General features: G+C 39.3%; 3 protein-coding genes across 11 annotated transcripts in view; 1 reads left to right on the top strand and 2 right to left on the bottom strand.

The window, feature by feature from the left end:
- Positions 1–4,368: 4,368 nt before the first annotated feature.
- Positions 4,369–43,468, bottom strand: jakmip1 (janus kinase and microtubule interacting protein 1). 7 transcript variants are annotated; one of them, XM_016678465.1, is made up of 24 exons: positions 42,933–43,468; positions 35,036–35,349; positions 32,351–32,683; positions 31,334–31,495; positions 29,618–29,830; positions 29,105–29,218; positions 28,727–28,873; positions 27,395–27,565; positions 26,782–26,841; positions 25,564–25,692; positions 24,588–24,716; positions 24,419–24,502; positions 23,579–23,641; positions 22,562–22,660; positions 21,650–21,751; positions 21,506–21,559; positions 21,353–21,418; positions 21,139–21,207; positions 20,858–20,935; positions 19,690–19,899; positions 18,939–19,003; positions 18,176–18,222; positions 17,560–18,075; positions 16,896–17,082 (listed from the first exon to the last, which is right to left on the bottom strand). In XM_016678465.1, the coding sequence occupies exons 2-23, from the start codon at positions 35,189–35,191 to the stop codon at positions 17,987–17,989; spliced, it is 2,640 nt and encodes an 879-aa protein (XP_016533951.1). In that variant the 5' UTR covers positions 35,192–35,349; positions 42,933–43,468; the 3' UTR covers positions 16,896–17,082; positions 17,560–17,986. The 7 variants fall into 7 exon arrangements, with proteins under 7 accessions (XP_007565867.2, XP_016533947.1, XP_016533951.1 ...); XM_007565806.2 differs by having other exon boundaries at positions 18,176–18,252; positions 18,938–19,003; positions 42,933–43,467; XM_016678463.1 differs by lacking the exon at positions 42,933–43,468 and adding an exon at positions 42,634–42,654 and having other exon boundaries at positions 18,176–18,252; positions 18,938–19,003.
- Positions 43,469–49,582: 6,114 nt separating this feature from the next.
- On the top strand, positions 49,583–59,650 carry wfs1b (Wolfram syndrome 1b (wolframin)). Its single transcript, XM_007565807.2, has 10 exons — positions 49,583–49,778; positions 51,344–51,724; positions 53,501–53,577; positions 53,733–53,877; positions 53,977–54,150; positions 54,236–54,316; positions 54,692–54,849; positions 55,049–55,285; positions 55,397–55,515; positions 55,852–59,650. The coding sequence occupies exons 2-10, from the start codon at positions 51,346–51,348 to the stop codon at positions 57,395–57,397; spliced, it is 2,916 nt and encodes a 971-aa protein (XP_007565869.1). The 5' UTR covers positions 49,583–49,778; positions 51,344–51,345; the 3' UTR covers positions 57,398–59,650.
- A 1,593-nt stretch (positions 59,651–61,243) lies between these two features.
- The window catches only part of LOC103147458 (serine/threonine-protein phosphatase 2A 55 kDa regulatory subunit B gamma isoform), a 26,447-nt gene continuing 15,864 nt past the window's right edge, over positions 61,244–71,826 (bottom strand). For all 3 annotated transcript variants that reach the window (XM_007565811.2, XM_007565810.2, XM_007565809.2), the window contains exons 5-10: positions 70,209–70,321; positions 69,413–69,590; positions 68,590–68,754; positions 67,489–67,658; positions 63,684–63,775; positions 61,244–63,242 (exon numbers count right to left, since the gene is read on the bottom strand). In XM_007565811.2, coding sequence (XP_007565873.1) covers positions 62,948–63,242; positions 63,684–63,775; positions 67,489–67,658; positions 68,590–68,754; positions 69,413–69,590; positions 70,209–70,321 — 1,013 coding nt within the window. In that variant the 3' untranslated portion in view covers positions 61,244–62,947. The remainder of the gene's footprint in view (positions 63,243–63,683; positions 63,776–67,488; positions 67,659–68,589; positions 68,755–69,412; positions 69,591–70,208; positions 70,322–71,826) is intronic.

Raw genomic sequence — 71,826 nt, forward strand, 5'->3', positions numbered from 1 at the left:
AGACAGGGTGCTCGTGAGGGAGAAGAAAAGAGGATGTACGGAGATAATCGTATAATGTTTTACTTAGGCTATATTTAGTTGTGAATCATGTTTGGCTCCTGGACCAATAGCTCTAATGAAAAATGTGGAAAGAAATAGCACAATAATGGGAAAGTTAAAATGTGGATAAACGAAGAAACAGATGAGAAGAGACACGACGTGAGGGAGAGAGAAGACAAGAGAGAGAGAGAGAGAGAGAGGCAAACGGTGTAACAATAAACATGCAAATGGAAAGCATAAAAACAGAAGAAGCAGGGAGAACTGATGGTTGACAAAGGAAATGAGATGGAGAATTTGCTAAGAGACGGAGGAAAATGAGGAGGGACATGCAGCTGAACGGAGGTGGGGTGTAAAACTCCGTGTTTCACATCTCAGGGTTATTTGCGATCAGAAGTGGAGGGTTCGACAGCAATGGGAATCAATACTTTCTCAGGAGTGTCCTGGTTCACACGTCCTGGAAGCACCTGCAGTGGTTGGGAAGAAAAACATGACGAAGTCAAATGAACAGAAAATTAAAAAAAAGAAAGAAAAAAAAACAAGCACACCTCCTCTATTTTGGCTATCAAGCATGTAGGAGATTACAGTGCGTGGGAATTTGCATAAACATGCTTCTCGATTACCGCCCCCATTGTTTGTGATTAATGAGATTAGGCTTGCTTTTGCAGGCACATTCAAGGATGTAATGGCAACTAATTGCTTGTCTTTTTCCACAAATTAAAAGTTGCTCTGCTTGATGTGTGTTCCAGCATGCGCTTAGTCGAGAGTGGATAGAGATATAGAACACGGGAGATGGAAATGTGGAGAAAATTGGAAGGAAACAACAGCGGAAGGGAGACGAGACAAAAGAGTTTTCAAGAGATCAAATTTCGCAATGCAACAGCAGTAATGAAGCCCAGAAAAAAGGGAAAAACAGAGAAATGGGTTATGGGGTAAAATAAAATTCATCGAAGAAAGAAGGTCTTCAAAGAACTGTATAAAGCAACATAAGCAAATGGTAAAATGCGCAATTATGTAAGAGGAAAAAAGAAACGCAAAGAAGGGGGAAAAAAGATAGATGATGTTGACAAGAAAAAGAAGAAAGAGGTAGGCAGAAAAATGAGCAGGACAAAAAAGAGAAGAGATTGCTTTGAATGCTGTCAGAATTGAATCAGAGGCGGCCAGCTGTAAGCTCTGATAGTGCTTTGCCTCTAAATATATCATCTCTGAGATGGACTGATAGAACCGGCGGGCAGAAACACGGCGAGAGGAAAGGTTTCACAAACGCAAAAATACTGCACATGTATACAAACTGAATCATTTCCCCTTCAGCTCGTCGTTTTCAACTGCATTTGTGAATCTTGGCAGTAAAGACGCCTGCGGGGACTCCCAGCAGGGACAATATCTGCCACACTACTGCTGCATGACAACGCAACAAAACACAACCACCTTCCAGCATCAAAGACACATCTGCCCCGACACAACAGCAGCAGAAACCCACTTATCATAGAGCTGATCTCTGGGTGTGAGCAGCCCACGCTCCAAACCCCCCAGCCCCAACCTCCCACCTCCACTCGTTGACCCCCCGACTCTTCAGGCGTCAGCAGGAGTGATGGAGTGACAGCGTCGCCCCGGGGTGAAATTACAGCCTCAGCACTCCATCCCTCTTCTTCTCTTTCTCATTCGTATCTCTTTTTCAAGAAAGCCCCCCCGTTAACCTTGCTGGTGGCGACTGTATCTCACACACACGCACACACACACACTTTCCTGCAAGTTGGAGATATATCCCCTGCATGACTGATACACTCTCAGATACACACAGAGGAAGATGGAGCAAAAGGGACCTGAGGCAATAATCTGAGTCAGTCTTTTACAGCATCTTTACCCCTTCAACTTTTTTACATTTTGTCAGATTGCGAGCACAAAGTTCAGTGTTTTTTTTTTTTTTTTTTTTTGTGGGATTTATCATAAACCAACTGTAAAAAGGAAGATTAAGGTTTTTATACATTTTTAAAACAACAACAACCTAAAAAGTGTGGCACATATTTGTTTTCAGCCCCTTCCTACTGATATTTTGAAACCACTCAAACATGATTACTTAAGAAGAGACCATGTGTGTAAATACAAAATGAAAGAAACGTGGAAGGAGTCCAGTTTAAGGTTTAGGGGACACAGCAATCATTTAGAAGAAAATGTTGAAATGAGATGAAAATGTAACTTTTTTGGTCACATGCAAAACACTACATCGCCATGGACAGATAATCTCCATTGTGAAACATGGCAGTGGTGCAGATGCCTTTTTTTTCTTTTTTTCGCGTAGACTGGGAAAGGGATCAAAGTTGAGGGGAAGATGGATAGAGAAACCCTGGAAAAAAACCCGTTAATGACATAAGATTGTACGTCAATTCACGTCAAAAGGGTCCAGTCAACCCTGAACCCTTTTCTCACTCGAGAGTCTGTGGAAAGATTTAGAAACTGATGTTCACGGGCGACATGTCAGAATTTTATAAAGTAAAATATTATGCTGAAAACCTTTTATTCGTCTTCTTCCCATTCACAAATATGTGATCCCATACTTGTTTTCTGCAGGCATATAAAGCATTTTGAAATCCTGAACTACAGTTTATTGGTAATCATTATACAATGTAATGCATGTTTTTTCAAATAGTAGGGAGAAACCACTACCAGCTAAGCTCTTCACAAATTTTAACACGCATTACATCCTGTAACCTACCTTTTACATTAAATACATACAAAATCTGTAGAAGCTTGTTTTATTGTTCAAAGAGAAAAAGTGTTCTGAATTAATTAGAATAAAGCACTGTAAGTGAGACATATTGTAGTGTTTCTCCCCATCACTGTGGTGTACCTTTTCTATAAATAACCAATTAAAATACTTTTCATACTGCAATTGAAATTAGCAGCAGGACTAACACTCTGAGACATTCTTTGGAAAGTTAATTTACCATGCAGTCGTCTTGAATCCGTAAATTATACACCTACAGTATAACACACACACACACACACACACTTCTCTGCCTGTAGACCCGTTCTTTCTTTCTGCTGAGCTCCAGCAATAACGATCTCAGAGGAGCTCTCAAAGCTGCCGAGCACAGCAGGTGATTAATAAGCTCCTTTTTGCCGTTTGTGCTTCTAATTCTTTCACACTCAGTTTTAGGTATTGTGGCTCGTTGAATTAAGATACAGCCACTCCAACGTTCTAAGCAAATTAAATGTCTTTTGATGCATCTGCCATTGAAATAAATCTCCTGTTACTAATACCCGTCAGATTTGACTTAACCTTACAAGTAAGCGCCTCATGACTGCCATCTAGTGTTTATTAGGAGCGGTTTTCATATTTAACAGCACTAAGAGTTTCAAAGTTGGACAGATAAAGGAAATGTATGCTTACTCTCACTGGACTGACAAAGCTAAAAAAAAAAAAAAAAGCTTTGTTTGGAAAACTGAGAAATATTTTTACTTCAATAATTATGTTATTATTTGTGAATAGTAGCTTTTGTGGTGCATAAAGAGGCACACAAACACCCGGATAGTTGCTATCTTATAAATGTTTATTCTTGGTACAGTAAGAATGAATCTGTGGGAACTCAACATCAGTAACTAATAGAAAAATACCTTTGCTGCACCAAGTTCACTTCACACACACACACACACACACACACTTGTAGCCTGTAGCAAAACAATATACTGTGTTGTGAACATTTATTTAAAAAAAACAAAACTCTGAGTGCAAACATTAAGTTTGAAGTGCTGTCCATACAAAAAGACATACAGTGTGAGGTACAGTATACTGGCATATGTTTTGATAATATTCTCTACAAAAAATATCAGTGATTTTCTCATTTTTAAACTTTCCTTTTAAAGATCTAAGTATTTCCCTGTGTGCAAATGTTTATATTTGTATATATATCCGGTGGTCTTTGTTCACTCCAAAGAGTAAACAAGTCTTTGGAGTGAATTGTCATTGAAATATATTTGGCTTCATGTGTAAAAAAAAAAAAAAAATCAAGTAGTATGACCATCACGTCTGGTGAGTTTTCAGTCCAAAGGTCTTTAATGTCCCTTTAACTGGATGTTCAGCTTCAGAGTCCAGAGGCATCAGCGGAGCTCTTGAATGAAGCATAAGGTCCACACAGCATAAAGGATGCAGACATCACTCCAACATATCCATGAACAAAGTCAGCAATGCATTTTTACCTTGACAACACTTGGTTGGTTTTTAGGACATGTTTTGGTGGCAGTCACAGGTGACTTTCATGTTGTCACAACACCTAGGTTCTGCAGGTCTTACTCCAACATGACAGGCGCAGGTTTTATTTTTATTTTATTTTATTTTTTACAGGAAATTACCTTTGATTGCAGTGGCAGAAAGCTCACAGAGCTTCCTTTGACATCTTCATGTAACTGCTTTGAGGTTTAGCCTTCGGCTTCAGGGGTGTGCCGTTTGCTTACTGGCAGGTAAAAACGGTGCTGGATGTCTTTCCTCTGATCGGTTGGCAGGATTCTCCCAACAGCACCGTTGTTCCAGCAGAGTTAACTTAACTGAGGTCGAGGGTTGGATGCTCCCGCAGAGGGCTGCAGCTATAGATGGCTGTGAACTGAAGGGCAAACAGGACACACGGGACAAAAGATGGTTTAAGGTTGGTTTAAAACTTTAAAGTGACTGCTTTTACTGGTAAAGAGAAAACAAACAAAAAAATAATTACATCTACTCAGACTAGACTTACAGTGTTCTGAAAAGTGTGGCCTGCATCAAGCTGCCACCACCATTGGGTCTTTTCCATCAGTGCGGATCTGGCTCAGTTTGACCCAGAAGTGTGTGTGTTTTAAGCTCAACGCTGCTTAACCCTAGTCGAGTGCATGCTATACAGTAACTGGTACCAGTAATGGAGGCTCATGTTTCTCTGCGGGACGTTGTGTTCACAGGGTAAGTGTTAGTTTTCAGCTACACATTGTGTAGCAAATTAAATACGCAGAAACAAACTAGCTGTGCACTGAAAGCCTCTATGAAGAATTTGCTGCATTTTATTTGATATGAAAAAGATCAAAAACACGTTTGAGATGGTTAACCAAACAAAAACGCAAATCTAACCTGCTGTTCTGTCCCACTGAGAGGTTAGAACGAGGGTTACTATTCTCTGTTTGAGCTGAAATAAAGGGTGTAGACGCTGTCAGAGTGGAGTCCATTAGACCCCAGAGTCTGAACACCAATGTGGACAGGTTCACGCAAGTTGATGTTCTCCAGAATACACTAAAATAAAAAAAAATGCATACTACATATGAGTACTTGTTTTAGGTAAACAAAATTCAGCATGTTTCATCTGTAAAGTGTTAAGAGAGCTTGTACCTTGGTGCACGCTGAGCTCAGGACCGATTTGTGGAATTCCTTGTTGACAAACACCTGAGGGATGAAAATGAAATGCTGTATTTGTTCGAGACACGAGGTAAACATCCCGAGGTTGTGAATGAAAAGAACATATGCAAATCTAAAGAGCATATTTTTTCTACCCACCCTGTAGCCATACACAAAAGTGTTGTTGCTGCAGCCGAGCTCGTCAAGAGGAGGCCTCTCCCAGCCAATCAAAAGGCTGCTCTGTCCCACTGTTTTAATAACCTCAACCGAGCGAACCCCCGCTGGAGAAAGTTCTAGACAAAGTTAGACAAACAAAATTTTGTCCATTTTACACTCAGTTTCCTTTACTTCTTTCAACGGAGAAGGACGAGCCGTTTTCATATTTCAAATTCTAACCACAACAAACGGAACAACACAGTACATTCAGAGAGAGCTAATAGGCCCAAATGATACATTAAAACGTAATAATCGTATACAGCAGAGTGCAGTGCGGGCAGCGAAATAGGGAACACTAAACAAGAATGTGCACTGGAGTGTGCTGCAGCGTTTTCATTAATTTAAAAGACAGGCACAGAGAAAAGGACATATTTGCAGGGAATCTAATATCACAAGAACAGGAGAAGAAAAACCAATACGGTGCCGTAATGCAGCGCACCATCTTTCTCAACACTACAGTAGTTCCTCAGGTCCTCATCTTCTTGAATTTCTGTCTCTCACTTTAAAACTTATGAGTAGCTGAAGTTGTATAAGAGTGTTCAAGATATTTTTATTGCTGGAAAGTAATAAAAAAAATAGTAAATTTGCACTTGAACACATCATATGTGTTTATATCCGTCTCAAAAATCACGTCAATTTGAATCAAAATACAGCAAATCTAATATGAAATAGGTTTCTGGAAGTGATAAATCAGAGAAGATTCTGCTTTTCAGACAGAACTCACTGACCTTTTTTTTTCTCAGAAAGAAAAATAAAGTCTTGAATTTTCACCTCACCTGGTCTGGGTCTTGAAGCATTTTCCAATGCAGCAGTGGAATGTGCAGCAGCCTTGTGGGATTTCTCGAGAGAGAAACGAGCAGACTGACTGCAGGATGTATTGAGTGGATCTGTTTGTGTAATGTCAGATAAATCAAACATGGGGATGAATTTCTTTTCTATCTGCTTTGTGTGTGTGAATAACTTGGTGTCATCACTAGAGACGGAGCTGTCTTTTCTGTGAGTTGCAGACTTGAGAGAAAAATCAGGACATGTTAAAAGTTCTTGTCTTTTAGATCCGTCTGCTTTAAGGTGGCAGGAAGTGAACATGCTTGGACTTAATTTGGCATCAGTAGACCGAGACTTGACTGCATTAAAAAGTGTTGGCGATTTCTTAGAAGTGTCAGAATTAGTAGCTATGTCTGGGGCGTGTTTAGTGTGGAAACTACATTGTGAGACTGGCAGACAGTCAGTACATTTAACACTGAAAGGAAAACGTCTTGTTGGTTTGGGTGAGTTTAGGTCTGCGGGTGCTGAAGGTGAGAGATTTCTATGAGGATGCTTTCCTCGTCCTCTGCTCTCTGGTGCCTTAAAAAGAAGACACCCAAAAACATGAACCATCTTAACCTCTCACTTTAATTTGTGCTAAAATATCTTTTTGAATACGTAAACGTTTTCTTAAAAGTCCGTAATCATTTACGCCTCAGGTTACCTGAACGCTGTCCATCAGTGTCTTCTGCAGTTCTTCTTGCAGGTTGAGAATCTTCTCGGGACTGCTGAGTCTCCTGCTGGGACTGACCCGTGTGCTTGAGGACGCCGAAGGAGGACCGTGCGAGTGTATCCCCACCTCGGCTGTATCTGGGGAGTGCTTGTCTTTCACCTCCAAATGAAGGAAGTCGATTTTCTCTGGTGGAATGGTTGCGTCGAGCGATGCGGTGACAGGAGACAGCTGAGCAGGGGTTGATAAAGATTTACTTTGTTATTTAGAAACGAGAACCCAACTTACAAACAGAAAATACATAGATTCTCATTACAGGCATGAGATGAGTTCATGACTAGATGATCTGGCGCTTTAAATCTAGCAGTCACGGGTTTTAACTATTTAGATGCAGTAAAGCGAAATTTAAGTTTAACTTGAGCATCCTACAAATTGAACAATAAGTATCAGATCAATTTGCTGGAATCCTTCAAGTTAAATGTTTTCATAATGTAGTTGCTTTTTTTAGTGTTTGGATTAATCTTTAACTCTTTGAATCAGGTTGATAATTTATCAACAGGTTGATGATTTTGATTACATATACTTATATATGTATAAGTATATATAAGTATATGTACTTATATATGCAGCAGCTGTTTATTTAACCAGCTGCTGTGGAAGAACAAAACCATTGTTATAGCTTAGCTATATTTTGCATCATTATTTGTAAACTACAGTGATGGGTTGCTTTGTAACACACGTTTTAAAAATGTTTACATTTCCTCACCTGGGGGCTGTTTGTGGAGATGATCTCCTTTAATGGGACAACAGGGGACACCCTAATACTTGATGGAGATGCTGACCCAGGGGGGGTTTCCTTTAGTGTTTCTGCTGCTGCAGGTGCAACTTTCCAGCAGTCCTGGGGATTTGCTGAAGTCTCACCAGCAAATATCAAAGAGTGTTTTTCACTTCCACCACACTGAACTCCAGATTCAACTGAGACTTTATTTTGATGCGTAATCAAACGGTTTGATGCAACTGGGCAGGTTGGATCAGGCAGGATTCCCTTGTTGCAGCCTTGAAATGCTGAAAAAAAATGTTGTGTGAAATCACTATAGTGCTCTCTGCGTCTAACTTTGCTCTCTGGTGAGAATGCAGCAGCGTAGTCCTGCAGAGCGGCATCACTGAGCAGATGCTCGGCCTGCTGCGTCAGCCTGGGCTCCAGACTGCCGTCTCTGTGCATGGACTTCATCATCTCAGCTAACAAGATGTTTCTCTCCTGACACTTCACCACCAGGCAAGACAGCTTGGCCTATTATTGGGGAAAAAAAGAAAAAAAAGTTTGTAAGCAAAAATCATCCACAGGGAGCTGTTCAGCAGCAAAAACAATTCAAAACAACAATTCAAGTGAAAAATTATTTTGTTTCCTCACCTTTAAGGGAGCTACATCCAGATCAGTTTGGCTTTTTCTTTTAAGAAGTGCATCATACTGCAAATAAAACCACACACATTTAATACTCAAAAAAAAAAAAAATGTAGCAGAACCTCAGAAAAGCTGCTGACTGGTTACCCACCTTAGCTCTGATGTCATCGTAGCGTGCTCTGAGGGAGACAAGCGCAGCGGTCTGATCGTCCCTCCTGCCCCGTCCTCGTTTCAGAGCGATGTACTCCGAGTTCAGCTCCTCCAGAGCCACGGTCTGTGGAGGGTTACACACACATTTCACATCAAGGACAAATTAATGAGGCTACTTTAAACAGCAGAAGAACAATGATGGTGATTAAATGGAAAATGTCACCATCACCTTGTTATACGTCTGTAAAACATCCGTTTATCAGCCTTAAGTCATTGCCGCATGGTTGTTACTTAAATGAATGTCCTCGATGGTTAATGCCGAGTCATAAAGAAAAATAAACAAGCCGTGCCTTAGCTTTGAGCTGAGCAGAAAGGATGTGATGGCGCTCGTCTGTTTGTGCCTTCAGAGACAAAGCATCAGTCTTCTCCCTGAGCAGGACCATCAGTTTCGCCTGCAGCTCCTTCACCTGCACGAGCCACAGTCACCAGTCAGACCCGACGCATACATGCTCTGTTTACAAAGTAGGAGCAGAAAAAAAGCTGCCAAACTACATGAAAATCTGGCTTTTATCTCCACAAAACAGTTCGGTTTGAATATTGTGATGATGTAGCCTTTAGAAACAGGAAAGAAATTTCTAGAAAAAAGTTTGTATATATATATATATATATATATATATATACACACACACACATACAATAGCAGAAATATAACATCTGAAATAAAGATTGCAGAGTCTGCAAAAGCATTAAGATAAGAGATAAAAAAGTGGCTTGTAGATATTTTACTGGGTTCAGTGATATTACAGTGGGAGTGATCAGTTAATTGGCTCATTGTATGCCTGGTGTAATGTATTGGTGGCTTCTTTTAAAAAATGCCATGGACTGATTCATTTTGGGCATCAAAGAGAGTTTCTGATCAAAGCAGGAGTTAGGGTTTTAGTCTTCTTGGTCTTCTTAGAAGTCTAAGAAAAGTAAGAGAAGCACAGTGAAGGTTTCTTTTTCTTTTGTCGTTGAGTTTAACTTCTAGACAAAGTAGAAAAAGCACCATGAATTCTTTGAAATACATCAAGTCCAGTAAAAACTGGTCTTAGCTCAGGAAACATTCTTGGAAAATATGAATATCCAAGAAGATTTCTTGGACTTTACAAAATAGCAGCAAAGCAACTACGCAATGTTAATCACAAACCTTTGCATAAAACATCGAGAATAGAATTAACCATATTAAGATGGACAAGAGACCAGGTTTTTTTTTTTTAAACAATTGTATAAAAAGTTTAATAATTGAGGGCATGTGTAATTAGGAGTTATTTCTTTGTCATTTGAGACAGTCACCAAAAAGCTGGTGTTTTCTACATGAGGGTTTTATCTGTGATTCTTAATGTAGAACCCCATTTACACAAAATATGTGAAATGATTTTATTAACAACACAACAAAATATTAATGAAAGGAGGTTAAAATATATTTAATGAAGTACCTGCAGTGTAAGGGTCTCATTTTCCTTCACGGTGTCTTCCCTCTGACTGGCTGATTCTGTCAGTCTCATGATCTGATCAGCTGACTTTTTTTCTACTGCTTCACGCCTGGCGTCTGACTGGGACAGCTCAGTACGCAGCTTCCTTATCTTCATGCATAAGAAAGACAATCATGATCATGTACGTACAAGTATTACATATTCATAGTTGCTTGTACTCACCTCTGCATGATTCTTTTCCACTTCTTCTCTTGACTTCTTTAATTCATCTCCCAAAGCTTCAATCTCCCTCATCAGGTCACTTTCATTCTGTCATTCATCAAAATCATACTGAGTTAAACATAGTATGGTGTACTGCAGCACTAGTAGGGTATAAACGTAAAACATAAGACTTGAATTGAATCAATATGTCAATGAAATTACTCCAAGTACCTTCACAGACTTTCCTCTGTTGTTACTGGTTTCACATCCTGTAGCATCATTTCCTTTCCCTGTCCTCTTTGTCGTATGATCATTTCTTACATTTAATTCATGATTGGTCTTCTCAGCTTGCATTTGAAGGCTGCACCTGTCCTCTTGTAAACTCAAGATTATTTGCTTTATGTTTCTTTGCTCTTCCTTTAAACGGATGATTGATTGCTCGACTTTTTCCTTTTCGTCCTTCAAACTGCTGACAGACGTTATTAGCTGGTCACGCTCCTCTTTTAAAGTGCGAGTTATTTCCTTCTGGTCTCTCTGTTCTGTGAGACTCTTAAGGGACTCTGTTATTTTGTCTCGCTGTTCATTCAAATGAAGAACAGTTTGGCTTAGCTGCTCGCTTTCTGTCTGTAAACTCTGCAGAGACTTCATGATCCGATCCCTCTCTTCTTCACCACTTGAAATAGATTCTTTTATCACATCTTTGTCTCTTTGAAGAGCAGATAACAACAGATTTAGTTCCTCTTTCTCTTCTTTAAGGCCACTGTTGGACCTCGTGTACTGATCTTTTTCATCCTTCAGACGGCAGACGACCCTGCTGAGCTGCTCTCTCTCTTGTTTAAGTCCATGTAGAGACTGAAAGATGCAATCTTTCTGCTCCTTCAGTGCCCATACTGAGCGAGTTAGCTGCCGTTTTTCTTCCGTTTGTCTTTGGAGTGACAGAGCAACTTCTTTCTGCTCTTCTCTTAGAGAACTGATGTTGGCTGTCAGCTCTTTTTGTTCTGTTTTGAGGCTCTGGATTGAGTTGTTGAGCTGGGCTACTTCATCTGTCAAAGAACTAACATGCAGGCTGTTCTGTGAGCGGTTTTGGAATGAGTCACGCTGAACGTTTTCCTGACAGCCAGACGAGGAGGCTGTGGTCAAACTGTCAGTTTCTTGACTGAAACTCAACTGTGTTTCTTTATCTTCTCTAAGCATATTTTCTACTAAACTGTCCACACGTTCTTTTTGTTTTTCCTGTTGGAGGCATCCCGGTATTTCAGCGCGGTGTTCATTTTGCCACAGAGATCTACAGTGCTGCTTAACCTGTGGTTTCTCTTTGCTCTCTTCGAATTTTTGCCGAAGCTCCATAATGGTATTCAGATCATCCTCAGTCTTCCTGGTGAGTTCTGAGATCAAACTGACTTGTTCTTGGTTCTCCTGCTCCAACCTGACACCGTCCTCCTCCAGCCGACGAATACGCTCCCTCAGGTGTGTTTGCTCCGTTTTCGTCTCCTCTTCCCTGAGTTCAATGTGAGCCTGCAGCTCTTGGATCCTAACTGCCAAGGCCCGGTTTTCCTGATTCAGGGCTTGGATGAGCTCACTTTGTGCAAGGTCAAGAACTGCATCGTCTCCAGCAGAATTTAATGGAGGAGGACGATCTGCATCACAAGTGGCAGGTGTGATAATCTACAAACCACAACAATAAAAAGATACAATCTGAATACAAATATAATGGAAATGACAATTGCTCTTGAAAACATTTTAGAGGAAAAAAAAAAACATGAAATACCCTTTCTTCTGATGACAACTGAGCTTTTGCACTCGGTTGCTTTTCAGTCTCTCTCCTGAGTTGTAGCTTTATTTCAGCATTCTCCCGAGTCATCGCCCGTAGCTCTGCTTTTATGTGCCGAAGTTCATCCTCCAGGTGGTCACGTTCTTCTTTAAGAGCTTTCGAATGGTCACCAAACCCCAAGCTGTGGAAAGCTGCACTCAGGGCATCGGATTCTACACTGGGAATTTCCTCCACATTTCTCAGTTTAGGTTCAGTTATGAGCTCAGTGGAGAAGGAAAGGGACTGGGAACCTGGGATGGGTTTGGAACCAATTTGGGGAAAATGGTTAAGAGGATTTAGTTTTGTGGTTCTCGTAGATGGTGGGAAATGATCCTTCGGGTTGTTTTGTGTGTGCTCTGCTGCACCCTTATGGTCAATGCGTTGAACTGCAGACAGATGTGACAGAGGAACTGCATGCGACTGCACCTACAAATTATATAAAAAAAAAAAAAAAAACGTAGCAAATGTTAAATAGATGCTAACACTTAGGATTCTCTTTAAATGATTCATGGATGCACAGCACTTTTGAGCCAGTTACCAACTGCAAAATATTGACCAATGTATATTCATAAAATACAATACTGTAATGCTTAAAATTCAGTCAATGTCATATATATATGTATATGCTCCATTTAATGGGCCATTTTTACCCTGAATGACCCAAACTCTGAAAATTTTTTTTGATTTTTTTTCTGCCCTATTCAACAAGTGAGGAAAAACCTACAATTAAACAAGAGAAAGTAGTTTTATGGACAGATTCTTTGGTGCATAAAAAATATAATCCATCCATCTTCTTTACACCCTTGTCCTTTGGTGGGGTCGGGAGGTTTGCTGGTGCCTATCTCCAACTAACATTCTGGGCGAGAGGCGGGGTTCACCCTGGACAGGTTGCCAGTCTGTCGCAGAGGACAAACAACCATGCATACACACACCTAGGGGCAATTTGGAGAGGCCAATTAACCTGACAGTCATGTTTTTGGACTGTGAAGGAAACCCATGCATGCACAGGGAGAACATGCAAACTCCATGCAGGGCTGGGAATTGAACCCAGAACCTTCTTGCTGCAAGGCAACAGCTCTACCAACAAACAAATAAAAAATATAATCTTGTATATAATCTTGCAGTTGATTAATTTTTTCCTGTATTCAAAATTATCTGAAGCACGTTTCTTGTAAGAATTTTTTGTGTAGGAAAAAAAATCTGAGTAAAATATAGGTGGTAAACATTGATGTGATATTTTTTTTTTCCCAAGTGAACCAGCTGAATAGGTTTTGCCAGATGATTTTCTAAGTGTAGATCAGAAACATACTGATTTACAACCTTCTGAAACATTCACAGTTAAGCAAAAACAATCTGTTTTTATCTCTAAATATGTACTTTGGCTTAATTTGTTTTATTTTTTTTTTTTAATTTATAAGATGAACAGTTAGCTATTCTAATGAAACAGAGCATTATTTTCTATAGGAAGACTGCGGCTGTCCAGCGCCAGGTTGCTCATCGACTTGTGGAAAGTTTTATGCTCTCATCTCACTCGTTTTAACCTAAAAAGCTCACTAATATTTTGGGTTCCTCGGTACATTAGAGGTGTAAAGAAGCTGTTTTTATATTATTATGAGCACTTTTTTGTCTCCGTCTAAATTTTCTCAGTTTCATTATAAACAAAATTTTGATCTCAACAACATAGCGACATGAAGTTCTGATAAAGTCAGTTGAAGCTTACACACCTCGCCTACTAGGCTTCCTGCTGAAGATTGTCCAAGCACCAGCCCAGGTGACGGAGGCCTGACCGGTGTATCTGGACAGCAGCGTGGCAAGTCCACTACAGGAACGGTACTCATTGCCTCAGATTTTAGAGATGACAGCGCAGGCGTGGAGTTAGCTGCATCCCTGAGAATATCCTGGAGACTCTGGTTCTCCTTTCTCAGGTCTTCCACCTCCTCCATCATGGAGCTCTCTGACTGTCTTAGTTGATGCAGCTCTGCCTTCATCTCCTCCACTGTGCAGCCCAGGAAGTGGCTGTTCTCCTGGGCCTCCTGCAGCTCCTCCAACAGTTTCCTCCGCTCAGTCATCCCGTCCTCCTCTCTCTCCAGCAGTACCTTGAGATCCTCCTGCAGGCTGATAATGAAGCTTTGCAGTCTGGCCTCTTTGGAACTATGTTTTGTTTCCTTGTCCCGTCCTCCCTCTATGACTGAGTCTGTCTTACTCTCATCAACCTTTGTCCTTTCGTTACTCAACGGTCCCACATTTGGCTGCCACTGTTTCTTCCTCTCTTCCTTTTGTTCCTCCTCTCCTTCCCCCTCTCCTCTCATAGATTGTAACTTGTCTGGTTCATTCATGTGTTTTACAGTCCCAGCTGTGATTCTGACAGCTGTGATTGTTGCCATTCCTGTAGCACAGCTAACAGTCACATCCAGTAACTGCTTTTCTAAACTGTAGATGCGATTCTGCAGACTCTGCTCTCTGTCACGGGCCAGGTTGAGCTTCTGCTGGAGCTTGATTTTAAAGCTCTCAAAGTACTGGGCCTGTCGACTCATCTCCTCGTCTTTGGCCTTCAGCTGCCTCTGGCAGCGCTGCAGCCTCTCCCTCCAAGCATGCTCCTCTCGCTCCTTTTCTTGACTCTGACGAGGAACAGAGAGAGAAGAACAAAATATCAAAGCAAGGTTCATCTTCACATATTTACTTTGCAAGTCATCACAAGCCAATATTATTACATTTTTTCATGTTTTTAATCTGTTTTCATTGAAAAGCTCAACAATTGTTTTTCTAACATGCGTATGCTCATAACATTCTTTCCATTGCCATGTTTTTTTTTTAAAAAGTTTGTGTAAATTGTTTCAAAATATTTTAGTATTAATTGGATCTTGATTCCATGTGCATTTGTAGGTGCAACATGGCAACATAAATCCCTATATGATCACATGAACTTGCAGTATCTGTGCTGATATTACCCTGACACTGTTTCACTCTGAACAGCTGCAAAAAACAGAATATTTGAAGACTGAACAACTCGCATGAATGTCCAATGTGATTTTCATTTTTCTGCATTTAATGTTGGAGAATTTCCAATTTACCCAAGATACACCAGCTCTGATGGAACATCCATCATAAAAACACATTGCTCAAAAAGAAAGAAAAGAAAAAAAGAAAAAAAATCAAAAGACAATGTTCTGGTTGTCTTCCCTGATCTGGACCTGGTTGCTACTGAGCTCATGGAAAGTGCAAGTTGTGAACTGGTAGCATTGGACGGACTGGACTTGTTATACCAGACATGTTTTATTGGATTTGGGTTCAGGATCAGTAATATCCCTCTGTACTGCAGGAAATGACTGCTTACTCTCATCAAATGAGGTCGGGCATCAACATAAACCTACAGGAACCCAGGATGCCGTTGCCTACGCAGTGGCAAACCTCACAATGCTGCTGTTCAATGGTAAATGCCAGTATTGTTTATGTTCATGATTCATGTTGCCAGGCAGTGAGCAGAGGACCCACCACAGGACAATGGGCTTTTAGACCTTAACACATCTCTTGCTGATTGTTTGGTCTGGGACTTTCACACCAGGTGGAGGCCATATTGTAGTGCTCTGGTACGACTCATTCTGTTCCTTCTTGCAAAAAGGACAAGACATCAGTCATGTTGACAGGTTAAGGCCATCTGCAGCTTTCTAAATGTCTCCTGAAATCATATCTGTGTTCTTGAGATCGTATTGGGGAAACATGACAAACCTTTCCAAGCAATACATGTGCTGATGTGGAATCATATTCAATCCTATCCTAGTAGCAACACTGAACCATACCAAATGTGAAACTAGCAGAAAAACAGATAGAAAAGATAAAGAGGGAAAACTGTCTGTGGCCACCATCAATAAAACCAATCCTGTTAGGAGGTTTTTTTGTATTTTATCCCCTCTGGTCCAACAGTTCGTAGTCTTAACACCAAAGTTACTGAAACTGATTTAATCTTTTCTAGTTAACTGACCTCCTGTTTGGTTTTTCAGTTTCCTTTGATATGAAAGAGTTCTGAGAGTAAAATGTGGTTTGCTTAAAAATAAATAAATTAGGTTGCAATCTACCAAAAACATATCTCACCACCAATGCTTGAACTTGATCCTCAAAAGTAGTGCAAGATTAAATATGCAAAAGATTATTGAAAAAAAATAAAAAAAAACACAAAGTTTACTCAAACCACAAAGATGACACCAAGTATTCCTAAGGTGTGTACTTTCAGATTAAATTTCCAGTCATGACTGCGGTATGTTACAACGCTGGATCTATGTAATGAAATTTTGTCAAACATTTCAACTCCTTACTGCAATGAATTACAATTCTATAGCAACATTTTCAAAAAAGTCACAAAGAGTTTTTTTTTTTCTAGAACACTCACCATCGTCCTGACTTCCTGTCTGAGCATGTGGAGTGTCTGGTCCAGTTTGTGAGAGAGCTGCATGCTGAGAGCTCAGAAGCAGTCGTTAGCTGACAAAGCCGTGGCAGCAGGTTCCTCTTGGAGTTCTGCAGCTCTCTGATGCCAACAACGTGATTAAAAAACAGCCGTTTACATGATGTCATATTCACACCTTTCAGTCAAATTTTCAAAGTAAAATTTTAAAAGCTTTCCTAAATTTAAAAATCTGAGATGGGGGTAACATCTCCTGAACACATTGTGTTTACATGACAGGGTGCATGCAGTTGTGAGTGTGTGTGATACGTGATACCTCCTCAGTCAAAAGTGAGCATATAGCAGCAGGTGTGTTACTGGATCCCATCTCCTTCGGGTTCTCACCTGTTCCTCTGGATGACCGAACTGGCTTTGTGCTTCAAGTCCTCCCCCGTCGTTATACAGAACTTGCAGGTCCGTGTCAGTTCCTAGTAACCCAGCTGCTTCTAGAACCCGCTCTGTCCGATGGGGTCATGTGATCCTCTGTAGATCAGGCTCTGTCTTCTGAGCAAAGCTTACTTGCGACACATGAGCTGAGAAACACAGAGTGGCAAAGTCAGTGAGGTTTTCTGTTATATTAGTGAAATGTTCATTTCTGACATAAAAACTGATGTACTTAAAATATCTTCATCTATTATTCAACGTGTCAGCAGCTTGCTGGCAAGTTGTTGGGCAGAGGTATCGCTCAGGTTACCCCAACTCCCAATCATCATTCTGCTTACTAAAGCTCCTATTTTATCATTGTGCAGGACACATCCGTAAATCTTTAGGACAGTGCCGCATGTTCACAGAATTGCCTTAAGCCCATTTAATCATCACCATAATGTCATGAACTCACCTGATGCAAACATAAAAAATCTGATCCTGTGCTTTAGGACTGCAAATCAACCCAGCAAGTCTGGCAAATACTTAACTAGTTTGTACATTAAAGTCGGTAGTCAGATTTAACACGTCTTTGCTTGTGTTATCTAAAGACTTGAGAAGAAAACCAAATAAACTTTTATACAAACCTGATTGTGCTTTTCCACCTCTTAAAGTCTTCCCCTTCCAGTAAGTTCAATGTCTGATATGTGGACTTAGTTGTACTCCTGTTTCCATAGAAACTCCACAGACTCATTACAAGAATCCTTCGCGTCCATTTGGCACTCAGCCTGTTCACCCCCCACATTCAGTCCCTGAACTTTCACTTCTCCTCCCCCAGCTTTTCTTTTCCATTGGGGCATTCTTTCTCCACTTCAGTAAAATGTTCAGAACTCACAATAGATCCGTTTTTTTTTTTTTTTTCCCACAAAGAAGTCCAATGCTTCAAGTTCAAAGACGATTGCAAAATTGTAATAATAAACTATGTCACTTTTCTCTCTCAAGTATATACGGTTATAAAAATTTCTAATCTGCTTGCATTCCAAGTAGGGGGGTCTTCTGCAAAGTGCACAATTATCAAAAAGGCCATAAGTTTATAACTGTCAACAAAACATAAAAAAGAATTAAGTTTTGATTCCTTGCTTTGCTCCACAGCAAGTCAATATCTACAAAAACAAAAACAGGAAAGTTTTACAATTACTTTTCTAACCATAATTCCTATGTCTTAAGAATTAGAATATAGTAAATTCTGGTCAGAGTCTTTACCTGACGAGTGTCCATGGTCACCTCCATTAAGGCCAAAGAATAAATGCCAAAGAGAAAAATAGGAAAAGAAACAAAAACTAAAGGGGGATTTGGGTTTTTTTGGAAGATGACAAAGAGGAGAGAGAAGAACAGAAGATGTCAAATAGGTACAACATCAGCACAATAGCTTCAGTGCCTGAGAAAAATCTTTACACACCTTGAACATAATTTTATATTTAATCTGTTACAACCACAAACTTTAATGTCATTTTGTGTACTTTACTAACACACAGTGGTACGCATATGGAAAGTGGAAAGGAATTTAGATACATTTTTAAACATTTGTTTCAAATTTAAATCTGAAAAATGTATGGTGCATTTTTATGGTGGCTTGCATGCAAAACCTTACATGTGCAGAAAACTAACACTGTGCATTACCCCAAAACACCATGCATGGACAAAAAGGTTGGTCAGAGTCAATAGAAATTTGGACCAAATGAAATGCATCCTTAAATATGAAAGGCAAAGACTTGAGACTTTAGTGAAGGTTCCTTTTTCAGCAGGTCAGTTGCCCTAAAATTACATCCATAACTATATTACATTTTGAGGGTGACAGTTAAGGGGTTAAAAACATTAAAGTTTGTGGCAGTGCCTCATCAAAATGATAGACCATAATAGGGGCATAAGCCCTGAGAAAACCACACTAAAAATTGCAAAATTCTTTAACACAACTTGCTTCACCAGCCACGGCAGAAAGTGTCCTCAAAAAATCGGAACTTGTACCTTTTCTTCTATTTCCTTTATTTGTCTCTTTTGCAAGTCAATCCTGTCCTCCAACTCTCTAATTCTCTGCAACACAAAGACAAAAGCAGTTAGCTGGTCAAAATATCTTAAAATATTAACATGAATCTATTTAAAATCATTACATATAATTATTCTTCTTTATTTTAAAGGTGCAGGATAGAAATGAGCATCTATAACAATTACACAGTAGACTGAATAGTGAAGGTGATGCACTCTTCTTTGTCCCAGGCTGTAGAATCTACACTTAACGAGTATCTATACGCTTCAGACCTATTTGTTTAGACATTAAGAGTGAGTTAGTATTGTGCATTTATGATGTATTAGTGTTCAAAGTGTTCCTTTGTTAGATTTTGTCATGGTAATGAGTCTGAGTACAACAGGTTTGAATGACCTCTAAGGTGTTGATGTGGTTAATGAATAACAGGTGCACAAAAACAAACACAAAGGTGCGTAAATCTACAAAGAGGTGCTGCTTGAGTGGGAGAATACTACTAGGAGTGAAGCTACTAAACTCACAATGAAACACACACAGTCACTCATTAAAAACTTGAGTCTGTCTCATGTTTTGCTCTTCCATTTCAGACGGAGTTACAGGGAGGAAACAGAGGGATACTGCATCTTTTTCAAAGCACCAGAGCTCTGGTGGCATCAGAGGTTTCAGACAGTTATCAGGGGTCAGACTGAGGACAGGCAGGACTCGACAACCTGACCGGGTTTGGTTTGAGCCTTACCTGCTGGGCCTGCTGAAGGAGCTCCATGCGCTCCTGTAAGATCTGACTGTCATACTGCCGGCTCTGCCGGAGAATCTGACGCCGCAACTTGTCCACAGCTAGCCTCAGCTCCTCCCTCTGCCTGTCTGTCAGCGACTCGGCCACCGCCTGGCATGCCGGCTGCTCCTGCTGCAGAGCGCTATACAGCGTGGCCTCCAGCTCCTCGATCCTCTGCACAGCCAGCCACGTCCACACGTAAACAGGTACAAAAACACACACGCACGCAGGGGATGCACATGCACATGCATAGAAACAAACAGGCATGCACATGGCAGCACACACAAACGGAAACCCAGATTGCACAGAAACACACACACGCACATACACACAGCACTGTGACCATGTTAGATATAGGCAACACCATTCCAGCTAATGGTGCTTCCTGTTTAAATTTGAACACTTATGAAGCAATCCTTTTATTAACATTAACTGTTTACATTCTCATTCTTCACTAGAACAGTCCAGTTTACAATAATACAATAAAACAAAGGGAAAAAATATATCAAATAAAACCTTAAAATAAAAAAGTGAATAAAATGGTTAGAACATAGAGACTGACTGAAGTCTTCACTTCTCTTAAATCAATGTGTAAAGTAAATTAAAAGAGAACATGGGTTCAGCTTCTCTGTGTTAAATTCATTTTCACTTGAATTACTTAATTAAGCTCTGATTGAGAAACATTTAACAATAAAATACCTTAAAACAATAATAGTAATAAAACATATGCAGCTTAGATGATGGACAGGGATTAAGTGAGTAAAAGGCCTTCATCTAAGAGAAAAATCAGATCAGCCCAGAAGCATGTAATTACCTCAGCCAACTGAGTGTTCTAGACCAATCACAGAATTTGGATTTATATTGTAAAAGATGCAGTATCCCAACACAATGTGAGAAATGTTATTTCTATGAAACATGTTGCATTCATGACAATTAATGGGCTCCTCAATGTTTATGTTACATGCTGAAATGACAATGTTGTGCCCTTACATGTTTTAACCAGTTTATAGAGCAATGATGCTCTTCACACAGCTTTGATCAAATTATCCAAGTTTTTAATTTAATTTACTAATAAAGGTATCACTACTGCAGGTGTAACCAAAACGGCATGATACACCTACTGGACTCGTACCATGTAAGCCTGATCCAGTGCTTGCTTCCTGTAATCCAGCTCCTCTTCAAGGAATCCCTTCTGCTTACTGAACAACTCCTGCAACAAGACAGCAAATTACTCAAAATAATTATCATCCTGCATGTAATACTGGAAGTCAATAGCATATGAAAAAAATTACTAATGGTAAGTTAGCTTTTATGAATTTTTATCACTCTAGAAAGATAATGTAATAGTTATTGCCTTCAATTATAAAATGAGTAACAGTTGAAAAACAACAGAAGTCTGAACTGGTTTCATACTTTGTCGTTTTCAAGGTCGATCATCTTCTGAGTCAGTGCTGCCTCAGTGCTGTCTACCTGCTTCAACCACTGTGCATCAAAAGACAAAGGCGATTATTAAACTTAAATATTTTTTTTCATAGGTTAATCAGCAAGTTAATGTTACAGTTGCAGTACCGCAACTGTCCACAGAGTGTCACCAAAAACGCAACAAGTCAGCAAGGCTTTGATTCACCTTTTCACAGAGCGAGATCACGGTGCCAGCCTGGATCACTGCCACCTGCTCCTCATTTCTGAGGTTCTGCAAAAATTTAAAGGAAGATTTATGAGAAATATGCAGACTGATCATTAATGCTAGCTTTAAAAATACAATAATGATCACACTAACTCCATTGTCTCCCAGAATATCCAGCTTTTTCATCAACTCGGGAATGATTACATCCTGCACAGAGTGAAAATGCAGAAATTTAGAACAGCCTAACAATAGGATTGAATGTAAAAAAAAAAAAACTTTTTCAGATGGGCAAGTTACCTTCACTCCCTCCTGGTGACAGTAGGTCTGCAGGGCACTGTTGCTATTCTCAGGGAATGCCGACATGTGGAGATTGAATGCAGGAGATCTGCGTTCCCTCTCCTTGTAAAAACAGATACCATCTCAAAACTAAATATATATTTTTAAAAATTGCCATGCAGTAATGATTTGTAAAGACACTGACTGTGTTGCATAATTAAATGGATAAAATCGACAATATTCAATGTGAAAAGAGAATGCAGTGAGATGGAAAGGAATGAGGATTTACTTACATGACAGTGAAACTACTGGTCAGGATCTGCCAAAACGATGGAGGTGAACTCAAACAAATCGACAGGGATGCATGCCAAAAACTGAAAACTAAAAATGTGATCTGACATTTCTTTCCTACTGCCAGGTAGAACTGCTGCACAAAAACAAAAATAATTTGATAAAATATAGTGATGCAATTATATTTACCTCAACAGACAAATATCAGACTTACTCAATCCTTACAAAATACAAAATCATTCTGGTGTCGCCATCATCCTTTTATAGTTAAAATACAAGTTTTACCTTTTAAAATGTTTAATTTAGAATAGAAGCATGCACACAAAAAATGACGAACTCAAAGTTTGAAATGGATGGTGAACTTAAATATCTTTTATTTCTTAGAAAATAATATTCATCTTCACATATTTGTTCATAAAACAAGGACAAAAACAAATCCAGTTGAGTGGATGGGTATGCAAACAGCTGCCATGCAAAAAAAGAACAGAACACAGGAGCATACAATAAGGAACAGTGAGGAACACCATCTATAAAGGTTATGCATGCGTCTCTGATTGGTCACTGTATGTATGTTTTGCGCCTGGAACTGAGATTGTTATTTTCGCCTGTCGCTGACAGTTTGATGGAGGGACAGTCTCTTACTTCCAGTTCGAGCACCCTGAATTCAAGCAGCTCATTTTGGTCCCTGGCGTCCTGAACTTCGGCCTGCAGCCGAGACTCGGCCTGCTGCAGTGCACAAATCTAAAGACACAAAGTTTCAGAAATGTTACAGAGCAAGGTTTTCATAACAAAATTTTAACTTCTAAGCATAAATAGTTTAAAAGTTAAACCAAATTTAAAGATGGTAAGAAGGGGAATATCAGAGAGGCCACAACTAGTTGATGCGATTGATGATGTCGACTGGAGTAATCTGTTGCAATGATTTTCATCCACGTATTTTTTACGAATTCCATTTATATATGTTCTTTTACTTTTAATCAAAAGTTAAAAAAAAAAAAGTTCCAACTGTTTTCCTCAAAATTGTTGTCCTGCAGTCTGAAGCAGTGATTGTGTAACTGCTTGTCTGTGCATGTATTTGTGTAAGGTAGTCTCCGTTACTACTTTTAAAACATTATGTTGCACGACTTAACCGATGTCTGATTTTGTTTTTCACTTCAGTCTCATCATTCCTTCATTCTGAATACTTAGGCTTTTTATTCATCAAAAATAAAACCATCTTACTCTTTTGCCATGCTGAAAGAGCAGCTCATATTTAGACATTTCATACTCAAAAGTGCTTGTTTACATTTTACTACTTAGTTGAATCTGGGGAATATTTGTGGTAAAATAAAAAAAACAAAAAAAAAAAAAACAACTGAGCACCATCATGATATTCTATTTATTGCAGTTCTTTGCCATTTTAATTACTTTGCTTTGAGAGCTTAATTATAGTTCCTATTTTATCCAGTGAGGTCTTAAGCTGTTTTTACTTAGAAAGTAAAGGATTTCTACAAAAAAACAGAGCTAATCTTCCTAAAGTAAAGCCAAGTACGGTATAGTGTTTGTTTTGCTACTCAAACTGAAATTTACTGCATCAAAGCTGAAGAATAATCCTCAGTAAAAGAATCATCAACTGAACAGCTTATGCTGAGATAAGTGATTGTAGGCTACATAATCTACCTTCTCGTGCAGATCCTGGTTGGTCCTGATCAAGTATTGCTTCTCCTCCACCCACTTTGAATCCTGCCATAACAACCAAACACAACATCAGCAAGAATGGACTTGGCAGCAGGGGATTAAAATGTCCCCAGTGACTCTGTGTAATGAACGAAGATGTCAGCAAACATCCCCAACAAAACCAAAACATTATGCTCATTGCCATCGCAGATAAATCTGAGTGGCACATGCAAATGCAACAAAAAGACAGGAGCAGAGTATGCGTAACACCAGTTTATTGATCCAGGTGAAGAAAACCCACTTTTGTGAAAACAGAAAATAGAGCTGCATCCAACAAGAGTTCACAGTAAGAGAGAAACAGAAGGCAATCTGGAAGGAAATACAGCAGAGAAGCAAATCGGAGGAACAGAGCTGCATCAAGCCATGTTGGAACATGCAACATGCAGAAAAACAAGTAACGTTTTTTTTTTTGTTGTTGTTGTTTGTTTTTTTTACAATGAACTTTATTTAGACATCTTGCTTTTTTGTTTTTATGGTGCACTGTTATATATTTTCTTCTATCATGATTGTTTCACAAACATGCGAACCAGGACATTATGACACTGAGATCCTCATCAATTCAAAACTGATTCAAGTCAATTTACCACAAACGGCAGGAACAGAGGGCGAAGCAGAGCATGCGGTCACAGAGCTGAGAACATGCAGGAGGTGTTATCACAGGATTCTGCGGAACACCTGGTCAACATAACGCCATCCCAGCAGCAGAGCAGCCAAACAGACATGCAGGAGGGCCAGCAAGAGCAGGGCCACCAGGCTCCTGTCCCCATCCCCCGTCTTTATTACCTGTCCACTCTCTGCCAGGGCCTTCTCCAGGTCTACAATCTTTGCCTGGCAACTGCTGAGCTCCATCTGGAGCTGCTCACGTGTCTGTGGGAGAATATGCAGAATTTAAAAGTTTTGTTTATGTCCACAAATCAAGATAGTAAAGGCGGGGGGGAAAGCAGATACATACTCTGGCCTCCCTTTCAGCATCTAAAGTTCCCCCACTCTGCTCCTGCAAGAGAGCATAAGCTCGCTGCAGAGCCTGATACTCTCTGGTGAGCTGACGGAAACGGAGCTCTGACTCCTCACGGGAAACAGTCTGTCAAAAAAAAATGAAAAGGGTCAAATAAACACACTTTACAAATTTTAAATGTCTTTTTCTTGAAAGGCATTCACGAGTTATCAAGGTGAACCAATGTTTAAAACTACTAAAACATTCTTTCAATATTTATGCTTTTAATCAGATGCCAGAAAAAGAGTAAGGCAACAATCCCCCACATATTGCTGTGCACTGCTAATCAGCTGGCTGACAAAATGTTGACAGAAACTTACAAGCAGATTCACCTGTTTAGTAATATTTCTCACCTTGAAAAGCACAGAAACGATGCAAAAACGTAAGGAGAAACATCTATTACTCTGATAAAGAGCTTTAAACTTCAGGCAGGATTCTCATCAATTAAGCTAACAGATCAAAGGCTACGTCTCATTGCAAATGACCAGAATAACTAACCAACTTGTATCAGCAAATTATAGCTTTAAAGAAAGCTGAACAAGTTTCATGCACAAGTGTAATACTCTGTGAAATAATAAACAAAAACATCTGAAAACTCTTATTAAGTTTATCAAGTGTTTATTCCACATTTTTGCTTCAGACCGAGTGAAAAAAATTCAGACAAAACTAAAACTGTAATTGCTATTGCTATTGTACACGGCTATTGCAGTAACACCGTAGCAGCAATCGGAATTTCTTTTGCTTTTGTGTTCTACACAAAAGCCTTCATATAGGGCTATTTTTTTTTTATCCATTTAGATTTTTGCATTAATACTGTGACACCATGAAACCGTGGTACTTTTATTAAGAATATACCATGATAATCCAAAATTGAACCATTGCCAATGGTTCAGTTGAAGAGCACAATACTTTCTTAAGGCAGACAAAGAAATACCTCTTCTAAATCTTCCTCAGGTGTGGCAGGTGTGCGATCAGTCAGGTCAGTGTTAAAAGACGTAAGTGATGAGGTCTCAGAGTCTATCGATTCTTCATCAAATCCAAAATATGTCTCCACAACATGCCTCTGTGGGAAAAATATGAGAAAGAATCCATATTGTGAATAAATCTCTCAAAACATGTGTTTTTGTTAGCAACTTCTATCCATTTATTCACATGTTGTCCATTCAATACTATAATTTCTAGCCAATCAGACAAACTGAATCCTTATTTGCATAACTTCTGTCCTTACCATCATGTTTATAAGTCATCTCCTGGCAACCAGAAAAATAAAGGCAAACTAAGGCACAGAGACAAATGAAGGAGGAGAAGTAGAGGATGAGAAGGATGTATTCTGTCATAATCCCAAACGACAGTACCAACACTAAATGGAAAACGAAATGTCCTCAGAAGTCATCTGTTATTTCCTGGACTACAGCAGCTATTCTGAATACCATCCAAGGCTTCAGTGATGTTAGAAAGATTAAATCTGCTTTTCTCACACTCCCACGCAAAATGGAAAAACAGACAATGAAGCTTCTGGCTACTGTCAAACCACTCCAAAAAAGCAAAAAGTCAGCAACTGGGCTTTTCTCCCTCGCCTGGAGTATTAGGCATGTGTTCTATATTCCTAAAAGTTTGCACAGTGGTCCAAGTTTCTGTCTAAAAATCCAACCGACTGTGTCCAACTCTTGTCTAGTTGTTCAAGCTAAAAAACTATCTGTGAGGAGAGATGGAGAAAACACAATGCAGCAGGAGACTCCTCCTCCCAGCAGCATCTGTGACTTTGAAATGTCCCTTGACAAATTAGTTCAAACAAGCCCAGTCATATGCACGCACGTCAAAGCAATTAAATTTTCCAACAGCTTCACCTAAATCAAAAAACCTTGCTACCTGGTTTCTCCTTGAAAAGAAAAGCATACTTGATTTCCTAAACAGCAATAAATAAATAGAAACTAAAAAAAAAGACTAAAATAATTTTTATTCAGCTGTAAAGATTATTCAAGCAGGAGTGTGTCCTTATGTTGTTTCTATTGTCCCTGGAGCCTAATTAGTCAGAAACACACACCGAGTACTAACTTAGGAAATACTTAAGGATCTGTCAGCCACAGATAGGATAGTTGCTTAGTGACACAGTGTTGGCTTACAGCTGTGGTAAAGCAATATTAAAACATACTTTGGGCAGTTTGGTTGCTTTCCGTCTGTTTTTCTTGCTCATCACCAATCGGTCACGTTCCTGAAAAAAAAAAAAAAAAAAAAAAAAAGACACCAAAAAATTTGTCAAAATCTGACTCCATACTCAGACAACACTGGATATAAATCAAAGAATGGCCACTCATAAGTATACAATACATAATGAAAAAGTATTCAGCAAAAGTTCCCCAAACTACAGGGCAGTGAAATGAAAATAGCCGTTTGACTTTTCGTGCTGAAAGATACTTAAAGAACAGAGCAACCTTTAAAAACAGAGACATTCACTGCTGATAGAGTAAAAACAAGTCACATTTCAGTCAGGGCACATAACACTAACTGGTTTGGGAGTGCGGCCCATTACTCTCTAATATGGGTAAGTGGGTCAAATTGAATTAAAGTTAACAGATATGCACTGTACGTTTTACATGGCGCCTCTAAAAATATGGATGGAATGAATGCATCCAGATGGAAAATACATTAAAGGTACATCACAAAAAGTTGCCACATGTGCACTTTATATATAAAACTAAAGAAATGTATTACTAAACCAGTTCATTTTAACTATATTAAAAAAATGAAAGTCAGAAAAACATAACCTGTGTTAGCTCTTCAATAATGCCACGTTGCTCAGCAACCTGCAGCTTGAGGAACTCCACTTCCTGTTCCTCGTGGGCGTGACTAAGGTCTGTCAAGGAACTCGGTCGCTTTAACTGAGGCTGAGTGGTCTGGTGCTGTGGGGGTGGTCGAGAGGAAGAAGCCTTTTCCTTCTGGGGACAGAATCGAGAGCCAAAAAATTAAGTTTTACGCTGTTCCTTTAACTGCCACTAGAGGTCATGTTTCCTACTGGACAAAAAAAATCTTAATACAATCACACAGCTTAACCATGTGACGTCATTGCTTAGGGCTCACAATGGCATTTCATTGAGTGGCAGAAAAGAGCTCTGATAATGATCACAGACTGAATGAGGAACTGAAAAACAGAAAAGTGAGGCAAGCTCCTGGACATTAGACTAATAGCAGTGAAAAATGCACAAGAATTGAGATTATTGTCATAACATACATTAAACTCTGACTGATGATATTAACAAACCCCCATAGCTGACAGTATAATTACACTGCTTAGAGTGGTTTAGAGAAGTAGCTCATTTAGTAAGGGTTAAGTTTTATTTTTAGAGCAGCTGTTGTCGTTGTGAGATTCTGACTATAGGCAGTGACAGATGTACTCCCAAAACAATTGATAAATTTTTAAAAACAATGTTTTGTCACTTTTTTACTGTGTTCATAGGAATTATCTCAAAAAGGGATGATAAATCTGTCATAAAAAATATAAAATAAGATATTTTAAAGCATGCTGTCAGTTACAATCCAGGACCAGAAATAAGAATTAAAGAGTAGAATATTGCATGTTTCACTCCACTGCGTCAAAAGTTGTGCATTATACTTAATGATGCGAGGATTGGACGCAGCCCAACAATGAAAACCTGTATCATGATGCTCTTACACACCGTTTATGAGCTAATTAGAAGGCCAAGTGAAGTTTGGAGGTCTGTCGAAGCTAACTCTGCAGAAAGCCACAGACCTCAGTGGACTCTGCTGACCGCTGTGATTTTATTTAGAACTTAATGACTGAGTTGCTGTTGTTTCCAACACTTCCACTTTATTGTAACACCGCTTAAAGATGACTGAAATATTTAGTCGTAAGTTCCCCAACTGGGTATACTGCACATTGTCCCGGTACAATGCTGGAATCCACTGAGCTCCTGAGAGCACCTGGTTTTTCACTAGTGTTTGTGAAAGCAGTTTGCGTGAATAGATGCTGGATTTTATGAATATGAGGCAATGGAAGTAACCAGAACACCTAAATTCAATGATTTGGAACTTCAGCTAGTAAGAAGAAAAGTGAGAAAATTCAGACGGTGTCATCTCACCATCTCTGCATTCTCTCGACTCAAGTTCTTGAGTTTCTCCTCCATTCGCTGTAGCGTTTGTAAGAGGTCATCGTTCTTCTTGGACAGCCGTTTATTCTTCTCAAACATGGGCTTCATTTGGCTCTCTGCCTCTCGCACCCGCTTCAGCTGAACAGAGGAAGGAAACAGGGTGGGGAAACTGCAGTCTTAAGTCTTGACCTCTGCTGACTCAGAATTCCAACATGTTCAGGAGGGTTAAAAATAAAGCTAAATGTTTTAATACAGATGTCAAAAATCACATTTTTGCTTACACATTCTTATGCATGTATATTTATGGAACTTATCAAAACAATATGTATAAAGAAAGTGTTTCCTTATAACTGCAAGAGTGTTTCTCACTAGTTCATTCCTCTCATCTGCCAGAAGTGCATTTCTGTCCTCCAGCTTCCTAATGACTGAGTGGAGCTCTGCAATCTTCAGCTGGAATCTCCTCATGTCCCGCTCGTCCACCTCCTGTTGAGCAGGAGGGAGAGGGGAGAAAAAGGAAGACAACAACTGAAAAAGGGGACACATGCAGGCCAGCAGGTAATGGAGGTGGACAGGAGGGAGGATAGGATGAAAGACGAGTTGACATTTTAAACGGCCAAAATGTTTTCACCATGGATTAACTTTGAACGGTGGGACAACTCTGTCAATACGTAAAAACACTTTGCACCTAGATGATAAAAACATTCATCTCATAGATGTGCTGATTCCTATAATGTACTGAAAGAAGGTAATATAATGACTAATAAAGGTTTAAAATGTTTAGTGATTCAATGGTTCTTCCTAATGTACCACAATACATGAAAACCTGTGCTGACAATGCTTGTGCATGAATATGGTTTCATCTGTGTGTCCTTGCAGTCCTACCTGGTTATTAAGCAGGTCTGGATTTTCTCCCAGGCCAGGCACCACCTCTCGCTTGGGGCTGCCGTGGTTGTACTTCTCAGCCTCTCGTACCTGTCCCAGCTGCTCATCCAGGGCTTCCTTTTGAAGCTGGAGCTTCTGGGCATAGCCAGCCTGCAGCCCCAACTCCCTCTCCAGAGCACACACCACCCGGTCCTTTGCCTTTAACTCATCCATCTATGAAAAGTGTTGAACAGGGACACAAAACACTTAGAAAGTGAATTTTAAAAAATCACTTTGTTTCAGAAAGTTTTGTTTAGGACTTGTTAATGCTTTTTTTTCTTTTTTTTATGTTTTGGCACTACTGGCCATTTCTGGACAGCAGTTCAATAAAAGCACAACTGATTCACCCAGACCACCTTGCATCTTCTTTTACATAAAGAAATAACTAACTTTTACATAAAATGCACACTGACCATTCTAAACACAAGTAGCAAAATAAGAGACCACAAACCCTTTTGCTTTATCTTTGACTAATTTTAGAGCCTTGTTTGTGTCTGGCATTGTGAAATGTCTGACTTCCCTCCGTAGTTTGTTCTTTAACACCAGTGTTTCCTGTGTTCATCAACAATGAGTCATTCTGCTTTCCTTTATTGTTGCTCAAACATTCCTATATTAACAATGATGACTGTTATAATAGTCCTGCAGCATTTAGGGTTGTTAATGAGTAACTGGCACAGGTGTGCAGGAGTCTGCTCTTGGAGATAAGGACAGCATGGTGAATATAAACTCACAGCAGACAATTGGTCTCCAACCTTCAGCCAACATTCAAAAGATAAGCTCTAAGCTGGAGCTAAGCTTCATCAGCAGAACATGTCAGTTTGAGACGACTCTCGATGATATTCAAATACACTCAGGACAGGGCTGGACAATAAAAGTGCAGATGCTACTTATTATGAGTGTAACGACTACATGAATCAGGATATAAGTATTGATGCTAGAGCTTTTGGCTTTATTTTAATCATATGGCTGTTTAATACTCTTTTATTCATACCGCAGTATCTAATTCTCATAAATTACAGTTTTGATGATGCAGCTTGATTTTGATCTAAATAACTGAAAATTAATGGTGTAATCCTTTAAGAATTAGGAATGATAGATTTGTTTTGTTAATTTCAAAACAAAATGTCATTATTTATGACAAAGTGCTTTGTTTTTCAAACAAGAATATGGAAAATTGGTTTAAACTTCACAATCTTTGGTGCAGAGCAAAGATTGCTGCTGTGCAAATGCTCTGCAACATTTGTAGAAGGACAAATGTTCTCCTACAAATGCTATCATTAGTAGCAATGATAACATGGATTCCTAAGTGTAACAGTAAATGTAGACAGCCATAAGATTGCTTATCTTTTAGTGTGAAAAACGTTTGTGTGTTCTTGTTTTGTATCCAGGTTCCTCCCTTAGTTCAAATACATGCAGGTTAGCTTAACTGTTATTTCTCAATGAGCAAACATGTCCATGTAAACATGAATGGTAATCTGGCTCTATGGACAAGCCCTGCAAGCTCTAAGATCCCATACGGCGCCTAAGGTCAAAGCTAATGTGAAGCAAAATAACAAGGACATTTATTGTTAATTATTTAAACTGTTTCTAATTTTGGATTTACTAGGAATTTTCAGAATATTTACATAACTTGGACACATTGAGTCTATATGTTATTCCTCTTTAACACGGTCTTACCAGCCTGCGAATGTCTTTCTCGCAGTCCCGTTTAATGCGATGAACTTCATCCTGGTGTTGTTGGTAGGCTGTGCGTAGATCAGCTGCTTTGGCTTTATCAGCTTGCAGAGCATTTGCCAACGCCTCCTCAGCCTGCTTCCTGGCTGTTTTTTGCTCCTGAATCTAAAACATAAAGACCCGCACACATAAATTAATATTAATAAAATGTAAAAGTATAAACAACCCAGACAGAGGTTCATATATTTATAAATACTTGTCATCCCATTAAAATGCTGTAATTTTTAATGCTCTGTTTGTTTAGAAAACACAAAGTAGAACAATAGCTTGGCATGCTTTCCAACTTGCTTCCTGTTTTTCAGCAACAAATTTACAAAGGTGTCTGAAGTATCACAAGAATGTTGACACACCCGCACACATTTATTCCCAGTACATGCAACTTAATAATTACTGAAATGAACAAAGTCATAAAAGCTACACAAAATCTGTTGGGCATTTATGATTTCAAAAACCACATAGAATGAACAAATAATGAAAATTCTGGAAAACAAATAATTCGTATCCCCACAATAGACCTGCGCAAGGTCTTTATGGCACATAAAAAATGTGACATCCATGTGAATGAGAGTTGTGTATCAGTTTAAGTATATTAGACTAAATATATTGACAAATTATCAGGAAAAAATGATAAAAATCTGCAGTAAAATTAGATATTTTGTACAGACTTTACATAGCACTCTGTTCCTAATACTTGTGGTCCTGATTCCCATTTAGTCAAATTCTTTCTATATAACAAATGTTCACCTCTGATCATAACATAAGGCTTGCTTATTGGAGTCACACTGAATTACAGCAGGCGATGAGTAGATTATAGAAACTTAAAAGTGGGCACTTAACATCGCAAAAGCATTTAAAAATTGACTGGTGATCAGTACAAAAACACCAAAACCAAAGAAATACAAACTGTGAAGGAAAATTAAATTATTAAGTTCTCTGTCACACCCACATGAATGAACCCACCTCCTGCTGAAGCTTTAGCCTCTCCCCATCAAAAGCTCTCCTCGCCTCCTCCCGAGCCTCTACGAGAAGGGCGTTTTTAAGCTTGTCAGCTGCTCCATCTCTCAGTGCATTTACAAGTCCCTGCAGCCTCTGCACCTCTGTGTCCCGGATCTTGATCGCCCGGGTTAGCTCAGTTTCATGCTGCCGCCCTAGAGCCTCGCGAGCAGACGATATTTCGCGTAGCTTTTCTTCGTGGAGTTTGGCACGCAGGTCAGTGAGTGCTACAGCGTGTTTGTGTTGTTCAAGCTCCCGGGCCTGTCGCTGCTCCTGCAGACGCTCTCGGAGCTTACACACCTGTGAGAAAGTGGACACCAAAAACAATGCTATTGCTGCCCAAACATCAAAACGGTTCAATTGCCATAACCTTTACTAAACTGCAAAGTGAAAGCCTGTCCTAAATATGCCTGCTGTAAGAGTGAAATGCATGTATGGAATATAAGCATGTATATGTATTCAGTTGTTTTTCGTCTTTCATTAAACAACATAGTTTTCATTTGTGCCAAATGCCCTGAACAAACAAAAGTCATGTGAGGTTATGGACATTGTCCAAATCAAACAATGAAGGATAAAAACAGATCATGAAGGGAGTGTGCATGTCAGTAGGAGGATACAGTTACACAGAAGCAGTTCTTCCTCCTGGGAGAGATCCTGCAAGTGAAAGACATCTTTCCTTTGGAACTTTCTTTTGTTATTGTTAGCAGAACTTGACATTGAAAACCAGGTTGGATCATAAACAAAGCTGTAAATACGTGCTCAGGATGTTCAGGGGCTTCAATGAATTCAGATTCAACCTAAAGGGTTTTTGGTTTACCTGAACATCACTGACTACCAAACTACTCATTACAATGAGTTTATGAAAGGTAAGAATTTATAACCTATGCAATATATGCAATTAATAGCCTAAGAGAATGAGATTTTTAACAGCAAGTATTAAGTTGTTCAATTATGCCAGTTGAATCCGGTTTAGTTGGTTGATTAAGTGATATTTCTGCAGGTTGAACATAGATCACAAAAAAAGCTGAATTAATTAACCTGTATATCACCACTTGTCAATATGCTTCAGATTGTTGTATTTCAAAACAGGCTTCTGCATCCAGAATTTTCTGGAAAGGATTTTTATAAAGAATTTAACTTCTATACTTCTATTGCTTTAAGCAAATCCAATCATATAATTACCCCTTTTGACAAAAAAATGTTTTTATCTGCACAGTACACTATCAGAGCCTGAATGGAAATGTGCTGCCTCAGTGCCTGTCCTTCATGGCACAACCCTGACTCATCTGTGGACAATGTGCTCTTGTTAGTGTTAAAGAGGGAAAGCCTTCACTAACAGAGCCACTAAAAGCTTTACTGGAGTTGTGGTTTACAATAATTATACTGTTGGCTTTACTAAGAGTTAAAACACCATTTTCATGAGAATCAATTAAATATATATTGTGCTATATAAGGATGGAAGGAAGCCGTGCAATTATTCTTTCCAGAACTTCTTTTCCAGCTTTACTGTGTCTGTCAGAAATTTTGATATATTTATATCCATGAATGTCATAATAACTTTAAGGTTATAATAATTTTTGTAATAGTATAATTTTACAGTAAACATAGAATTGGGTGGAAGAGATAATTAAAAAATCTGTTTGTTTCCTGCCACAAATTTAACTTACAAAGATAGTTATTTTCTACAGGGTTGATATCAGACTATTACAGAAGCATAATGTTAGTCTGCTTTATCCATTCCAAAACGAGTTAGGGTGCATGTTTGGGATCATTATTAAGTTGGAGCAACCAAATGTGCAGAGATGAGGAAATTGGAGGATTTTCAAGGTCATAACTCATTATTTAATTCACTTTGTGCAAAGCACCACTTTGAGGAGACATTAGGGGTCTGGTGTCTACTCTAGACATCTCCTTAACTATCAGACCAAAAAGGTTTATTTATTATTAGGGGTGATTAAAAGTTTAAAAATTAAACAAATCTGTTGTCTGTCGGCCTCCATTTAATAATTACGCCTGACGTCAAATGCAGCTGGAACTAGAACACATGCATTAGCGGGAAGCACCACAACAAAGAGGAAACTACAATTATGAAAGGAGACATTAAACTGGCCCTGTCTTCGTTGAAGGCAAAAATTTTGTTTTTTAATCGAATGTGCTGGAGGACCAAGCTTGGCATGAGCTTCACTGTGTGCAAGGTTTGCAGAACGAGGATCAAGCATTTTACAAATGTAAAATGTGCGGAGCCAAGCTACAGCGGAGCCAAAGGTAAGCAATACCCTCCTATATGTTTTTAACTGAGATAGCTGTGCCACAGCTTTACCAAAAGACTAAAGGTCAGCAGTGCCTTTACCTAATGGACCACAGTGGAACTTATGTGATGCAACCTGTAACAATTACGTCTTACCATGGATTAAAACTTTATAAATGTGAAAAAGACACTAATGCCATTCTGTCTTGTAAAGAAGACATGAGGATCCTTTGCATACCGATAGATTGAAGCAGAAATTACTATGAATTGTTTTTAATCAATTTTGAATCAAATTATGATAATAAAAGTCTGAATTGAGTAGGGACAGAGTAACAGACTCCCATTCCAATTATTATTATTATTATTAATTATTTTTGTCGGCCTAGTCCATTGTTTCTCCTCACCTTGCCCCGCTCCTGCTGCAGTTCGATCTGAATGTCCATCAGTTTGCTCCTAAGTTCCTCATTGGTGGCCTGCGGTGAATCAGCCATCACCTCTGATTTCTCCGGCTTCCTACCCTTTTTAGAGGGTTGGGCCGATGGGGGTGTGGTTGATGACATAGCACTCCAGCTGCCCTGTCAGGACAGACATAAGTGTGCACCAAGTGGCGAAATGGAGGAGAGTGTCAGTCACTGCTCCTCCTCCCTGCAAGTCCTTGCATCTTCATCTTCATCTCCACATCACCGTCTACATCGTGAGCAGGAGCTGTTGGAGCTTTCTGTTTAAGAGAGAAAAATACAAGCAGAGAGTCAGTATTATAAACTGGGTTACACAAAACTATCCCACACAACACTCTGGGCCCGAGCCGAATGACACACCACCACCTTGGAAAACAGACTATTTTGGGAATGTTTACTCTCTCCCCAGTCACCAGTTTCACTTTTCTTTCTTTTCTTTTATTTTTTTTTACATAAGGGTCATTTATCATCAGTCTGTTGCACTCCCTAGAGTGCACTCACAGGCTACATAGTGCATGAAAATGCGTCTGTTCAAGCATTGCAATCCCTTGTCAGGAGAATCTCACTACAATCTTCTTTCAATGAACAAAGAAACTATAATAAACAAAAATGTTTTCTACAGACATCCCATGATTTGCATCACTAGCTGCATCGCAAATCTATTCTTTATCAGAATAAACTTGTCTTAGCCCTACAGCAAATGGTGATTACACATTTTTGGCTACTTCCCCAGCTAGAGCAGAGATACTGGATCGACTTCAATCCACCAATTTTCATGTTGGGACCTTTCAGCTGATTTCAGCAGAAAGAACATGTAAATTACAAACTGAAAGTTTTTTCGCTAAAAAAGGGGTTTTTAACTGTCCATTAAAGCACAGTCTGCTTTAATGGACCCCTGAGTAAATTTGCTTCATTTCAGCTCGACATCTTGGCTCCATTCATTCTTTTTCCATATCCGTCTCATGTGGTTTTGCAGTGGCTACACAACATAGTGAGCACCGACATTGCAAAGTGAAACTGTCAAAATGTTGCATCAAAGGAAGTGCAATGTTATGAAAGGCAAACTGAGAAAATCATTTCAGGCAACAGTGCTCACTGTCGACAATGTATCTGCATGAGTCAGGCCTGGAAATGATTCTAATTTATTATTCAAATTATTTAATTACAGAAAATATTAATTAGAACCACAGGTTTGTCAAAACACCCTTGCTATTATTGCCAAACTGAAAATGGATTTCATTTGCTCAATTTTATTTGAAGTAGGCAAAACACAAAACCAGGATAAATATTATGTTACCGATTTCAGAATAGGGTACATGGTCTATACCAGAAGCACACATTTTTCCTTACTTTTATTTTGATTATGTGTAATAGATAAACACAGTAATGTAATAATCGGACTAAAAAGAAAACATATTTGCTCTAGATCAGCTGTGTAATAAATGATTCTTTCATGAGTAATATCCTGATAAAGCTTTAAGAATATGATATAACATTCCCTTTTTTAACCAGCTGAATTCAGAAGCTCCCTACTGATATCCAATCCTCCACTGAATCCATTAGAACATCACTACAAGATTTGTCTCCACCTCTCGCTTTACCACCATAATGAGCTCTCAGAAACCATGACATCAACTTGACTAAGAAAGCTAACAACATGATTGCTGATATTTTTAGAAGGAAATAAATGGATTTTTAAAATATTTACCTAATTTTGCCTTTGTCTGAGCTGGGAAAAAGTAACCAAGGCACATAAGCCTAAGCAAATAAGTAATTTAAATTAATTACTTATCCACTCCTTGTTTCCAGCCCAGGGCGTCCATTTCTCCTGCACAGTTTGTCATACATGTGTTGCTGCACTGACACAAATCAGTTGAGCCGAAAGTGGGCAGCTCCAACATCGTCTGTAACCCAGTAACCCTCGAGTCTTTCTGCTGACTTATTTAATAAATAATGTAACAAGGAGGGAGCTGAAGCATTTAGACTCGAGACGCTTCCATCTATTTCGACACACATTTGCCAAGCTGCCTTACAACATACACAGATGGCAGAAATTGTTACCAAGGCAACTCTTGCTGTCAAAAACTCTCATTTTCTCAAAAGCAAAGGATGATGGGAAGGAGGAACCTATTGATGGATAAAAAAAACTGCATGGAGGTTGTATATGGGAAATATCCCTACATAAACACATGATTTGCGTTTCATCTTTCAGTCGATCTCAGCTGAGGGAGGTGAATTGATTGCAGCGAGCATGGAAGCTGAATTTACGCAAGCCACTCACATGAGATAAAAGGTAAAGATGGAAGAGTGATGGAACGAAAGACATCCGAAGGTTCATCAATAAGAGAAACGGAGAACATAAAAATTTAAAGGAAAATAAACGCATCCCTCAACCAACCTTACCCATCTTCCTCTCTGTCCTCCTATTTCATCCAAGCTTGCTGCAACACTCCGACCCGCTTTACTAGCATGCCGAAGTTACGGATCTCACTCCGATTCACAAACATGGAAAGAAAAAAATCATTCACACAGAGAGAGCAGTGAACACAAACAGGCTTTCTCTCAGCCTTTAACTGACCAACCAGGGACAAACACAGCTGACACACATTCACACTGGCACCAAAAGCTCTCACTGCTGATTCACATTAAGAACAAATGCTGTATTTACAGTAGCACTGAACTGAATAGCAATCACATGAAAAAGGAATAAGATCACACATGTATGTATTGTGTATAAGCTTGCCACCATTTCTCACATGTCTATGCTTGCCTGTGTCATTGGGAAAGACCAGGTGCACCCGGGAAGAAATGGCTGTGGGGCATAACGGATGAAGTGTAAATTTAATTCCTACTTGCGCCTAGATGAAAGTCTTCCTCAGAAACCAAATGCATATTAAACACTTTTCCATGCTTTCTTTCTGTTTAAGTTTTTGCGAACTGAAGTGTTGAGACTCTCTCACACACACACACACACACGCATGCACACACACACAGAGCTATGTCACTTTCCTCATCATCAACACTACAGTGTCATCTTTAAATGTTACAGTTTTAGAGAAGTTTGGATTCAAGATTATGAAGGTTTTGGGACTTAAGTAAAATGACAGTGAGAGCTTTTATCTGTGAATGGAGAGCAGATGGAACAGTGCTGAACATTGCCAGAAGCGTTGGTCTAATAAAATTACAACGAGCACATCAACGACTCATCCAGGAAGTCACAAAAGGGCCAAGTAAAATATCTAAAGTGCTCCCAGGCTCACTTCTTTCAGTAAAGCTCAGTATTCATGGTTGAAATATCATGGGTGAGTTCCACGACAAAATCCAGAATTCATCTCATATTTGACAAAAAAAAAAAACATCTGGATGACTTCTTATACAATCTTCTGTGGAAAGCTGACATCATGTAAGACTAACATAATTTCAGAAAAATAACATCAGCCAAAGATGGTGGTAGAAGTGTGATGATGCAACAAAGACTTCTGCTCTCTACCAGAAAAACCTGAAGAAGTCCAGCCATTCTTTGGTGACCTTAAGCTGAAACACACTTAGGTTAAGCAGCAGGACAATGACCCAGAGAACACCAGCAAGTCCACCTCTGAATTTCTAAAAAAAACAAAAAAAAAAACAAAGATTCTGAAGGTTTATGAGTGGCCTAGTCAAATTTCAACTCTGATTAAAGATGCATTGATGTAACCTGTAACACATCATTAATCCATTAAAAGCCAAGCCTCTGAGGCTTGAATTAAAACAATTAATTTAAAAAAGACGAAACCAAAATTTTTTTACAGCAATGTACAAGACTCACTGCCAGGTTTTACAATATTTGAATCAGGTGTTGTTGCTAAGACTGACACAATCAATTGTAAGAACATACAGGTTTTGCTACAGATTGTATATGAAATGAGAATCTAAATAACTAAAGTGAAATAAAATAGAAAAAAAAAACAGAAGAAATCTGCAAGAGGGCAAACACTTTTTTTTTTACAGCACTTTATGGTGCATGCTGCCAAGATGGCAAGTGGGTACTACTTTTCAAAGTTTACAGTTTATTGAAAACCAGGAATGTCATACGGGAGACTGGAACTTTTTATAGGGGCACTGTGAAGCTAACAAGCACCTTTAATGTTCACAGAAACAAACAACTGCCAACTTTGGTCAAAAACCTTGAATTACCTCATTCTGTTCATGTAGAGTCAAGTTTACATTCTGCAACAAGACGGAAAGTGGAAGTAACCCTTCCATCAAGGACAACTGACAGCTCAAGATTAATTATCCTTCCACATTTTGAGGCTGTACCAGCATCAATATGATTCAAAACCAACCAGATATTATTTTGCAACAGGCCAAATTTAATGAATAAAAAACATACTCGCTAAAAACAATTAATGTGCCACCAACATCACTGCAGCTAAACTGCTTTATTGCAACTGCAGTACCACGCTTATGGAGGTGATAATAAACCCCTACGGACTGTGATGTTGGAACAACTTGAGGTTTGAGACATAAATGATTCCAGACAAATTAACGCAAATAGGATGGCAAGCAGATGAATAAAAATACAGCTTCAGCTTGTACCACAGACTCATGCTGTTAATCTTGACTTAAATCTAGCAGTATAAAGTGTAAAAACACAACATAAGTTTTACAAAAATTAAAAAAAGTTCTGCCTTATTATAAAGCAGCACTGGGTTTTAGTGCTTTTACACTTTAAGTTTAATAACTTACAGTAAACGCAGGATATTCAAACATTTGTTGTTGTTTTTTTATTTAGAAATAAACTGTTTTTTTTCTCTAAAAGCCAAGGTTTGATATTTTTAACATCACTATGTAAAGTAACCACTTTAAACAGCTGGAAACAGTTGATCACGTGAAACCTGAGGCCTGTGGGGGAAAACAAGTCTGTCTGCCTACCATATGCCCATCAACATTTCTACCCCAACCCTATATCTGGATGTTTGCCAGATATTTACAATCTCATCACATTGCTTCTAACTGTTTCAATCTGCTGATCATTTTCTTAATTGATAGTTTGTCCATTCTAAAACCTTAAGTTGTTTTGTTAGACTGTTTTTCTTCAACCCCTGCACAAAACAATAAAAAAATGCTAATCATAATTACAGATCAACCACTGAAGTTTTTCCTGGTGGAAACAACTATAAATTTCTCTTGGTGGTCTTAGTGGCCACTTGCCGTTTTATTCCAAGGATCATAACAAATAAACAAGAAAATCATTTGCAGGTTTCTTGACCAGGGTATTAGTTTTGAACTCAAAGCATATGTCCCTGAACTAAAAAATTAAGATATGATCAGAAATTTGGGGGCATAATTTTATCTCATTTAATACAGGAAAGAAAAATATTTTTTTTCATGGAAGTTTACATAAAAGATAAAAAAAAAATACATAAAAAGTTAGGACAAAAATAATACTGTACACTTATTAAAAATATCATGCATCTGAATACTGTAATTTAGAGAAAGAAAAATGTATGGGATGGTCATGTGTATGTACTAAAAACAACAGACTATTTGCTGTTGTTTTTAGCAAATAACATGCTGTGCAAACAACACGGATGTACAAATGAGAGCATGGCTGTTATTTGAAATGAATGAAATGCAGATAGTAGGGATATAAATACTTGAGATTGAGATTGTTGGAAACTGTGGCGGTTGTAAAGTTTCATAGCCGCTGGGAGGAAGGAGCTGCGATAACGCTCCTTTGTGCACCTAGGATGCAGAAGTCTATCACTGAAGGAGCTCTCAGTTGAGCAACAGCTTCAAGCTTTGAGTGGAAAACTTTGTCCATCAGTAATGTTGTTTCAGCCAGATTCCTTCTGTCTTCCACCAACTGCAATGGGTCGAGGGGGCGTCCTAGGACCGAGCTGGCCTTTCTGATGAGCTGATCTACCCACTTCCTCTCAGTTTTAAGTCATCTACTGCTCCAACAAACGCCATAAAAATGGCTGATGGTACCAGAATTAGAAAGGTCTTCACAGGCGCCACCTGAACTCCAACAGATCTCATTTTCCTTCCCAGGCAAAGTCAGAGCCTCCTCTGACTTTGCAAGCTTTATTCTCTCAGGAAGAAGCAATGTGTGTGTCTTTTTGTGTTATTATAATAATAAGCAAAATAATAATTAAAGTAACAACGCATTTTAAAAGTTAGTTTGTGAATTTAGACAGATTAACTTTCTGGGCAAACCAATGTAGGCTGAAAACATGCTCATTGTACATTAACAGATGGTTCTTCTCAAAGCCAGAAAGACCACACAGAACTAACCAACTGTCAAACATTAACTAAATTTCAATGAAAAATTTAAAATATCCAACAGCCTCACAGGCAAATATGAGCTCTAGTAAAGACTTCACATCTCTGCTAGGGTTAAACTTTAACTTAGATTAAACGGATAAGCTGATTCCACTGAACATGTTTTTACTCATACCACACATTTGCTACCAAGCTGGAGGGGTTGGGGGGCCGGGGGGGTTACACACTGTCACACATTTCACACTGCAGTAACATCAGCAGACTGTAAGAGTATCAGAACAGGTCTGGCGGCTCTCCAGACATCCCTCCACAGACCACACATACACAGTCAGCAGTCTAGAGACTTAGGCCATGGTAGGGCTGATTGTTGGAGACTGAAAAGTACCACAGCTCAGTCACTAGGTGACCCCAATCACTGGTGAAGCCAAACATGAATTAGACATCTTTGGATGTTAATTTTATTACCCAGTCTCTGATGAGATTATTCTCTTTCACTGCAGGAGAGACTGGGTGTAGCTTCAGCAAGTACATAATGTGTATGCAAGGGTTTGCTTTTGCATACATGAGCACATCTGCATGCATCTTTGCAATAATAATTACACCTCCTGCAGGACAGTCCAGTCCAGTAGTGACAACACTTTTTACATTGAAGGTGGAGAGAGATGCTCCAAAGAGAGGGTCCTAAACACATGAGAGTAATAGTTCACAGGATTATTATGGCACTATACAGTTTGTCAGTGAATAAGGGATTATGAGTTAGGGATAAATTGGAAAAAACAATATGTCTAGAAGAAATCAGCATAAAAAGGCTGTGTGAGGGGTAACGACTACTTGATAATTAACAGGAAATTGTGTTTGATAGAAAAATGAGATAACTCAAAGTAGAGGATACATCATGCTTTCTGATCAAACAGGGCTGATTTACAAAGCCCCAGAACTCCTAATATGACAGCAAGAGAGAAAGCTGGTAAAGGACTATACTGAGATGTGTTAGAGGTGGCCCTAATGTGATGTGGCCAGACCCCTCTTGGGAAGTCAAACAGCAGATTAAAGGGCAGTGGGTTGCTGTAGGGGAGTCGGTGCTTGTCCAACTTGCCTGCCAACCACACCCCGCGGCGACATGCGAGGGGCTGCCGCAGCATCCTCCAGCCACAGAGAACTGAGGTCCACATTCTGGTTAAAACCACAATTCACGTTCTCTTATAAATCTTATTTTATTACCAAAAGGGTGGGATGAAATAATAAATATCTGTAAAAGGAGACAGACGTTAATTACTCACGTCGGGTAACGTTATCACCGCGCTCCATGCTTCCTCTCTGGCTAACTGGTGGACTATTTTAGTAAAGCCCCGCATTATTCACATTCTTTAACGAGTCAAAAAACTCTTAGGTTTCTGAAGAAAAAGGCCACCAAACTCCCGAAACTAAAACCCAGACAAGATGAGACATCTGGTGTGTTAAGTCCTCCACTGCACCGTTGCTACATCATCAAACACGGGTAACGGAAGCGGCTAGCCGCTTGTCATTCCACAAATTAATCGGCATAAGTTATTTAGCATGACATTGCGAACAAACTCACCTGAAATGGAGGTCCTAAGCGCCCGGTCACAAGTGGCTGGATGATAGTGAAGCGTCGCTGCTTTTACATCCAGGAAGGAAGGGAGGGAGACTGGCTGGCTGGTTGGCTGGCCGGGGTGGGTGGGTTACGGTGCGGAGATCTGAATTAAAACACTTCATGCACTTTTAAGATGCACGGTACCGCTTACTCCGCTCAAACGCGTCTTCTCCATAAATTCCACTCATGTCCAGACGTAAACACAACGACCAAAACTGTATTTCAGCCACTCTCCTCCAGCGACACACAGCCAGTAGCAGCGCCTGGCTTCTTGTCCTCCCCTCGCGCGCTGGACGTTATTTTCCTCCACAAACGTTGGAGTCCTCGAGCTACGTCACACGTTCCTTTACATTACATCTCCACGAGGCCGACAAATTAATAAATAAGTAAAACACGGTTAGTGACTGCAGCCTATCCACGAGGGCGTCGCCAGCAGCGTGATAGAGGTGCGACACCTGACTGCGTGTTCACGGATGACACTGAACGCGTGTACATGCGTGAACACGCAGCCTGGTGCGGGAGAGGGGACGTACAGGATGTGCGGTCACACACAGGCAGTTACTGAAGATATATAAAACACAATGAATACCCAGCTTTTCTAAACAGAAATATGCTTTTACTTTGGACACAAACGTGTAAACGCACCTCTTTGTGAGGTTTTTTCTTTTTCCTCACAATACACATTTTAGTAATATAAACTTGACTGGTTTTAAAACAATACATTCTTAAACTTGGCCTAATGACCACCAACTTTCTCTGATCCCCAAATTCTAAAGTACCCCTACTATAAGAATAGAAAACATGCCTTTATGTGTTCATCACAATAACAGTCCTGCACTCTTAAACAGCTTAGAACTCACCCAAAAATCAGGAAATTATTTAAGATAGTATGGGTGCTAAATATAATACCAAATATTTCATAAAAATCTTAAGTATTTATTGAGGATTTTTAAAATTTGACTATAGATTGCAATGCTACCCAGTTCGGTAAAGTTTAGTTCAATTCACTATATTTGTCATTTTGCAAAAATGTTTTAAAAGAGACTATATTTGTTCAAATTTCTCAAATGACCTGGCTGAAACTAAGAGAGAGTTTATTTAAAACTGATTCTCTGGTTGTAGCTCTTCAACGAAGAGAACATAGAAAATTAAGTTCATGCCTCTTTAAATTAAAAGTCCTTTCTTGTGAAATTGTCTAACTCAAACAGTCCCCATGCACCTTTGTAAAAACTAGAAAGACATATACTTTCTCCTTAAAAACGGACACATTTTGTTTAGTAAAGTGCAATTGGCAATTATTTAACAAATACAGAATTTAGCCAATAAAAAAGAAAAACAAATGTCTTTCTTAAAGCTTTCTGTTATTAAACAATTTCACACCATGAAAGCAGGAAAGTGTATGAAGAGAGAATCTGCCCAAATAAGAGTCTGTAAAAAATGTATCTTTTTATTTTGACTTTTATATATTCCATTCTATAATTGTCAAACCTTTAGATTGGCACTGTCTTTTAGCTGTCTATGAGACAGCTTGCTGAATTCATTGTATTCCCTGATATATTTCTGCATTCCTTAAATTAGGACAATATAGCGTGTTGAATCATAAAAGTAGACGAAATCATCTGGCAGTGTAAAAGTGGTGTGATTGTGACCCAGTTTCCAGGGAGGATGCATTACTTACGCACAGCTGCCTGTCTCTGCTGTTCCACACTTTGCCAGGCAGTCTGCCATTCATGAGCAGCTACAAACACATCCTAACAGCACAGCACTCTGTAGCTGCAGCATATGTAGCTTATTGCTCCAAAGCAGTACAGGCCACAAGAGGAAAAGCACATGGACTGAGATGTCCTTCAGTAGTGTTCATTTGCTCTCTTTATGTACAGATTTTAATGTGTGGACTATTTATATATTCAGAGTGATAAAGCAGAGAGGAATGGGGGTAATATTGAATATCAATCTGTACAATACTTTCTGCTAAGGCCAGAAGGCAGACACGTAGAGGGAGTGAAAAATGCAATGTTGGTACAGGCTGGGAGCAATTGGGAGCTGTGTAAATGTAGGTCCTAGTCTGTTTTGGTGAAAAATTGACTCAGGGAGCAAATGTATGTCACAATGTCTGTTATTTGTTTAGCCTGGGGTGTCTTTTTCTCTCCCAGTTTTAGGGAACATGACATTTTTGTCAGGTTGGCTTGTGCAATGCACTTTGTAGAAAACCAACAAGCAACAAGCAGTGCAGGTCATAGAATCAGGATAAAGGAAAATTCTCCACATGACATCACAATAATCTTGTGATAAGACCTTGTGATTTTTTTACTATGGAATAAAGAAAGGAACATAAGGTGTTTAAGGTAATAATATGAGTGACTGTTAATGGGTCAGAGTAAAAGGTAATAATCAAAACAAAGATAGCTGATGTTATGTATTTCTATTCTCACCAGTTCACATGTAGCTCTTTTATCAAGCATTGCTGTAAGAGGTTCAGTCTGTCAGTTTAAAGTTTGCCATGAGTTATTAGGTAGACATAAAAAATAAAAATATGTGGAAGAAGGTGCTCTTGTCAGAAGAGGCCAAAACTCACCTTTTCGACCCACATTCAGAGTACTATCTGTGGAGAGGAAGGGTAACCTTGCACATAAAACACCAGCCCTCTTGGGGCGGTGCGTGGTGTAGCAGCAGTACACAGGGTGCCCATATGCAGAAGCTATTACTCCTCAAAGCAGCCATGGGGGTTTGATTCCTGACCTTGGGACCTATGCAGCATGTCTTCTTTGCTTCTCTCTCTCTCTACCCATTCCTTGTCTAATATACTACAAATAAAGATGAAGCAGCGCTACAAAATATTTGATGAAAAACACCATCCTACAGTAAAACATGGCTGTGGTAGCGTTGTGCTGATGAATGCCTATTTTTCAGCAGTGAAAGAAATTTTGTGGTTGATGGGAAGATAAAGGCTGTATCTTCTGTATCTATAAAAGAAAGGAATAGTTCATTTAGGTTTTATGCCATTCCCAAATTTCAACATGGGTAAATTAAAGACATTTTGAGACAATCTGCATCTGTTTGCCAAACAGATATCAATGTTTCAATATTTCTTCTGCATACCACTAAAAGTAGCCCAAGTGCAAGTGATTTCCACTACAGTTTAAGAACCATGGGGTTTAGAACAAAGCATTTTCGTGCGTCAATGCGGCTTTTACAAAGTTGAGACCTAAATCCAATTAAAAACCATGTGGCAAAACTTGAAAACATGGTCGCTTTGCATACAATCTTACCTTGGATTCAGAGGAGAAGCTGGTAGAGGCATACCACAAAAGACTTGCATCTGTGATTGCAAAAAAGCATACTTTGCTAACTTTTCAGATTGTCATTTGTAAAAATACAAGAAAATCCATCCATCATTTTCTTCCCATGTTACAAGTATACACTACAGGGTGTTGCTCTATCATGTCAAATCCTAACAAATACTTTGAACTCTACTGATCACATCATAAAATGTGTAAAAAGTGAAAGGCTGCAGCAGGGTTTTTAAAAGGCACAGTACCTTGATAAGCTTGGGTATAAAGAGCACAGCTTCTTTTTAACTGGATATGACCTTTTTATTTTCAGCATACTGATGAGAACTTTCCACAGTGAGCTTACTATACCATTGGTTGTGCTGTTAGACCTGTTATAGCGAGAATTTTCCGCAAGGCAAGAGCTGGAGACTTACATCAATACAAGATTTAGTTGAAACCCATGTGCAAACAGTTGGAGTGTGTTTCAGAGGCAGTCCATTATACTGACCTATTTTCACAACTTTAACTCAAGTGCCCATGGCGACGTAACCAATTCATATGAAGGTAATTAGGCTTTTCCTGGGCATGAGTCACCACTATTAGTCAGTATAAATTTCTGAGCCTGTTGTTCCATGTCTGTGCCCAAAATCTAGGTTCCTAATATCAGAGGACAGCTTCTCTAGCCTGCAAGTCTGTGATTTGTTGAAACGTTACCTAAATAAATGTCAAAGCAAGCAAGGTTACATAGTGGATATTTATATTCTTATGCATCGGTGAAGTAAACTCATATATTCCATTTGAAAGCCCAAGAATTTTAATGCTTTACAAGCACTGAAAAATAAACCTCTACCCACACCCAGAATAATTAAAGATTTCTAATGTTGCCTGAATGCAAAAAAGTGTGAGCCAACAGGCACCATTAGAGGCAAACCAATGTTTCATTATTATTACTTACATAATGGAAAACAGACATGCTTAACTTAGAAGAATGTGGCAGTGTGTAATGTCATGGATTTGATCTTTTCAGCTTTTTAGTTTGTGGTATTGATTTGTGACCCCCACAGTCATTGTTTAAAATATGCAAAAAATATCTACAATACGATTTTAGCAAGTCATAATAAGAAGGTGTCTTAGTGGACAGTATGGCAAGTTGTGGTACATCTCAGGCCACCCACACTGAGGAGATTTCAGCAGATCCAGAAAGAAGATGGGTGAATCCGCTCTTCAATTCAATGTCTAGCCAATATCTGGCTTATATCACAGCACATTCATGTGTCAAAAAGACCCAGTCAAAATTTCAAACCTAAATATAATTTAGAATTTTGGGCAACACTTAAAAACTTGATGTGCAGAAATACTAACATATCAAACACAAACAGGAATAGGCAAAAAAAAATGTTGTCTCTAGAAGCATGATGCACATTTTCAGGTTCAGAAGTTCCTGAACAATATGCACACCACATTCTTCCACATTTTCCTTCTTTTTCTTTACTATTATCTGCTACTTTGTGTTGGCATATCACAAAACGCTCCAACCAAGTACATGGAAGTTTGCAGTTAAAATATGACGAAATGTGAAAAAGCTTAAGAGGTATTATTTTTGCAAGGAACAGTAAACTAAACAAAAGCTCAACCTTTGCAATATTAATTTACTCTTTGTTTGAATTACTTTTGCTCTTTACTACTGCCACTAAGGCCCAGCTGACCAATAGATGTAAAAGGTTGTGAGCTGAGAAAGAGAAATTAATTACCAGCAAAGAATGTGAAGTTGCCCATTTATTTGACATATTTATTCAGAAACAAAATGTGAATCCTGTGAGAGTTCATGCACAAATTGTACTTTATGAGTGAGACTGAGAACAAGTCAGTGTTTCTTAATCTTCACAACATTGTTTCTGACCAATTAATACAAAAACATAGCTGCTGTGACTTGCTTGAGGTCATACTGAGAAACAACAAGCAGACTGAAGTCACAGAAGCAGCTTGTTCCAATTTTCAGACTGTAATGACTCAAAGTAATGATTGTTTGATAAAAAAAACTGGCTACATCTGTCTCAAGCAGAGGCACTTTGGTGGTGACAAACCACCAAAGGGATTTACATATTCAGAAGATTTGAACTCATGATAAGCTCATTATGAAGAACATGTGCTTGAGCTGTGAGTGTGTCTGTGTGTCGAAACCCAGTCTAAAGACTAAATACTGATTTCCTAATATAGTCAGACTAAAAGCAGTAAAACGGTGCTGCTTATCCTCTAAACTGGATTGTATTAATCTACTAATCACACAGCATTTCTTTAACTGCTTCTCCCCAGCTGCACTGTGGCAATTAAGACCCTAATGTTCTTTTCTTTGGCTACTGTGTTATTTCTACCCTTGTTCTCTTGGTTGAACTTTGATCTCAGTACGATAACCTGGGTCTTGTTGCCTTTAATGTCCTGTAATTGTTGCTGCTCTTTCCTGTTTTACTGTGTACTTCTTTATGACACATGGTTAATCACAATCTTTCATCCCTGCTTTCTCACCACATGTGGTATCATTTTACAGTATAGAAATCATTCAAATAAAAGTAGTGGCAACACAGACTGCATAGTGTGTTCCTCATGTGGATACCCATTTTAAACATTGGATCTCATTGTTGTTAGGTGTAAGCACCTTTTCACTAATTGACACTTTTTGTTAGCTTCTAGGTAAGTTAATTCCTCAAAATATTAGCATACTAGGTTCCCTTAAGCCCTGGCCAAAAGTTGTTGAATGACACCCAAACATTAGTTAAAAAAGAACATAAAAAGAAAGTTCTTCAGTTTTCTGAAATATTTATTCAAAAGGGAAAACAGCAAAATGATTTGTCATTGGTTTAAATTTAAAATAATATTTTTTTTTAATCAGGTTTATAAATAAGACAATGAAAACAACCCAAATGTAATGTGCTGCCATCTGCTGGTGGTGAAATGTTATAACAGGCAAGTAAAACGCAAATGAAAATAATGAAAAAAATAAAAAAACAACACAAGCTAAATTTCTTTAGCTTTTTTTTCTTGTTGTTGTTAGAGCTGGGCCAATACGATCTGTTTAGCTTGATTTAATATGCAAAAACTTGATTTTGAAGGATTTATAGTGTGTACTCACTGTGACTCTGATGGTGAATGTTGTGGCTATTCACCATCAACTTTATACATTTGTAATATTGGAAACTCCGCCTTTCCGACCAGGTCCACGGCTCTCTTCACCGGCTGCTAAACGAAGCAAGTCCCTGACAGTATTTTCCTACTTCCTCCCTATTTAAGCCAATCATGTTGTGTTTAGTCACACGAGTTCGTGGTTTTACCCAATCAGAAGCCGCAAAACAAAATGTAGGCGTGAGCGCCAACTGTAGCAGCTGACTGACTTTCCTGCGCAGTGTTGGTGTCTGGAGTTTGACCACTGTCAAAGGAAAGGACATGTCTATTTCTCAGGACCCAAACGGAGGACTGACTTGAAACAGCAGGTCACGAGACAATCACCAGAGATACTTCACTAATTTTTGAAATAAACCGGAAGGTGAGCGGGCCACAATAATTATTGTTAGCATTATTAGCTACAAAGCGCTAGGTTATCTTGCTGTAGTGATGGGTTAAATGGCACAGCAACGTCTGTTATTCTTATATAACAGTGGCGGTTCTCACAGCTGCAGCTGGACTCAAATGCTTCCCAATAAGTTCAAGGATGTCACCTTCTCCGGCTAGCTATTCAATTTAGCTTGATGTTGTCTGAAACAGACTGACAGACAACACGACGAGGCTCAAACACTGATAAAAGTTTTAACTTAGACAACCTAAGCTACCAATCAATCACAGATTTCTGGCTGAATTAAACTGTGCTATGTGGTACAGAGTAAAGGCTTGAAAACCTTATGATCAGCTGTCTTAGCATTTCAAAACCCACAAAGCATCATTGTAAAAATCAAAATGATTTACGGCGTGTTGCTGCACAAATAGTTTTGCTAGCTGGTTACAGTGGAATAAATGATTGTGTGTTCAGGTTCAGAAAGTGAAAGTGCTTTTGGAAACGTGTCCCTTTTCAATGTTTCTTGTTTATCATTGTTTAGGTGTGCGACGTGAACATATTCACTAAAGTGGTTTATTTACGCATCTCTACTGAGACCATGATTGGGTTTACTGTCTCAAACAGAAAATAGACAAATGATTTGAACAGCATCAATATTTCTCAGACCTCAGCTTGTTTACCTTAATCTGGGAGTCTGCAAACAAATATTTTAACTATCTGGATGTAAAGTTAAAACATATAGCGCCTTTCAAAAGTAGACACTATTGGTTTACCTTTTCACATTCTTGCTACATTCCAAAACAAAATGAAGTCTTTACCAATTTAAACCACTTCATTGTGTCTCTGGCTTTGTATTTATTAGCAGTTTAGACGCTGGAAGGTGGACCTCTTCTCTGAATTTAGCTCCACCCACCTTTTCTGAAGTTTAATCTTACTAAAGAGAAGCATCATGCTGTCAGCATGACGATGTTGTGTTCAGGATCATTGTATCCATTATTAGTTTTCCATCATATTTGGCATTTTGCATGTTGATCAAAAAGTTCAGTTTTTGACTCAACAGATGTTCCCACCTGAGTTGTGAATCTCTGCTGCACCTCCAGGGCCTCTGACTGCTACTTTGCTTAAAGCTACATTGACCAGAACAGCTGTATTTATAATGAGATTAAATATCACTGTTTAGGTAACTTTTGATTGCATTAGGTTGCACCAGATTTCACAAATTTCAGATCTGTATTCAAAAAATAAAAATCCAATATCGCTGCAGTGTACTACTTTGTGTTGGTCAGTCACAAAAATCCTAATAAAAATACTTTAAAGTTTGTGGTTTTAAGACGAAGAAGTTCAAGGGGTTTGAATATCTTATTTAATTTTTTATTATGATGTAAGTCAGATCAGACATGGATCATAAGTCTGATCTCTGAAGGTTTAATTATTGATATGTTTAGTGATGTAATCATTTCTGACAGTCACCCGGCTCTTCCTCTCTCAGACATCTCAATGAACTCTTATAAATAATAAAGTCTTAAGTTGACTTTTCTTTTTTTTCTTTTTTTTTTCAGCCATGGATCCTTCATCTCCAAGCAACCTGTCCACACCAAAGCTCAGCCCTTCATCTCCAACCTCCATGAGGCCTGGAACTTCCTCGCTCGGCTCATCGGCGAGCTCCTCCACCCCTGAGCCGAAGAGGCACAAAGTCACGATGCCGACGCCTGCGACCACTCCGTCACCTCCTCCCTCCGCCGCCTCGCCTCAGACGTCTCCGCGGCTTCATTCTCGCTCTTCCTCCCTCTCCACACTGACGACTTCATCTCGCTGCCAGCCCACCAGAAGCTTTTCGCAGCCGGGCAGATCGCAGCTCAACGCAGCAGCATCAACAGGAAGTCTTCTTAATGGGTCATCGGCTGCTGCGGTGCCTCCATCGCCTGTCTCACCTGAACCAGGTGGAAAACTCAGACCTTTGAGCTCAAACACAAGCTTTCTAACGTGGTTTCACTTTGCAGTTTTTCTGCAATCAGTGCAGCCAACACTCCCAGACGCCGTTGGGTTTCCATAACAAACAGACATGCAAAGCAGCCGCTCCCTTTCTGCTGACCTTCAGAGAAACACCAGGGTCCCTCTTTAGTTCTTCTCTGCTGTCCATGTCTCATGTTGCCATATATTGGGCAAAGATCTCTTATTCACATCGCTTGTAGCATATTTTAACTGTTTAAAACAACTTAAGATATCAAGATGTATTGCTACAAAGTGTGAAAATATCACTTTACGAAAAGTGTGAGCCTATCAAATTGATACAAGCCTTACAATGTAACTAACAAGGAAAAGTTAAAACTGACCTTTTGAATAATTAAGACTGGATGTTACCTTTAGCAAGGCAGCAGCTGTTTACTGTATTAAACTAATAGTTATTTTAGGGTTCAGAGAGAGCGGTAAAGTATGAGCAGTGTTCCAGGACAGCACAAGAGGACATCTAATGTGTGTCACTGGATGTCGTCAGTATTTTCTTTAGCTCACCCACACCCAGACAGACATCCGATCCACTCAGCAGTATCACCTACAACCATTGGAAGTATTAAATCACAAAAAGGTTTACAAAACCTTTATTTTAACCTAAATGTTTTTGTTTATTGAGGTCTAACCTCCCCTGGGAGGCAGCCTAATGATCATTTACTGAATCAGGAGGACTGTGAGAACAGAATAAGGAGCTTTTAAGTGTTTTTATTTTACATACTCAATTTTTCTTCAACTTTTTCCCTTTTTGTTACTTTATAGCCACAAACTTTAGGGTATTTTGTTGTGTCCGTGTGTGACTAAGCCACACAAAGTAGTTTGTAACTATGAAGTGGAAGGAAATGGTGCCTGGTTTTCAAGCTTTGGTTTTTACAAATGAAAATATCAAAGGTTTTTGCCTGAGTCGTGATGTAGGTATTTTACCTCATGTTTCAACCAACTATGCACATTTACCTTTGCCCATTCCTATTTGCAACATAGCTCGAGCTCAGTTAGATTGGTTGGTTTGTGTCTGTGATCATCTTTTTTTTTAAAGAGGTGCTACAGATTATCTGTTGGGTTCAGCAGAGAATCTGTTGATGCCAACATTAAACTGTTATTATCTAAGAAATAGTCCTGTTACTCAGTCTGGCGTAGATGAAGAGCCTCGTGTTTGTACGTTTACAGTTGTGCCATACACTTTTCCATTTTCAGATGATGTCTTGAACAGTGCTGTGTGAGATTCTCAAATCACAGGATATTGTGTTATTGTATCTTAGTCTAAACTCTTACCAGTACTGCCATCACTGATGAAGAAAAGCATACAGACAGGATGATGCTACCACAACCGTCTTTCGCCATGGGATAGTGGTTTTTAGTTTAATTTTAGTGTCGTCTGACCAGAGCAGTGGGAAATCAAAATATACACACGCCACACATTTCAGATTTTACTTGTGTATTTTTATAAAGCCTTTTCAAGGCTTATTTGTCATGATCAGTCACTTAAGACCCTAATAGACTATACTGCTTTGTTTTCGGTTAGCGAATCTGGAAGACATCAAAAAAGTATTAATACTCTCTTACACACCTCTTTTTTATGCATTATTACAAATAGGCATTTTTACCGCACGTCTCAGATATCATAATTCTACGACCCATAAAACTTAAATCAAAGTAATCAAAATCATCAGAATTTGTGTGTGTGTGTGTGTGTGTGTGTGTTTTTCCAGATGAGTCAGAGGAGGATGTCCGTTTTGAGGATTTGGAGGAGAGAGCAAAGTCAGGTGATGCTAAAGCACAAACAAAGGTCAGTGAACATGCTCCAGATTGTCGACCATATGTTGAAAACAGAGCAGCTCAGCTGAGTCATGATAATTTTTATAGTTTAGCCCCACTACGGACAGATCAGCTGTGCTTGTTTTGCAAGATTAAGACTCTGAACGTGTGTATGTGCGTTTCCAGATGGGCCGTTACTTTCTGGCCTTGGCAGAAGAAAGCGATGAAGAGCTGAATAACTGCACAGCGGTCACATGGCTGATCCAAGCTGCTAAACAGGGCCGCAGAGATGCTGTCAAACTGCTGCAGCAGTGCTTAAAATCCAGGAAAGGTGACCAAAAAGTCCATCAAGCTACTTCTGTTTTCAGAGTGACGGCAGAAATCCTACTTTTGTTACTACGAGCTTTTTTATGTTGCTTCTGTACTTCAGGAATCACTTTGGAGAACTTTGAGGAGGTTAAGAAGTTATGCACCGAGTCACGTTTTGAGAGAGGAGTCAGGAAAGCAGCTCTGCTCATGTACTTTAAGCTGAACCCAGAGAAGAAGAAGTCTGTGGCGGTTTCTGAGCTGCTGGAGAACGTGGAGCATGTTCACACAGAACCAGGTGCAAAAAGGAAAACTTTTACACAATTTAAGCTTTTTTTCCTCTGCCTTTTTTGTCAATTATTTACTTCCATTTTGTGCTGTAGGCAAACCCATCTGCTCAGGCCCACTCAACAGCTCTGCTAAGAAACAAAGGCGAGTCCTGGAGACGATGGTCTCCAGAGAAGGTTTGTATATTTTAACATGTAATGACTCATTTTCATTGGTAAAGAGGACTGTTATGTAAAATTTGCATTTTGCAGGATTTATAATTCCACTTGGGTCTCAACTGCTTATAAAATGCGCTAAAAACACCATCAATATGTTGGCGATAAATTAATGTTTTTTGGTGTCTGGAAAAAGGGCTATTTAAAAAAACTCCGGATTAAGTCACAGTTGACAGGCACTGCGCCGTTACCTAGCAACCCAAACATAATAGGTCCCCTTTAAATCATGCATGATGGAATGATTATTTATTTAAGGTTTCCCATTATGGATTGTTTATGTTAATGTAACTTTTTTTTAAGTGAGTCTATAGGTTTTCTTTTTTCCTTTCATTGCAGCCAGTTCTCACGTGGGTCTGGATGACTTTGTTGAGATGACAAAGAAATATGCTCAGGGTATTGCACCGTCACCCGTCATGGCCGCTGCAGCAGATGATGATGATGACGATGATGATGTGGTAGTGAAAAATCCAGATGAACTGCCGCTTCATCAGAAGGTAAGCGAGTGTTCCTCGCAAATATTCCTACACAATTTACAAGTTTGTTTTACGCATCTGTATGAGAATTGTGTGTAACACATTTGTGAAGTTAAACTTGCCAGTAGTTTATTTTATATATAGCGTGTTTTTTGGTCAATTTGAGCATTTATAAACCCCCAACAAACAGAAATGCTTACATCATGTGTGTCTCTCTCAGCTGCTGAAGTTCCCTCTGTACGCGCTGCTGGAGATAAAAGAGCATCTCATCGACTGGGCGTCGCGGGCCGGCATGCAGTGGCTCAGCGCCCTCATCCCCACTCACCACGTTAATGCGCTCATCTTTTTCTTCATCATCTCCAACCTCACGATTGAGTTCTTCATCTTCCTCATCCCGCTGCTGATTTTCTACCTCTCCTTCTTCTCCATGATCATCTGCACACTGCGGGTATTTCAGGTTGGTTATGACTTGCTCTCTTTTTTGACAACGCCCAGTCTGCGTTTTAGATTTGTGAAATATTGAAGAAATAACAAGTTCACATTTAAAAGACGTGTTTGTCTTTTCTAGAATTCAAAGGCATGGGAAAATTTCCGAGCTCTCACAGACTTGCTCGCTCATTTTGAGCCTGGTCTGGATCTGGAGCAGGCCGAGACCAACTTTGGATGGACACACTTGGAACCTTACTTGTAAGGTCACCTCTGTTTGCTGTTTTTTATTTGCCCTGTTGTTGTTTCAACTGGGTTTCAAACTTTTAGGTCCAATTCTTTTTTTGAATGATATGATATGACACCTTCTTTGGTGTCTTTGTCAGTGCCAAGGTACCAACCAACATGCTGAGTTATTTCTGTGAAATGTGTCCAGAAAAGTGTCTGAATTTAGTCTGAATTATGACAGCAATTTGTTGATGGCTTCAACAAGTTTGTGGTCCGGGTTCAACATGCTGAGGCACATTTGCTCAGACATTATATTTGTACATTCAGTCCTGTATGTGTATTTTGACCCTTGTTTCCGTTTTCTCTCAGGTACTTCCTGCTCTCAGTGGTCTTCGTTGTGTTCTCCTTCCCTGTTGCCGATAAATCCTGGGTCCCCTGTTCAGAGCTGGCTGCCATCGCTCTTTTCTTCACCATCACGGCCTTCCTCAGCCTCCACGCCTCTGCTCAGCTCTTCGCTCGTAAAGCTCTTCTCACTGAGGTCCTTTCGGGAGCATGCTCCCTCACTCAGCTGCTGCCCGACTCCTTCTGGCTCTTCCGAATCTTTGGGAAGACGTTCGTCACAGTGCCTCTCGGAGATGCCGTGGTCTTAAATCTTGGCATGCCGTGGCTTTTGTACGGACACCTCTTCTATCTCCTCTTCCGCATGGCCCAGCTGAAAGGCTTCAAGGGAACCTACCTGTGCCTGGTGCCCTACTTGGTTTGCTTCACCTGGTGTGAGCTTTGCTTGGCGTTCCTCAATAACGCCTCAGCCATAGGATTGATCCGGACTTGTATAGGCTACTTCCTGTTCCTGTTTGCCCTGCCTGTTCTCACACTGGGTTTGGCTGCCATGATTATGATCCAGTTAGTGCAGTGGTTTCTGACCCTGGAGGTAACAAAGATGGTGGTGACACTGATTGTCTGCTTTGTGCCCGTGGTGTTGAGGCTCTGGACTCGCTTCAGCCTCAACCCCATCGTGGTTTTGAGGTCTTTGTCACGGAGCAGCATCGTCAAGCTCATCCTGGTGTGGCTGAGTGCGGTGGTGCTTTTCTGCTGGATGTATGTCTACAGGTCTGAAGGAATGAAGGTGTACAACTCTACCCTGACATGGCCTGAATACAGCAACCTCTGCGGGCCATTGGCCTGGAAGGAGTCCAACATGGCCCAAACTCAGATTCTCTGCTCCCACCTGGAAGGACACAGAGTCACCTGGACGGGACGCTTTAAATATGTCCGTGTGACGGAAATCGAGAATGGGCCGCAGTCGACTATCAACCTGTTTCCTGTGTTTCTAGGAAACTGGATGCGGTGTCTGTATGGAGAACCTTATCCGGTGTGTGATGAGGGGAAACAAAACACAGCTGCTGAGCCCCAACCGCTGCCGGCTCCAGCTCCTCCTCAAGAAGATCCACTTTGCAAACTGAAAACCCTGGCCAAGCACGAGTGCCACGTCAAACGCTTTGACCGGTACAAGTTTGAGGTCACCCTGGGAATGCCGCTTGAGAGGAAGACTAAGAACGGGACAATCATAGAGGACGAAGATGCAACCAAGGACATAGTCTTGCGGGCGAGTAATGAGTTCAAGTCTGTGCTTTTACACCTGAACGCCGGCAGTCTGGTGGAGTTCAGCACCATCCTTGAGGGCCGTTTGGGCTCCAAGTGGCCCGTGTTTGAGATGAAGGCCATCCACTGCGTGTCCTGCGGGGATGCCCGCGTTCCCAAACGCAAACAGTTCAAGATTGAGCACGACTGGAGGCGCACAGCTCAAAACGCCCTCCAGTTTGGGTTCGACTTCTTCTTCAACCCCTTCCTGACCGCTCGGCTAGAGGAGCAGTCGGACACTGAAACAGAGATGGTGGTGCAGGAAGACGCATAGAGGGAAAACGACTCTTAAGCAGAAGAGGCCTCGTAATAATAAAGCTATCGAAGAACACTAATGATTGTACGACACCAACCTATCTGCAATATTGGTTATTTACTACAAGGAACAAACAGATCCTCAGGCATTTACTGTCTTCTAAAAGCCCTCACACTTCCTGGACATCGTCACATTGGTTACATTACAACCTCAACCGTACCTCACTGGGGATCAACAGATGAAGATCTGTCTGATTTTTGTGTTGGCTTATTTTTGGTTAACACAAAATAAGCTCTGATCTAAGGCATGCAATGCTAGGTCTTGCTATACGTTTGTGGTCATTGAAAGGTGAACGTCTCGCACATCCTCAAGACTTTCAAAGATCAAAAGATTTGAATTTCTCTCTATTTAGCTCAATTCATCCTCCTACTGACTACTGACCCTACTGCCTCCATGTTTAACCATAAGGAGCAGTGATAGCATTTTATCACACATTTTTGCATGGAGATCATAAAGTTCAGTTTTGGTCTCATATGACTGGAGCACCTTTTTCCACATGATTTCTGTATCCTATACATTTTTGCAAAACCTTATACACAGTTTTTAGGGTTTACTTTCACCCTCAAATAGTTAAGTTTTCCACCTGAGCTGTGAATCATTGCTGCTCCTCCAGAGTCACTTTTTGTTTCTTCTCTAGGCCTGTCATGATGACATTTTGCTGGATAATAAAAAAGAAACTGCTATAAATGATAGTGTTGTTTTGAGACCATTTTCAAATAATATATTGATAATGGCATAATAATAATGCAAGTTCTCTTTCAAAGACTAATAAACTTTGCTTTTGTACAGGAAACACTGAAACCAAAATAAAACACAGCCAAAAACAATAAATAAAGCAGAAATAAAAACCTTGCATAACCCAAACCATGAATAAAATGGATTATTAAGCTCATTTTAATTTAATATGCGATTAAGTGCTTATTGGGACAGTTTTATTGCTCTCCCTATCCAGCCTGTCATCTTAGATGGACGGCCATGTCTTGTGCCATAATCTTTAGATATTGGGTTTATAACAGTAAACTGCCCCACAATGTAATCTTTAACCTGTCTGCTGCACTTCTTGGTCTTCATGATGGATTGAGATTTCAACATTTCAGAAAGAATTTGGTTACTCTGTATCGGAGTAAAGGAGGATGAATGCATACAACGCAAGATAATCAAGAATAATGCTGCATTTCTTTCACTTCCTAATTATGCCCTGTTTTTGTTGGTCTATCACATAAAAGAAAAACATAAAAATAGATTGACCCTGGTGCTTGTAATGTGACATATTGTGAAAAGTTCATTAGGGTGTGAATACTTTTACAAGGCTCAATAAATCTGCCAATATGAGTTTGAGTTCTTACAGCTTTTGAGCCAAAACATAAACATGACAGGAGGCAGAGTGGACATACAAAGCGATCATGATTTACTGCCTATTGCTACAAGTTTGCTGAGTTATTTAGAAACATTTCATCCAGTTGAAGTTTCTTGTGTGCTGACATTAGAGTTAATCAAGTGATTTTTTATTTTTGTTGCTATTCAAACATGTTCGCCTTTAAATCTCATATTTGGTGGCCAAAATCTTCAGTATTAAGATTTTCTGGGTTCCACTGTGGACTGCTCCATCTGTTCTTGATAATCCTAGAATTATTGAAGGACACACTGTTTGAAGGGTATAGTCTTTGTTTTTTTTATCAACACTAAATTATTTAGCAGTGCTCAGTACATGGTGATTTTTTTTTTCTTTTTGTGGTTAGATTTCAGATTCTTCACCTCAAATACAGTTAGGGGTGGGGGGAAAGTCTTTTTCCCCTTACAGATTTTGTTCTGTTTTTGCTTTTTTTTTTTTTTTCTAAATCAAATGTAATACTTCAGATACTCAAATAACCTTTCATTTTAAAAACTTGAATAGTCAGATCAAGGTTTTATTCATAAAAGAAAAAATATATCCAAGTCAATCTTGTTCTACGTGAAAAAGTAATTGCCCCACATCATAATTTTTTAGAGAAAAATGAACAAAATTTGAAAGGGGGCAATATTGTAAGTTTAACAGCTTCGCAATACTGTTTTCGCCTGTTTTATTATCCCATGTTTGTTTCCAACAGTGTTTGTCTACATCTCTGCTGTGCAGGGATTTAATATACTGAACATTTAGTCCCTGATTGAGGGTCTGTTTTGGATGTCACTACTGTTTTCTGTACTGTGACCCATAAATATGTTAAAACAATAGCTCTTGGTCGTTTTTATTGAAAACTGCTAAAGCTGACTTAGAGGTCTCCATTTCAGTGTAATTTGTGTAAAGCCACATTTTAAATTTCTTAGTACCTCAAAGTCTGTGGTGTTACTGCCTGCCTTTAGCAAGTAGTGGTATGTTCATGTTACAATAAAGACAAAATGCCTCATCTGTACCTAAACTGAATATACTCTGGTAAAAAGAAAAGAGGCCAAAAACATTTTAGAGATGTGGGAAATCTGACATACTGTACATCTTATACGATTCCATTGGAAAACAAGTAGTAGGAGGTGAAACGTAAAAAAGAAATTAACTTGCAACAACTTTCTTCTTTTAACTAGGGTTAGGCATACACGTTAAAAATAATTTGCTAAAACGTCTTGTTTTACTTTCAGTACCTCAGCAACATTGAAGTCTATTTTCATATCACATCTTCACTTTCCAAAATTTGCCCTTTCTTGTTTCGCAAAACTGCCTCAAGCCTGACTGATGGTGATTCTGAAAAATAAAATCCCCTCTCCTCTTCAGCCTTTTAACCACCACCTGCAGGAATGGCGGAAAAATTGATTTGTATTTTCATCTTCCTTTACTGAAAACCCAGTTCTCTCTGAAGAAAAGTAACCCCAGAGCATGATGCATCCACCACTGTGCTTCATTTTGTGTGTGCTAAATGGGATGTACGTAATTGTGGCCCAAAAGTTCAAGTTTAGCCTAACATTTCTAACATATTCTTCCACAAGGTTTTGGAAGATTTTAGTCAGATGTGAAGCAGGAGATTCTTTAGTCCTACAGATGGTTAGTGAATGCAGAGAATTAAGAAATGCCACTTCAAGTCCCTCCAGATCCTTTAGTGTTGCTGGTTGTCTCTTCTAAACCTTCCTAAAAAAGGTTCATCTCATTTTTCCCTTTATTTTGCCCAAATATCCAGTTTTATAATGCCTTTTCGTTCCATATTTCTCATTAATTTCTCCACTTTGCCATGGTACACAGATATTACTGTGGACTTTTTTGTGTTTTTGTTCTGACTCCTTGGTACTTTTAGATTTCTGCAAACTACAACGTAAGTTAAAATTAAAAAGCTTAATTGTAAGTTAATCAGATTCACGATGGCTGGTATGAACACAAGAATGCTGAAATCTAATAAGAATGGTTTGTTTCAGGGTCATTACATTTGTGTAGTTGCACTAGCAGTTTGTTTTTCAGTTGATATTATTCACAACGTCACAATAAATGTGTAAGCATGTTTTTCTAAATTTTTCTCAGTCTAATTTTGTTTGCGTTTCACAATTCCTCATTTCAACAGTGTGAACTTTTTATGTTCACTACTTAAGTGTTTAGAAAAGCACACACGTCAACAAAAGATAACAAACAGAATGTCAAAAAATTATATTCATGTGCATTGCTTATGTGAAGTGGTCAATTATTCAGTAATGTTTCAAGTTTTTAGAAGATTTGTCTATCACGCCTCTTTCCCATCCAAGTGTAATAACGACGTAAAGCCACTAGGTGGTGCTTCAGTATACGTCGTAAATGAACAAGATTTCCAGACACACGTTTACAACAGAAACTGCAACTGTGTCCTCATTGGGTGCAATTTTGTTGAATCCTTTATTGAAAAAAAGAGAAAGAAACAAAGGAAGATATTAACATTATTTATAACTGTCCATTTGACAATCATGTCAACATATATTTAGACAAAAATATGTGAATCAACTGTATTTGATAAAGACATGGAGTACGACCGACACATATCCCAAACATAAAAGCGCCCGTCTTTTAAAAAATAAAAACTTCTGCACATCCCAAAAAAAAAAAAAAAAGTAATCAGTGAGGAAGGCTGAAGAGATTAAAGTACCATCACTCCGCTGTAGCTTTGGAGGCCGCGGTTGGTCGACAGACGAAACTAAACCTCATGTCAGAAACAGAGCCGTTATATACAAACACCACTGAGGCCGCTCTAAAGTTTTGTTGTTGTTGTTGTTGTTGTTATTCTGATTATTTTAAGGTACAACATTTAATCTGAAACATTCCCCATTTTTCTCTGTTCTCAGTTTACACTGATTTGTGGACGGCTTCATTCAGAATGGACGTGTACAAACCAAACTCGAGTAAACATGCTTCTGCATCCGAGGACACAAATAGGAGGTCAAGGGTTATCTACGGCGGCTCGTGCTGCTGTGGAGGGAACCCCCCTCAGGTCCCCCTGAAGCCTTTCTACAGCTAGGTTTAAATGTTTAAAGAAGGCAGCCAAGTCAGTCAGACAGACGATTTATAAAGTAAATCTGTTGAACATGCAGCATCTTTTTGCTTGATTGTTGCAAATATTTCTTCGCCGTTTTTTTTATTTATTTATTTTTTTTTTTATATTTATGATTATTTTTTTACTTTTTTGCTTTATCTGAGTTTAATGTATTGAGTGTTGAAGCAGCAGCAGCAGCACACACAACAGCCCTGGATCAGAAGCGAAAAACACAAACTGATATGTTTGGATGTGTTTTGGCTAAAAATGAAAACAGTCATTGCTTAAACACACGGTTCGTAGTGGGTTTGTGTCTGTTAGCGTCTGCTTCTGCCTGCAGGACTGTGAGTGCTTCACCCCTCTTGAGGGCAGAGGCGTCTGGTGCAGTTTGGGATGAGGGGAAAGTCACGGGGTTCATCTTTGCATATCTCACGTGTCGCTTCGTTTTCATCATCAGGTCTGCCTTTCGTCGTCGACATTTAACAAGAAGTTACAAAAACAGAGAGCTTTATCTGGAATGAAAAACAGACAGTTATATAAATGGCCCAATTTTTTTTTTTTTTTTTTTTTTTACACAAAACAGTGGGCAAAGGGGATAAGAATAGGCTTTGCTTGAGCACACGAATACAGAGAGGTGAGGAGGAGGAGGTGGAGAAAGCAAGAGAGCCTGAAGAGTTAAAAAAAGACAAAGAAATGTAAACGTCCTTCCAGCCCGAGAGGAGATCTGATCCCACTCAGAAGCCAAGCTGTGGTGATTACCACACCATTTACCACAATCCACAGGATAACAATAAAAATAAACACAGTTTGGACAATTTTCAATAATAACCCATTGCGTAATGCAGCCAGTTTCCTTTTTTTTTTTATCCCTGACTGGACTCTGTTCACTTGTGGGAGGCTAAGGAGGAGATGAACGTGTGTATGCATTCTGACTGTGTGCGTTAGGCATCTTCCTGGGTTCTGTGGGCCAGCGTTTGAGTCTGATAATGTACATTCTAGCATAGTTGCATGTTTGCTTGTAAACTCGTTTGGACCCGCCGCCGACGACCCTTCATCAGTGCATCTCGGAGTTGAGTTTGTCCTGGAAGATGTACAGGTTGTTGGTGGCGGCGATGGCGATGATGTTCTCGTTGGGGTGCCAGGCCGTGTGCAGGATCTTCTTGGTGAAGTCCAGGCTGTCCACGCTGATGTCGTCCTTCCGCCGTTTCCCGCCGGCGGCGCAGACCCTCCGTGGCTTCAGGACGGCTCTGGGTTTGCTGCTCTCCCTCGAGGCCTCCAGGGTCACGTCTCGCTTGGTGTTGCGGTCAAACATTCGGAAAAAGTTGTTGTAGGCGCCGGTCATAATCACACTGGACAAAGCAAAAACAGAAGATTTGTCTTCTCTTTTTTTACATCACGCTACTTTGATACCCCTAAATAAGATCCAGGATGTGTCATAAGTAAATAATATTTTACGTGAGTGAAATTTAAGGAGTCAGAGGTTTGTTAGAGAACATTAATGAGAGCATCACGAAGACTAACGTTCACAGTAGACACGTTAGACGTAAAGTTGAGAAGAAGTTTTAAAAACAACATCAGACGTTGAACGTCCTAAGGTGCCGTGTTCAATCCCCACTCAAACAAGAAAAATCTGTGGCTCCAACTCAAAACCTCTTAAAACACGACCGTTCATCCAGACCACAGGTATCAAACCTTAAGCTTTGATGCCTTTGACCAGGTTTGGATTTCTCCAAATTAAATATTTGTTTTTGTTCATCAAAGCACAGAGACCAACCCATTGCATGACCTACCTGTCCGAGCCGTTCCAGGCACACTCAAACTTGTCAAAGATGCAGTCGTTCTCGTAAAGGGAGCACAACTTGCTGCGGAGGTAATCGTGTACCTGGAGGAAAACACGGACAAGGAATAAAATTTTACGGTGTCACTCAGAGACTCTGGTTCACGGCAGACATGCACAAACACCCGAATCTAAGAAAAGAGCAATTTGGTCGAGCTGTCTTAGAAACCATCCACACCATCCTTCACCAATACTTAGGATCGGAGTTTATTCTAATTCAAAAAGCTTTTCCACAGCAACTCAGTTAAATAAAATCCAGTTCAGGTTCATCACACCTTCACTCACACACAGTTGTTAGCTGTTTCCCCTCGTGCCTCCCTTCGACCTTTCCAGTTCAGCACTGTGTCTTTTGGTGATGCAAGTTTTTGCAACCTGCAGCCGCCGTGATGTGCATCCCATCCTTACCTTCCACATTCTGCATAAAGTCAGCAGTCAGTCGCCTTGCAATCAATAAACGGTCAAGCTGAGGTCGCTTTGTGCTTGTACATCACTTTGTGGGACATTTTTGTTTTTCCCAACGGACCTTTCTGCACGGGGTCAAAAGGGACAATGTCAGCTGGAACTGGAGACTATTTTCTGCTGTCTGCATATTCTCTTATAAACAGCAAAACAACCACTGTAGTTTATAGTTTTTGGGCTTTTTATTTGTTCTAGCTCATTAGATTGATGTATGAGAGACGTTTAGTGTGGTTTGTTTCTCTGTTTTCTCCTCTCAAAGACTTTCACGTAGTGTCAGAAGTGATATACACAATATGCATAATAAGCAAAAAACAAAAAAACAAATAAAGGTTCCCACTGGTGCATTTAGACAATGGGACAGATAAATAAAAATGTTCTGTCGTTTTCTATTGTATACACTTTGAAAGTACATAAATCAAATTCCAGCCTTTCCCATACTTTGTTTTTTTGACTTTGTGGGATCTCTGCAGTGCTTTGTATAATCCATGGTAGATCAGATTTGAAACATGACGCTGATTGCAGCGTAGACCTTTATAATCCTCACTTACTGAGAAAGAAGAAATGAAAATGTAATTCATAAAAATATCTCAAATTAATTTTCTGCTACACGAACATGTGATGTAAAGACATGTCGTAGCAACAAAGTGATCAGCAATGTTCATTCTGTAAATAATTAACAAAGGAGCTGAAACAAAAATTGTGGCATTTCTTACAAAATGTGCTTTGCAAAAGTAATTTTCCTCTTGAGTTTTTTAGCCTCTGTCTGCTGTCTGAAATTTGAAATAAATCAAAAAATTCAGATTGAAGTATCACTAGATATTTGTAAAAGTGCTGCCTATAAATGCTAAAGATAAAGTAACTCTGACCCACATGCTGCTTGTTCTTCTCAGTCTGTCCATTATTGCACCTTCAGGCTACGTGTCAAAGTAATTACAGCAATACAGATATCTCTACATCGTTTACTTTCTTCTCACTCCTGCATCCTTTTCTTTACCCTTCCCATTCCTCTCTTTTCCATCACGCTGTCCCCAGTCTGCCTCCCAGTCCCACACCCCGGTTCTCCCCCTTGTTCTCCCTCTCTGCCCCCTCCCTCTCTGTGCTGCATTGCAGATCTAGGTGTCAGCCACTGTGTAAGGTATCCCTCCTTCCCGCTTTACTTTATGAGTGGAGGCTCTGCAGCCTATAAATAGCTCCAGCGCGTCGTTGCCTCCCACTCAAGGCTGCCTCAGGGGCCCTCACAAGTCAGGCATACCTGCAGGCAGACGTGTCCACCTAAACGCCCGTCACAGCAACACTGGACACTCACAGAGACTTAGCGGATCATCATAAACGAATAAACAGAAACTTGTGTGACCTTTTTTTTTTTTTTTTTATGTAAACAACCAGAAATGGCTGTTTGAAGAGGAGATTATTTGATCAACTTAGTATTTGATAAGCACGCAAAGCTGTTTTAATCTTCGCCTGACATCCAGTGAACTACATTTACCAAAAAGTTTTAGGGCTGACATCAGTGGGAAGCTTACTCTGGCTTAAATTCAGTTGAATTTTTCCAGGAAGGTTATGTGGAAAGATGTAATCATTAGTCAGGACTGTGTGCATGTGAGGAAAAGTTTCTGCCTCGTAATTAATTTCTCAAACTGTTATTATGAATGGCGGCAACACAGCTTTGGTCAGCCAGCGGCAGAGAAAAAGTAAACACAATATGAGTTTTGGAGGATAAGTCTTAAAAGTAAACTTATAAGGAAAACTTTATCGTTAGGTTTGATCTTGGAGTTGAGGTGTTTTATGGCTTTTTCCCCCAATTGTTTTAAACAAGATGTGGTAAACTAAAAGTCTGCAGACTTTTTCAAATAAGAATTGTATAAATACGATGATAAAGGTGTTCGTATAAGACTTCTCTAAATAAGACGGTGAGAGAGAACCAGACTTTTTGGGCTCTCTGTCAGCAAAGCTCGATATTTAAACCAGAATGTTTAAATATGTTAAACCCTGCTCAGGGTTCAATTTGACTGAGTGTGCACATTGGTGAGATTCATTGCTTTATAAGTGGGTCTGTTTGTAAAACTAAAACCTTATAGAGCAACGCTAAATGTAACCCTGCATTTTTAAATATGTCTTATGTCAATGGATTTCACACTTCCATGTGGAATATTTCTAGTAATAAAAACAAATATCACAACAGTTTTCTGGGAATTGTTAAGATGAACGTATGTCACAATATTTGAACTTTTTGGGTTGGAAAAGATTTATCTATTTGTGACATATATGTGTTTCTATAATTTCGGCAAACCTGCAGAGCCTAGTGAGAAATACACATTAGGTATGATTTAAAGAGTTAATGAAAATTTGCTAAAATACAACAAAAATCAAGCAAATTAGGCTGAAAATCTGCGGAAGAAGTTGGCTCTTAAACGCCTTTCTCAATCTGGTGTTTAAATATATATGGAGCACTGAAAATAACCATTAAACACAACAGTATGAAGAAGGTGGTAAGAGGTACAAAACGCTAAACAACATCTGAAATTAGACCTTAGAAAGACATTGTGCAACAGTCAATGCACATTTGATGCCTAGTCTGCCGATACTGTATATTAAAGACTATTCACCAGACAAGACTCCACTGCTGAAGAAAAACCATAATGCAACAGAACGCTTGGATGAGCTAATGAAAATCAATAATATGTTCTGCTTATATGAGATCAAAGTCTTTAAATGTCATGGTTTGCACCAAGTCTGAAAAACAACATCATGGAGTGTTCAGCACATGGTGCTTTGTGTGATGAACGAAAAGGATTGAAGGAGAAGTTTTAGTGAGATTCTAAAGATTAGTTTAGTTCAGATTCTTGATAAAAATCTGAACAACAGATCTGATGAATCGAGAGTTTTGCTTTTCAGCAAGACATAAAGACCCCAAACACACAGCCAAGGAAACTCTCAGTTGATTTCTTAGAAAGTTCTGTCAGTAGAATGGTTTGGTTAATCAACCAATTTCAAATGATTGAAATTTTTAAAAAATAACTGAATATCAAAGAGCAGAGAGGAGGCTTCTAAAACCTTCAGAAATTAAAGACCAAAACTTAATCTGAGCAAAAAATACCCATCTAATTCCTGCTCACAGGAGACGTCTAGAAGTTGGTGATATCAAAAAAGATCAACTAAAAATATTTCCGTAAGCATGTTCATTTCACCACATTGCATGAAAATCAACTTCTGGATTACACTGTGCTGACTTCTTCATCTGTGTAGATTTCTTGGAGTGCTGCAGACATATGGTGTCACATATCAGTGGTCACACAGACCTGGTATGTCTCCAGGGGCTTGCTCTCCATGTTGAGGTCCCACACCTTTGCAGTCAGGTAGTCTCTGGTGAGCAGGTAGCGACCGCTGTGGCTGAACTTCACGTCAGACACGGAGGAGATAATCTCGGAGAAAAAGGAGCGAGCGCTAGGATCCTCGGGCTCCTCAAACACTGCACCAGGTGAGAGAGATAAAGTAGGAAGAAGGTGAACACCACTGCTGTTTAGCTTTATAATAGAGGTACAATGTGACTCTGATGAGTTTTCATGGTGACAGCAAGGCAAAGACTCTTTAAGTGAGCTGTTCTGAGATACTGCTACGTGTTAACCTCTGCAAATTTGAGCTATTTTTGCCAATTAAAATAAAAGCCCTAGCTTCAAAATAAGTATGGTTTGCGAAGGACCTCAGCATCACTGACTCATGGTCAGAGCTGTAAATCAAATGGTAGACATTTCAGCAGGAAGAAAAGGGGCAATAAAAAGGCAGCCTTGGTACCTTGGGGCCCTCGCATTAAAGATTAAAGGCACCTACCGTCAATGATTTGTGTCCCTTAGTGGAGACAGATTTATGAAACTCTGTCCCATGTTCTAAATAACCAACATGTTGAATGAGACCTAGTGGATACTGCTGATATGCTGTCAGGAACTTATTGACAGGTTTTCTACACTTTAAACTAAAACACACAGATTAACTAGATTTTCTTGTAGTCCACGTTCTATATAACATGAACTACTGAAAAAAAGCAGTAAAACAATGAATTAAATAAGATGTTAGTGTTCGAGACAGTCAGTTTAGTACATTACTGGACGAAAAGCTCACATGCTAATGCGCTGCAGTCACATGTGACTGCCATCTTTCCCAGCCTGGCTTTAATCAAAATGAAGCCTCTGCTGTATAAAATGTTCTAGAAGTGTCAAGAAATCAATTAACCACCACTTAAAATGTTTTCACTAAAATGCCAAAAAAAAAAAAAAAAACAAAAAAAAAAAACAGACAAACTAATAGCTCAAAAGCATAGTTTTAAAAATCATCACGGTTAAAATAAAAAAAGAAAAGAAGATCACTAAAATAACCTCTGACTGCGTCTCGGCAGGAATGCTTACATTTGGAGTGCTTGTCGCACAGCGCTGCTTCTCTCATGTCACAGAGGCGTAGGGTGCCTTTGCTGCTGCTGTAAACAAACAGGTTACAGTGGAGGGGGTGAAACTCTGCAGCTGTGATCACCTCCGTCAGATCCTCCATGTTTGCTGGTTTGATGTCCACAATGTCTGATAGAAAGAGGCATTGTTCAGGGAAACAGCAGAAAATCAGTTACTGCTTTATTCTGCAAAAGTAACCTATCTCAAATACCCAGAGATTGAATTAAGCTATTTATTAAAGAAAATAAATAGCTTAATTCTAAGAGATTAAATTAAGCTATTTTTTTTAATTCACACACACAAAAAATGTTTGCAAAGCCTTAGAATGATAAAAACACAGCCGACACAGACTCCAAATACACAACTGAATAAAACAAACTAATAAAAATATATCTTCAGGGAAGTTGTTGAGTGAAAAGTAATTCCATATAAACTGTAATAATATAATCCTGTCTGGGTTCTGGATGTGAATGCTTTGCAATCCAACCTGGATTAGAACCCAGAAAGGGGCTTGAATATTTATGCAGCTTCTGCATTATTCATTAGGACATAGTTTCACTCTTCAGCAATAATACGCCCCTCCCCCAACAGCGGGGTTTTTTTATCTGTACAGTAAAGTGGGATTTGCAAAGTGGAAGTTGTTATGTGTGTGTGTGGGAGGAGGGGTGGGGTTCATTATTAGGAATTTGAAATTATGCAAGTATGAGCACACGCTTTATTGATGTACTTGTGTTTGTGTGTGAGAGTTGGAGTCCACATTGCCTCGATTGTGACAGTAAAAGGATACTGAAGCTGCGGTCAGTGATGTCTAGATGCCAGAGGTTGATCCTCAGGTCGTCCGCCGACATGTAGGTCTCGTAGTCCGAATTGACCGAGATGGAGTTGATATGGTACGTGTGGGCGTTGGCAAACACCCGCCGGGGGCTCACCTCCACCATCAGGTCCATCGGCTTCAAGACCGGCACCTGGAAGCAAAGAGCAGAGCAGCATTATGTCCCTTCTGGCTGCTTACAGGGGGAAAAAAATTTGCCAAGATATAGCAGACATATTTCATTTTAAAAACGCTACTATATATTAATATTTAATGTTACAATCCATTAAATAAAAGAAATGAGAGAAAAAAAGATGCAGCCTTTACTGGAAAATCAAAATGCAATAATTCATGTTATTTTAGGCTGAATTAGTTCTCCACCAGTTAGCGACAGATTTAAGTCCTACTACGAACACCAATGCTCTAAACAATTTAGATCAAGAGCAGATGTTCGGCTGAAGCAGCTGCTCATGTTAAAGGATTCCACCTCCCCCATTAACTCACTCTCATGTGTACCTTGTGCTACTGACCCACTTTTGTACATGTAAGCACAGCTGAATCCACTGACCCAGTTTCACTGGCCAACTAACAAACCACAATATAAGATGAGATAAGATGAGATAAGATAAGATAAGATAAGATAAGATAAGATAAGATAAGATAAGATAAGATAAGATAAGATAAGATAAGATAAGATAAGATAAGATAAGATGAGATGAGATGAGATGAGATGAGATGAGATGAGATGAGATGAGATGAGATGTATTTATACCTGTAAAGAGGTGACTGTAGAGACATCCTTGATGCGACCTTCTTCATCCTTCAGGTTGTATCCTTCTGGTCGCTTATCTCTTTCACTCACCTTCCACAACTTTATGGTTTTATCTGGAAAACAAATCAGGTCAATTAGGCAACTTATAATGGGAATTTCTAAAAAGGCATCGTCTCTCGATGAGGTCTGCAAACCCAGACATGTTGGAGGTGTTTCCCTAGATTTTTTTTTTTACTTTGCTTTTGCTTTTCTTAGGATCTTGTTGAGCTAAGGAAATGTGTAGGCGTGAGGACTAAGCAGATAATGAGCCGTTTATAAAGGCAAAAAAAGCAGTCGCTTTATTAAAGTATATTAAGTAATTTATTCTGACAGAGAGCAGCTTGTTGCAGCCTCACACACACCTACCTGCAGCCATTTTTATAACACTGAGTAATTATGTCACAGTATAATAGGATGGAGTGAAATCCCTCACTTATCCCAAAGACCCCCCATAACAAAAAAGTAAGAATATCCCACGCAGCAAAAACAGTTTCTCTATTTGAAACACTTCTTGCTACAGGATCAATCAAAGCTTTTGCACATCAATCCACCTAAATTGGCCTTTTTTTCACAAAAAATATAACAAAAAAGCAGCACCACAAACTTTTTTGTATCCATCTCCTGACTTATACTTTTCTGCAACCTTTTCTCTGATTTGCTTGAGATGTTTTTTGTCTTCAGGCTATAATGCTAAGCAGAGGTATTAATTAACCAATGAATGGACCTTCCAGACACATGTCGTTATACTACAGCCACTAGAAACACAATCATTGCACTCAGGTCATCTCCATTCCACTTATTATGAGACTACTAGCACCAATTGGCTGGATCTCAGTTAAATTACGTCAGTCTCTTTAAAGGGGGTGAATATTTATGCAGTGGCTTATTTTAAACATAGAAACTAACTCAGATCAGTGCTTCTGTGTTCTGATTTTTGTGCGCATGCTTTGTGTTCTCAAACACCCATTTGATCGTGGCAGATAAACATTTGTACTCAGCCAGGTTACTTCCTGTTAAAGACGAGTTTTCCTCTCCACTGTCACCACACGCATGTTAGGAAGGATTGTCTGCTGTCGCCAAATCCTCGTCCAAGAGGAGGGAATGCTGCAAGCAAGTGACTTGATGCAACCTGCTGGGTTTTCATAAGTTTTGTATTACTATAAATAATACAAAACTTATTTATAAACTGAATTTAACTGTATTGTTTGATAAGTAGGATCAATTTTCAAAATGACTCATTTTGTGAATTGGCGTTACATAAATAAATTGCATTGAACTGAATTTTTTTTTATGTTAGACATTTTTTGTTATTTTGTTGAAATTTACACTTTGACACTAAAGTTTTTTTTTTTTTTGCTAATTTTTTTTTTTCAAAAAGTCCAACTTTTGTTGATTGTGGTTGCTTTGTAAAAGCAATAACAAAGGCAAAACATCCCAGGTACCTTGAGTAAAATGATTTTCAGTATTTACACACAAAGCATCTGATGACTTCTGCAAACTGTTTTATTAATAATTAGCTGCTGCAGCAGCAGCACATTTTTCAATCTGTTGGTCAAATAAAGGGAGTGTTTACCTGCAG

This window comes from Poecilia formosa, unplaced genomic scaffold (assembly GCF_000485575.1).
Source record: "Poecilia formosa unplaced genomic scaffold, Poecilia_formosa-5.1.2 Scaffold183, whole genome shotgun sequence".
NCBI classification, from domain to species: domain Eukaryota; kingdom Metazoa; phylum Chordata; class Actinopteri; order Cyprinodontiformes; family Poeciliidae; genus Poecilia; species Poecilia formosa.

Excerpts from the sequence above, each read along its gene's own strand:
- jakmip1 (XM_007565805.2), bottom strand. The coding sequence starts at position 16,561 with ATGCAGCTCTCTCACAAACTGGACCAGACACTCCACATGCTCAGACAG. Across the intron at positions 8,756-8,981 it reads CTGCTCAGCTCAAAGCTAAG|ACCGTGGCTCTGGAGGAGCT; the intron begins GCACGGCTTGTT and ends AACCCTCCACAG. Across the intron at positions 5,288-5,383 it reads TGAGCTCAGCGTGCACCAAG|TGTATTCTGGAGAACATCAA; the intron begins GTACAAGCTCTC and ends TTTTTATTTTAG.
- wfs1b (XM_007565807.2), top strand. The coding sequence starts at position 51,346 with ATGGATCCTTCATCTCCAAGCAACCTGTCCACACCAAAGCTCAGCCCT. Across the intron at positions 51,725-53,500 it reads GCCTGTCTCACCTGAACCAG|ATGAGTCAGAGGAGGATGTC; the intron begins GTGGAAAACTCA and ends GTGTTTTTCCAG. Across the intron at positions 54,151-54,235 it reads GCATGTTCACACAGAACCAG|GCAAACCCATCTGCTCAGGC; the intron begins GTGCAAAAAGGA and ends TTTGTGCTGTAG.